The sequence below is a fragment of the Mercenaria mercenaria genome, chromosome 2 (assembly GCF_021730395.1).
Source record: "Mercenaria mercenaria strain notata chromosome 2, MADL_Memer_1, whole genome shotgun sequence".
Lineage (NCBI taxonomy): Eukaryota > Metazoa > Mollusca > Bivalvia > Venerida > Veneridae > Mercenaria > Mercenaria mercenaria.
This window is the reverse complement of record NC_069362.1, coordinates 39,428,593-39,483,820: the sequence shown is the minus strand read 5'-3', so window position 1 is coordinate 39,483,820 and position 55,228 is coordinate 39,428,593. Positions and strand designations below refer to the sequence as shown.

The following is a 55,228-nucleotide window of genomic DNA, read 5'->3' as shown; positions in this document are numbered from 1 at the left end:
TGCGGTTAGCGATTACTTTAAAAATAGTAAAATATTATTATTTTTTTAAAAACTAATATGTTCTTGTTACAACTATGATGTGTAATATTAATATTCGAATTTGAAGGAATTCGACAAAAACTAGGTTTGAGAAAAAGAAGCGTGTTTACTTACTCTGCATAAAAGGATTGAATTTGCAGAGAAACGACCCGAAAACCCAAAACTCGTTCAAGCTTGACACAACATGGATCCAGATTGGCATTATGGCCACCAGCAGGTCCGAAATAGCCAGGTTCACCAGATAATAGTTTGTTGTTGTCCTCATGGATTTAAAGCGGATCACTATAGTTATTACCAAACAATTTCCTACCAAAGCAACAAGCTCCACAATAACTCCAAGCGTCACTTTAACCCCGATTTCCCATCCCGGAAATACTTGCAATGTCCCCGGATATGGTATACTGTCAAAGTCGTAGTGTTGCGTATTTCGTTCGCAAACATCACCAGACATTTTTGGTGTTTTTTCTGTCCTTTTTACTTTTTGACACTGTTTAAAAACAATCAAATTATCACGATTTCCTCGTCAAGGTATTTTTTTGTGAAAACAATTTGTGGTACATTTTGTTTTGTTTTGTTTTATTATCGCTTTCATGAAATGAAGAAGATTTTGTTCAAGAGTTTTCCGTGAATTATTAACCTTTACTTTTTTGATTTGTCAAGTAACATTTGCTTCACTGTATTTGTAATTATCCATACTACGTTTTTAGTTGATAACCGTTTCCGTCTTCTTATATACCGATTTCAGAGTCTTAAAAAGGGTTTTCACCTAATAACTAGGTTTAAGGTATTTCATTTCCAATTCAAGTAATCCAGTCTTCTACTCAAAAACGACTGAATTCGTTTGATGAAATAAGATATATCTAACAAAGCAAATGATAATTTCCATGTTTATCTCGAAAACATATAAGCATCTGTATTAACTCGACAATAAGATATGCCAATTCGTCTTCAAAAGTTTTAAACCAACGATCTGAGGTGGATGAAAATGGCTTTTAACGACTTTTATCTCTCCAAATATTCTGCATGTTAAGTGAAAATCTATGATAAGGGTCTCATGAAGTACGAGGATAAACATTAAGTAGTCGATACTTGTGATTGTTCAGTGTTACGACTGAAATATGACCCTAAGATTTATGGCACAGTAAACAATTGAAATACATAGCCGGTGATGGTGAAACTTCTACTAAACCATGTTGTGACAAAAAAGTACGGAAACCATTGAGGGTTCATGCAGTTATACGAATGGATCTGTTGGCTACAAAAAACTAACTGTAATTCTTTGGAAAAGCTTAAAACATTAATTACTAAAAATGATAAGGTAGCCAAAACAGAAATTTCTTAAAGAAAGGATTATTCTTTAGTTGAATGACCATGACTTTTTTTTCGTATACTTGGACAAATTACACACTTTTCGTTAAGCCTTCTTAAGAACTACTGTACCTTGCAGTTTTTACATTATCTAAATCTGGGGGGACTTCAAATCCTTTAAGACACGATCAACTTTAAAAATGTATTCTTTTATCAAAGATAAGATTATTAGATATATTATGCAGTATTTTATTTAAAGAAAAAAATGACAACTTCAGATCTGATTCACTTAACTTTAGAAAAAAAACTCCTTTCTCACAGCTACGTTTCATTAAAGTTCTATCCCTAATTGAAGGAAAACGGACAGTTAGGGCTATATTCATAGACAAAACTCCAACACCACTCATTGAGTATACTTAAATAAATTGCCGAACGGTCACGTCTTCACTCAGGAAAGATTCCATTTGTATTCATAAAGGTGAGTGACAGTCGAGTCAACTCCCAAGAGTGAGTGACTGTTAAGGGAGGTCCTGGGGACCCTTGAGTGTTTCTCAAGGTCTCATAATGTAAGTTTAGATGATAAATTTACAATATTTAATTAATTTGAAGGTAAGATAACAGTGTCATTTAAAAGCGAAAGTTCATATTTGTGCAAGGTATTTTGGAAAAAATATATTTAGTTCTTTTTTTAAATACATGTTGTTGAGGACGACGAAAACGTAAAATTACCCAACAAATTAAAAGACTGTTGAATTAATAAAAACGGTTAAAGATAGATACAGGAAATCAAATATACATCTACTAAACCTAATCTGACGGGGCTCATCAGTCACTCTCAGAAACACACGTCTTAGTAACTAATATTTACATTTTACAACCCTAGATATCGGTTATTTTTTCTTCTTCAATAACTCATACTGAAAAAATATAACAATTTAATGTCATGAAGAACCCATCATTACGGAAACATTTATTTTATAAAAGATATGAGCCGCGCCATGAGAAAACCAACATAGTACGTTTGCTGTCTGGTCAGGATCTATGCTGAGAATAGAGAAACTATTAGCGAACCGCATGGATCATGACCTGACTGCGCCGATGCGCAGGCTGGTCTGGATCCATGCTGGTGGCAAATTCATCAGTCAATCCAAAAAAAAAACAAAAAAACACACGTCCTAGTAACAAATATTTACAAGCCTAGATATCTGAAAATTCATACTGAAAAATATAAATATTTCCCTCCGACTTAATGTGTCATTAAAAAAAACAATATTCACCAAATCTCATTCGAAAACATTTATTTCACAAATGATATATATGTAATGATTGGAATTTACGTGGAATGGCTTTCGGAAACACCAACAGTTAAAGGCACGAGTATTATTCAGTTGTAATAAAATCTCAATACAGCGAGAAAAAACTCATGTATTTTTAAGTATAAATTTTATTCTACTAACATGACTAATAAAACTAATATTAATACGTTATATAAAACAAATAGACGGACGGACAAACATTCAGACAGGCAATAAAACGACAACTTCCGACTTGGCAAATACATCTGCAAAAATAACGATTAACACTTTTGCATACCTTTGATGTTATTGTCATATATACCGTTATAATCCTAAAAATATATTGTGTACAATGAAACCAATACTTGAGTTACCCTTCCGAAAGTTAAGATTGAGTGGGATTTATGAATATGACATTCGACTTCCACTCACACTCCCGCAAGGTCTACTCGAGGCCTACTTGAGTGATACTTACCCAAGTTTGAGTCAAGTGTGAGTTTGAGTGGCGACTATGAATATGGCCCTTAGAATAGTTTATAGTAAAATCTTTATCAATAGTGGTGTGTGACTCTAATTTAGAGGCATTATCCCTTGTGTCAGCACATGAATTCTGCTCAAAACTGTACACAAATATTCTTATTTGCTGGAAGTCTAGCAAGTCTAGCGGTATAAATGATTATGATAAGCAAATGATATGCCTTGTAAGCGAAAAATTAAAGTACCGTTCAATGAATACCGGACGCATGCTTTATTTCTGGAATATATAATGATCTTATGTGTTTTCATAACAAAAATATTTTCATTTTAAATAATTTTTTACAAACGTTTGATACCTCCAGATCGTTCGAAAACAAAAAAGAAAAAATATTTTTTTAGATATCTGGATATTAATGCTGTTTTTCTTAAGAATGCATTGAAACTTAAAGGTACCAAATAAAGACAAATAAAAAAGCATAAATCTTAATAAAAGACTACACATTTTGAAATATACATCTTAACATGACGATAGCCGTGCAATGTTCCATTCAAGTCAAAACATGTGCAGAGAAAAGAATGATTTTTTTTAAATTTCTTTGACTGACATGGGTGATCATTTTATCCTACTTTCTTGTATATCGTTTTTCCGTAACCGATCGGAAATTCTTCGGGATCACGCGATTTTATAATTAAGGTTTCGATGGAGGTCTTGAGAAACAAAAATCAAACAACACCAAATCATAGAAAGAAAGAGTTGTTTGACATGAAAATTGAACAGCATGTAAAACATGTATATTACTTTACGAAACAAGTGTCAGTATACTGATATAAACATTGAATTCCGGAAAAAGGCTGCCGAAAGGGGCTCCACTTCCGGACAGTTAAACGCCTTTAAAAACTCACCATTTTCAAAGAACTGTTACACATGTTTGTTTTGATGCATTTGCAATAGCGTGCGAGTGGTGAAATTTCGAGTAACAAGGTGGAACATAGTTTTCAGCAATTGTTTATCTTTTTTTCTTTACAAATGGCATTCATTTTCAAAGGGAGACAACTTTTTCTCAAAGATTACTTAAAATAATCGGAAAAAGTTGTTTCCCTTTGAAAATGAATGTCATTTGTACTTAAAATAATCAGGAACAGTTGTCTCCCTTTGAAAATGAATGCCATTTGTAAATAAATAAAGATAAACAATTGCTGAAAACTGTGTTCCACCTTTGTATGCGAAATTTCGCCACTCGCACGCTATTGCAAATGCATCAAAACGAACATGTGTAACTGTTCTTTGAAAATGGTGAGTTTTTAAAGGCGTTTAACTGTCCGGAAGTGGAACCCCTTTAGGCAGCCCTTTTCCAGAATTCAATGTTTATATCAGTATACTGACACTTGTTTCGTAAAGTAATATACATGTTTTACATGCTGTTCAATATTCATGTCAAACAACTCTTTCTTTCTATGATTTGGTGTTGTTTGATTTTTGTTTCTCAAGGCCTCCATCGAAACCTTAATTCAAACGAATGTCCGTTTAAAGACGCGAAAAAACTGTATTTTTGTTTATTTCTATGATAGTAGTTATACATGATTTGCATGAAAAATATGAGATATACAAGCTTGTAGTTTTAAATTGACAGTGACAAATATTAGGCGAAAGTATGAAAATTGTAAGTTTTTCAAAACTTTTTGAATTTTGAAAATCCATAAATGAGCGAAAAAGTTATTAAGAATTAAAAATTCCGACCCCATAACCCCATACAGGAACAATGTAAAAACATGATATTAATGCGTGACGTCACGGCGGTCTCTCCTATATACAAAAATCATTGTATGTACTATTCTTAAAACTATTCTGAACCGAGATAGACTAAATAAGTTTGCAGATCAAGTTGTGAAAACACATTTATTCAGGAAGGGCCTGAATTGTCCACCTGAAAAGTTTTAGATGTGTTTCCGCTGTGAAAGGAGCAGATGTATTTCACTAATGACCACACCAGTAGCTTCGTGGTAGAGTGTTCGCTTTGAGTGTGGGAAGTGGGGGGCTCGATTCCCGGCCTCGTCATCTCAGATATGTGAAAAATGGTACTGGCAGATCCCTTGCTTGGCACTTAGAATCTAAAGGGCTGTATAAGAGAGCCAAGGTAAGTGTGTATGCAAGTTTGTTAGTGTTGACCATCTGCAAAGTTAAGTAAAGCTTACCTTTTCCTTAACCATAAAACTTACGTAATAAACTGAAAATTACGGTGTTCCGTTATGGCCAGCGCGTGTTCCTAGAACTTGAAGGGAGAAGGTACGACGGTACGATGGCGAAGAGCATAGGTATGATGGCGAAGCGCGAAAGTACGATGGTGATAACACGACAGTACGATGGCAAAGCGCGTCAGTACGATGGCGACGTGCGACAGTACTATGGTGACAGTCCGTTGTTCTGTCGCGCTACTCCATCGCACTGTCGCGTTTCACCATGGTAGTGTCACCATCGTACTGTCGCGTTTCGTAATCTCAATGTCAAGCTTCACCGTCTTAGTATACCCATTGCACTGTCGCGCTTCGCTATCGCACTGTCATGCTTCACCATCGCACTGTCGCGTTTCACCATGGTAGTGTCACCATCGTACTGTCGCGTTTCGTAATCTCAATGTCAAGCTTCACCGTCTTAGTATACCCATTGCACTGTCGCGCTTCGCTATCGCACTGTCATGCTTCACCATCGTACTGTCGCGATTCGCCATCGCACTGTCACGCTTCACCATCGTAGTGTAAGCATCGTACTGTCGCACTTCGCCATCGTACTGTCGCGCTTCACCATCGTACTGTCGCGCTTCACCAGGTTAATATAAAGACTGACTTAAACTAAACTCTGTATTGCATAGTACTTGTATTGTTAACTCTGACCAATGATCAAATACTTGGAACGGTTTTCGGCACGGGTATTATTAAAATGAATATCATCAGACCTAATGTTATTTAAATGAATATCACCCGGCAGCTGTTATTTAAACGAATTTCACCCGGTTGTCACTCAAATGAATATCGTCTGGCATAATGATAGTTAAAATATCATAACTTATTATTGTTTGAAATGTGCTATTCAAAAATAGTCTCCGTTTGTCTATGGCTATTTTACATTGTTTACTTGAGGTATAATAAGAATGAATATCAACTGGTATGGTGTTGTTTAAACGAATATCACCCAACCGAGTGTATTTTATGAACAAAATATTATCGTATTCCAAGTTAACCTTTCTGCGGAAGATAAATAACAATGTATTAACATGTAATTATTTGTTTTATAAGAAAAACCATTGTTTAATCAGCTCTTATATTTAGGTCTAGAATACAGTTGTTTGTTTCCGCTTACCCGACTGACCCTATCATTTTACCACTGACCCTAAAGTTTTAATTGAAAAAAAATTACCACTGACCCTAAAGTTTTAATTGAAAAATAAAAATATATTTGAAAAAAAAATGTAGATCTATGTTAAGCTGATTAAAGTAAATCTTAAGCGCGTCCCTCCGTCTGACGTCATGCAGACTAAATGAATTCCTATACGCATGCTTGACAGGAAGGGGACAATACGATGGTAAAGCGCGAGACTGCGATGGCGAAGCGTGACAAGACGATGGCGAAGCGTAACAGTACGATGGTGATGCGCGACAGTGCGATGGAGAAGCGCAACAGTACGATGGTGACACTACGATAGTGAAACGTGACAGTGCGCTGGTGAAGCGCGAAACTACGATGGTGAAGCATGAGAGTGCGATGAAGAAGCACGGCAGTTCGACGGACTGTCACCATCGTGTAGAAAAATATAAGCTAACATTGTAATTTTCAAATAGATTACTTTGGTTCAACACTTTTTCATTAGATCGATGATATATTTTTTTGTATTTCTAATATAAATACATGTTGTCGTGGGAAGAATATTTTGTTTTAAAACTGATTGATTTTATGCATCATTTTTGACTTATATACACTATCTTAGACTGTAGTCTGTCTTCTCAATTGATATCCAGTAACCTGCGGCGTTGGAACAATATTTATGACTTTTTGTTACATTTTGGTGTACTTTTTATTTTTAATACCCATAGAAATAAATAAACAAGGCCATGTCTGTACAATTTATTAATCGAAATAAATGTTGGCAGAAAACGATAGTACGTGATCTTATGAATGATTGACCTTATTTTTCAATGAAATGTTACCGTGTGAATATTAATGTATTGTTATGGCTCTTTTTGTATTCCGTAGATTTCCTCTGTTTCAAAAATCAATGGATGCTGTTTGATGACAAATCTCAGCTGTGACTTTCTTGTAAACTTGATGCTAAATAAACTCCTAGCCGTCTAGCAAACCGCCATTTGTTTAAGCTCATGGTAAATATTTGAACTTTCTTGGAAAATATGATCGCGTCCTTTATTTTACCATTGAAATCTAGATCATATTTAGTAAATGGCGTATTTCTTTGGATATTTTTTACCATCTGTTTAATAAACTTTTAAAAAAAAACATTGAAGTTTGATGCGTCACGCCTCCGGGTTTATTTTATTAGACATTTTTCCTTTTTTTTAATATTAAAGCTACACAACCACAGTTTCGTTGAAATTTTTTCAACACGTTCATTTCCACCAAGTCTGGCACAGAATCTATCAATGACACTGAAAAATTATAATGTGGGTGAAAATAAAAGTCAGATAGTGGTAAAATGCGAGAAGAACGTAAATACTTATTACTTCAAAAGTGTTTTTGAGAGAAACTATTTTTCGCCTAAAATGTATGGGTAAATCCCTCTATATCATATTTTCACTGGTTTTCAATTGAAAAAGAAGGAGGAAAAGAAATGATACATCATTTAACTGTTAAACATGTCGACGTTGAAAGGTTAATATAAAAGTTTAACTGTACTTAATTAATATCATACGCATTAAATTGTAAATAATATCGGTTTGTCAATTAATCTTTTCCAGCTTTTGATGTTTGAGGAAGACCCCTAGGTGATCATCCGGCCATTATTTCTGACATATACCGGAACCTTTAGAGACTTACCCATTTAATTATTAATTGTTGTTTGTTGCAAGCAAAATGTGTTGTTGTTTTTGGGGCGGTGCGTAAGTTCCGCCCCCAATGGAATTAAGACGGGAAAATGAAAGCCCGTCACTTCTTAGTGCAAAACGGCAAAGCGCATCCACTTTCTACATCCTCTCATAAAGAAGAGCACCTAAAACAAAGCGGATGGATATGACCTATATTGCGGCTATTTTAGACTTGTCTGGTTCCCGTCGTACTATGTATTTTAGTACGACAGTGAAGGAGGGGCAGGTAAACCAGACTATTTTTACACTCTGACGTCATGAGGGAAAACCCACATGGTTTTAATCTGAATTGTCTAAAAATATATACAAGTCAGTGACTTGTAGCCTGGCAGACTACTTTTTTAATTTTTTTTCTTAAAACGACGCCATCTTGTTCTTTCGAATAACTGCAAAAAAACATATCTACGCGATTATTATTATAAACTGGACTTTTAATAGGTTCGTGAGACCATGGTACAAATGTATAGTACAAATGTTAGCGCAAATAACCAATCTGCGCTATTTACCAAACGCGCAGCGCATATAACAAATATTTGTACATTGGTTATATGCGCAACGATTTACCAATCGTTGCGCAGGATAAATTTAACCTGCGCGATTTACAAAATGCGCAGCGCAAATAACAAATGTAACTTTATATATCAGAAATTTGCATTTCGTGTTTGATAAATCATGCAGTTGGTCAATTTATTAATAAATATAGATGTCAATGCTGAATATCTTGGTACTTAAATCATGTGTCATAAATTTGTTTCTACATCAGTAATTTCATGGTAGTCAGTCACCAGGTTTCAATGCCTCCGATCTCATACAAGATGCAATAAAACCCAAACATGCGTGAAGGTGTGATTTCCTCCAGCTTGCACAGGTCGTCGTCTGGTATGTTTTAGGCTATTTTTATAATTTTCTACTTCACCCGAGCACAAATGCACTTAGCAAAATATTGTTTTTATTATATTGAAATATCTTGAAATTTCACAATTATAATATTCTTTTTACCAACGGGAGCATATCTCTCAACATGTCTAAGATAAAAGATGAAATAAAAAAGTCACAGAATTAAAAGAAAATTCTTACAGATCTTATCTATATTATTATTATTATTTTATAGTACAAAATCGATTGAATAAAGAGTAGACCTAATTTTGATCAAAACGCAAACGAAATTTTATATTTTGTAGCTGCACAAGATATGTGTTCGGTGCCCTGCGCTAAATGAAAATCTGGAAATTACTCTGATAAATTGAATATCTTTTATAAATCATATTAACTTTTACTTAGATTTACGATTACAGACTAAAACTATAGTTTTTTTACAAATCTAAATAGATATATAATGTTATACCTGTAACTTGCGTGGGAGGTCGGTCCTGCGCTAATAACAAAGTTTGAAATTACACTGTATTTCAAATATATTTCATTCATAAAACATACTATTTATGTAACTTTCAAATGAATACTGTAAAAAATGAATAGAAAAAGAGTGATTTCTGTCATAACGAGAACGAAATATTACATTTTTTTCTGCGCAAGATGTGTGTCTGCGCTAATAATAAATCTGGAAATTACTCTGATAACTTGAATATCTTTTATAAATCATATTAACTTTTACTTTGATTTACAATTACAGACTAAAGCTATAATTTTTCTAAATGGATCTATAATGTAACACCTGTAACTTGCTTGGGAGGTCGGTCCTGCGCTAATAGCAAAGTTTGAAATTACACTGTATTTCAAATATATTTCATTCATAAAACATACTATTTATGTAACTTTCAAATAAATCCTGTAAAAATGAATAGAAAAAGAGTGATTTTTGTCATAACGAGATAGAAATATTACATTTTTTATCTGCGCAAGATGTGTGTCTGCGCTAATAATAAATCTGGAAATTACTCTGATAACTTGAATATCTTTTATAAATCATATTAACTTTTACTTTGATTTACGATTACAGACTAAAACTGTAGTTTTTTTACAAATCTTAATGGATCTATAATGTTACACCTGTAACTTGCGTGGGAGGGAGGTCCTACGCTAATAGCAAAGTTATTACACTGTATTTCAAATATATTTCATTCATAAAACACACTATTTATGAAACTTTCAAATGAGTACTGTAAAAATGAATAGAAAAAGAGTGATTTCTGTCATAACGAGAACGAAATTTTACATTTGTTATCTGCGAAGATGTATGTCTATGTATGTTTATGCACGACGGGCGGTTATACGTCGGGCGTGATAATATCATGAGGGCGCATCCCGAGTGATTTTTTTTGTACGACGTATGGACGCCCGAGTGTATAAAGAGTGATAAAACATGGTTTTGCTATAAATTATTTCGATTCCAATACCAGTATGCCCTTAATCTGAAACAGTAGATAAATATACAAGCGCTTTTTCTTTGTCGCAACAAAATCTTTGACGTCAACGCACGTTAACGTGACGTCGTTCTATCGTGAGAGTTATATATTTGAAGTTTCGGCATCATTTCAGGATTTGCTATTAGCACAGGACAGATATCCCACGCCGATTACAGATGTAACAAGATATTCATTTTGGCAAAAGCTAGACTTTCAGCCCGTAAAACAATAATAAAATTTACATGGTTTATGAAAGATATTCTAGTACACAGAGTAATTTTCAGATTTTTTATTAGAGCAGGACACACATTTTGCGCAGCTACAAAATGTAAACTTTGGTGCAAGTTTTGATGGAATTTACTCGTTATTCTATTTATTTTGCATTATAAAAGCATGAAAAATAATAATATCAATTAGAATTGTAAGAAATGACATATATTTGGTATATTGTTGACATTTCAGGAATTGCGATTAGTGCAGGACCGTCATCCCGTGAATTATGTAGAAGTAACTTTATATTCTAGATACAATTTTAGTCTGTAATTGTAATAACAAAATTCAAGTTGACATAGCGTATGAAATTATCGGAGTAATGTTAAAACTTTCTATTAGCGCAGGACATACGTCTTGCACAGAAACGACGGAAACCACTCTTGTTTCTATCTATTTCTACTACATTTTTAAAAGGTACATAAATGATATGTTTTATAAATTAAATATATTAAAATTCAGGATTTGCTATTAGCGCAGAACTGACATCCCGCGCGGCTTACAGAATTAAAATTACATTTGTCTTTGCAAAAGCTACAACTTTAGTCTGTAAAACCATAAAACAAAGTTAAATTTAGCATGGTTTATGAAAGATAATCATTTCCAGATTTTTTATTAGCGCAGGGCCGACATCCCGCGCAAGATACAGATGTAACAAAATATTCATTTGGCAAAAGCTGCAATTACAGCCTGTAATCACAAAACAATGATAAAGTTAGCAGGGTTGATGAAAGATATCCAAGTTATCAGGATTATTTCCAGATTTTTTATTAGCGCAGGGCAAACACATCTTGCGCAGATAACAAGTGTAATATTTCGTTCTCGTTATGACGGAAATCACGATTCTTTCTATTTTTTTTTTCTACTCCGAAAACATTTTTTATAAAGTTACATAAATAGTATCTTTTAGAATTGAAATATGTTTGAAATATCGGCGTCAGTTCAGAATTTACTATTAGCGCAGGAACAACATCCCGCGCAGGCTACGGATGAAACATTATATTCAGATTTTCAAAAGCTACATTTTTAGACTGTAATCGAAAAAAGAAGTAAAAGTTAAAATGGTTTATAGAAGATATTCAAGTTATTGGAGTAATTTTCAGAGTTCTATTAACGCAGGACACACATCTTGCGCACCTACAAAATGTAAAATTTCGTTCACATTTTGACGAAAGTTATTAGTAATTCTATCTGTCTCACTATAAAATATTAAAAAATGATATAAGTATAAAAGATCTGTATGTTTCTCATTGCAGAGTTGGTGCAGCCGTTCTGCGCATGCGTGGAATTATTATCAAATGGAACGCACGGCAAAAATACTCATTTTTTTGCATGTCCGCACGCATTTAGTGTATAATGTGCATAATATACTGACTAAATGTTAGGGTTAGAATCACCATGGTTACAGAATATATACATTTAAGGTATTTTTGTTCAAATTTAGTTAATCCGGTATATACCGGAGTCTGTAATATATCACAGGCGCACCAACTCTGTATTTAGTCACAGCCCATATGCATACCGTATTTGCAATTACTACATAAAAGTTTTTATAACGGAAACGCTTGAGGAAACGGAAAGTGACTCATGTTAGAATTTATTCAGGATTTTAGCTTTTTGCAATTCAATCTAAGAAGATATTGCATCTGGAATAGAGTGTTATTGAATAAAATCATCGAGGATACGGGTTGCCTATTTGTTCTGTCAAGCGGCGTAATGGCGTGTTTAAAAGTCACGTCATTTGTTTGCTTGGTGAAGATGGGTAATTCGGTAAACAACTGAACTTCGGACAAAATTTTGCATGGCAGCAAATCAAAATTATTCAAGAATGTTAAGCAGAACAGAGAGGTCGGGCAAAAAGCTAAACAAGGTTAGCGTTTGTTTATCAGCTCATATTTTTAGTCCTATCAATAAGACCTGACATAACATATTTTAACATTTTGACGTCTATCGGTTATGCCTGCTTCTTGTCAATTCGACCCATCCTGTGGTTTCGATCCCTTAGCATTTTCCGAAATAACGCACAAGACGCATCTGACATCAGCCAAGTACCAGTTACGTTCGATACGTCGAAGATTCACCTAAGCGTAAAACGCGAATTTATCACTCAACATGCGCAAAAAGCAGATAAATCATCAAGCAAACGGTTGACACAGTATATATTCGACCTTAATTTCATCTAAATTCCTGATTATTTGCCATTAAATCGTTGAAGTTTCCATTTAATTTTCGCTAAACTTTCTTCCATGCAACCGTACTCTTGCAGGTGTGTATTGATTTTTCAGCCGGTAGTTGCTTCCCTTTCAAAAACCCCGTATATTACCGTTAAATTCATACTTACTGGTCCGCCATTTTTAATGCAAAATGAGGCGAGCGGCTGACGTTTTCGCGAGTTGTTGGGTCATGCAATTGTTCGAGCACCTGCTCTTTTGACTCTAAATTTCTTGATTTTGCTTTGAATCTTATTTAATAATACATTTTGTTGCATAATGCCAGTATTTTCGATTTTTCAACCAACTAATTGGTGTCTTATAGAGGGTCAAACGAAATAAGGCTGCAGTGCCTAAAACTAATTTCTTCGTCCAGAAACTAATCATCCAGTTGACATGTGTTTTTAAAAGTTACACTTTCCAGTTTGTACATCGTTATTTTACAATTCTACATACATGTGGCTTCAGGATGGAATGAACAAAGTGAACTGTGCGGTAAATACTAATTTTTCACGTTAAACAAGACTTTCTACACATATGCATTCAGAGGGTGCGAATTAACAAGAAAGCTTTTTAGTGATTCAGACCGATGACATGGCTGGTTTTATGTATGCATAATTTATATATTTTATATTTCTTTGTGTTTTAAGCTATTTATATCTTTGAAGGAATGCCCAAGATATACTTTGACCTAATTTTGACCCTCGCACATGTCTTTGTTTATGCGCATGCGCAGAAGGAAGTGTAAAGGGGATCGAAACTACAGCATAACAGGCTATGTCAGGTCTTATCGGATCGCCATTTATAACATGTAGTCAGAAGTGAACACACATCATGTCGCCTTTATTCTTCAAATTTCGAACAACATAACCCAATGAATCCGAAGTGAAAGAACACTACTTAGGATGGAGTTCCCTCGTATCGCGGTACTAATGGCCAGAACATAAGTAACATATCAATAAAGTCTGATCTTTAGTTTGTTTTCTACATTAAAACTTTAAACCAACTGTCTGTTATAACTTGCAAATCATCTATCTTTCTCAGCTAGCGGATAATGTGTAAAAAACGCAATGAACTGTCAGCCATACTTGACCTACTTTAACAATCCCATAGTTCTCAAATATCGCGGTATTTGATTTTGGCAACTGCGGGACATGCCTACTTGCGTCATCATGTGACCGCAATAATTTCATTCATAAAAACGATGCATCAGGCGAACTTTCTGAAGCTGTCCAGGTTGTGGATTTAATTTAATTTAAATAAAAGCGATTTTTGGTTGGAAGGGGTGATGAGCAGATGCATAATTTTGAGATATTGAATGGTTGCAATAAAACTAAGTAATACTTACCATTTACGATGGAATTTTGCAAGAAATGTTTGTAAACAAAATCTCATGGTTCAGGTTTACAAATGTAAGTCACTGCGGTTCTGCTCGGCAAAGAATTTCCAGCAAAGGGAGGTAACCGCGATACGAGAGAACCCGCGATATTACCGGACACCACTATACACCGAAAATAATCCTTTTTTCAACTGCATATATGAATAATTACAAAATAAAAGTTACTTTTCATGTATAAATATCAAGTTGTTTTTTTTCCACTATATGTATCGCTGTGTATCTGTGTTATGGTGTGCAACATTGCCGGTCTATTCCGAATGTTGTGTAAATACAATTTATTTTGAGAATCAATTTTAGACGAAATATTTTCGCTCTAAATCACTTGGCAAATAGTTCACGTTGTTTTTCGTCTAAGTCGCATCTAAATATAATATAACCTGCTGCATATGCTTGAAAAAATGGCGGAATGTGTATTGTAAACTGTACACAATTGGCATATATTGGACATAAGGATTTTTAAAGGTAAATTTAAACGATATATTACTAGAATATGATATATATATAACGGTAGGCTAAACTGTTTAAATCTGCGTACATCGTATATTTTACGTTTGAGAAAATGCTACATTCTACATATTAGGGCCCTTTTAGACGTTACAATGCAGATTAAAAATGAAATATAAAATAATGAATGTTGAAGGTAAAATGAGCATGTACACATCTAATATTTTGGACTACTCTTATTTTATAATATTTTTGATTTATTTCAAAGGCTCTATTCAATAATTTAGCTGTTTATGTATTCTAGTATTCTACTGTCAATTCTGTCAATTCTACTTTTAAATTTCTTGTACAGGCGCGCAGCTGCACATAATACACGTAAAGAGGGGTAATGCAGTATAAATAGATAGATAACGGCAGTGTTCGAAATTCGCGGTAGTCTGACAGCCCGTGGCTTCCAAATTTCAGCTCGGCTACCGATTTTCCGCAGGTACAAGCCCGACCAGGCTACCGAATTTTCCTAATTTGTTTAAAAAATCATGCTAATTAAACGAGTACTGCATCCAGACTGAGAAACGCTTATGGAATTATTGTTGGTTTTGCACTCTCACGTGTTGACAATCAAACACAGTGTCAAAGACGTAACCGCAGCGCTAATTGGCTGAATACAATCACCTCTAGCGTAATGGATAATTTGATTAGCTTTCATACTTCTCGCGAAAATCTCACAAGTACCTGCAGTAGGCGGAGCTTAAATTATGCTATCAGCGTGTGTGTAAATGTGTATTCAGCACTCGTTATTACATCTTGCAAATTGTCAACAGTCCGAGTTGCAGTTATTGGCGAGTGCGGATCCTAAAAAATCGGGGCGTAACAGTTTTGTTTTGGCAAGGAGTGTCATGTCCAATGCTTTTGGACTCTGACGATGCTGATCTGGACTGGAGTATTTAGAGTAAACATTTTTCAAAAACATGGCAAACATGTACTGTATGTCTTTTTTATTACTTCAAACATGCATAGAGAGGTCTGTAAAACAAAAATTTTTATATGGTGCAAAAATTATGTATTTTAAGGTCTTAAAGTCCGGGCTAGTGAAATTGGTGTCGGGCTTGGAAAATTTCCCATCTGGTAGCCCGTACGTGCTAGTGGATTCAAATCTGAATTTCGTACACTGTAACGGTTTGACGTATTAATCTTCATATTTCTGTGCAAGGTAGCAGGGGTGGCAAAATCTGATTTTGACTTGTTTGTCCTTTTTGTCAGTTGCTATTTTGTACTTGTCCGTATAGTAGTTATATAGTAAATTCTAGTCAAATTAGACTCGTCCGTACAAGCTTTGGGACAACCTTGGCAATACGGACAATTGAATTTGCCACCCCTGGGTAGTCGAATGTATTTGATGATGATCATGAACGAGCATTAAATTACATCGTCAAAGGTAATTGTTCTTTGAAAGTCAACAGGTGTACGTCTCCAGTCGCATTCGGTTTAATAATACTACAAAACGCACATTTTTACAAATTGGTATCCAATCACTTAGACCTCATTCTATTAGTGTACACTGAAAAACAAATTGTTTGTGCAACAAATACCAATCCAATTAACTGTATCCTGTCGATTTGCCATTTTCGGAATCGATAATAACTTAGGTATTCCGTAAACCACATGACCGATTTTTGGTTTCACAACCTTTTCCATGTCGAATTAAATCTTAATTAAGAAAGAGATCAACTGTTGTTTGTAGCCACAGTTTTTCCTTACCAAATAGGATAGATCACCCTGACGTCACGCATCAACACCTGTTTATCTGGTGGTGGGCAAAAAAATAATTTTACATTTTTTTTTTGTATGGGATTAGAATTTTTAATTCTTAATAATTTCGTTCATTTTGAGATGTTAAAAAATCAAAAAAGTTTCGAAATGCTAACGATATGAATTCATGTTTCGTTATTCAAATATCTTTTGAAAATGAATAACCGTTTTAAATGTCATATGATTTAAATAGCGCCGTAGATGCCCTCAACTTTTAGGAAAACACCATTAGTTATTTTACACTAACAACATCTTTCCATAAATGGCATTTTTTCCCAATCTGAACAGTTATCACGCAGAAATTTTCACACTTTTGAGCAAGTCTCAATGAAACTTAGTCAGAATGTTACCCTTAATAAAACTTTTGATGAGTTCTTGATCGGGTCATCTTAGCTCTAAAACTAGGTCACCAGGTCAAATCAAAGGGAAAGCTTGTAAACATTCTAGAGGTCAAATGTTTGGCCCAACCTTAATGAAACTTGGTTAGAATGAAACCCTCAATAAAATCTTGGAAGAGTTTGACATTGGGTCATCTGGGGTCAAAATCTAGGTCACCAGTTCAAATTAAAGGAAAAGCTTGTTTACACTCCAGAGGTCACAATTTGGGCCCAATCTTAATGAAACTTGGCCAGTATGTTACCCTCAATAAAGTCTTTGAAGAGTTTGATATCAGGTTATCTTGGGTCAAAACTAGGTCACCAGTTCAAATTAATAAAGGAAAAGTTTGTTAACACTGTACAGGCCACATCTACGACTGTATCTTCATGAAACTTGTTCAGAATGTTGATCTTAAAGATCGTAAGGTCCAATTTGTATCTAGGTCATCTAGAATAAAAAACTAGATCACCAGGTCAAATCAAAGGAAAAGCTAATTTACACTAAAGAGGCCACATTTATGAAGATATCTTAATGAAACTTGATCAGAATATTAATTTTGATGACCTTTATGTCAAGTGCAAATTTGGGTCAGGTGGGGTAAAAACTCGGTCACTAGGTCAACTCAAAAGAAAAGCTTGTTGAGGCCACATTTATGACTGTATCTTCATGAAACTTGGTCGGAATGTTAATCTTGGTGATTTTTAGGTCAAGCTCGAACTTGGGTCATGTCGGGTCAGAAACTGGGTCACCGGGTCAAATCAAAGGAAAAGCTAGTTTACACTTTAGAGACCACATTTATGACCATATCTTAATGAAACTTGGTCAGAATGTTAATTTTGATAATCTTTAGGTCAATAGCTCAGGTGAGCGATACAGGGCCTTCATGGCCCTCTTGTTTATATTTTCTCTGACTCGCTTAATAAATTTAAATTTATATGACAGTAACCTAATATTCTCTATTTATTACATATTTGACGTTGCAGGAGTGTAATACAGCCATTAAATATAAACGATACTACACTATTGTAATAAAGCTTTGACATTGACGTCATTTATAGTATAGGCGACGTCGGTCAAATTGACTTGTTAATATAGCAGAAGAAAGTCGAATATTTGGTGTTTCGACTGAAAGGCTAACATGTGATAAAAAGGATTCATCTTTCATTTGTGACTATCCACGTTGAATTTATTAAACTCTGAATATAATTGATAAAATGTGGTGTTTCACATTTTATCATGCAATCTATCTTATATTTGGCATGAGTGTCATCGTCAGTCAGACGAAGTCTCTTGCGCAAACCACAGGTTCCTATCTCAATATTTGACTTTCATCTAAGAATGTTACAAAAACAGCTGAAATGCACCGCCCCATCAGTACTCTCAGTGCTTTGATTCTTATTAACGGCCTTTATAACTGGACATCTAAATTACGTGTGAAGACGAACAGTTCAGTCATAAAAGTTTGTCTAAACAGCGTTATGAGAAGTTGTTTGTTTTCACGTAATAAAATATAAAGGTATTGTCTGATATCTGGATGATACAGTTGTTTGTGGGGGAGAATTTTGAGACTATCTTCACATGTTTGAATAAAATAAACACCGAAAACTATTTATTTACATACACTACATACATACATCAAGTGCCTATAACATGATTTATTTTGATTTTGATAATGTACGATAGTAAATTATTAGGGAGTCATCTGATCTTTACCAGGCGACTTAAACACACCCGGAACTAACGTACCAATGATAAAGTATAGGTCTATTAGCCATATACACTTAATTATAATACAATAATAATGAATACTCAGAAAAAAATGAAAAGATTTTGCTCCTGTGACAATGCGCCATAAGCAAGGCGGAAACAGCAGTTTGACATATACATTGCCTCCAGGTTCCGATTTTATTTTTTTTTTTTTATTTTTGAAATATTTTCTCATCAATTATTTCTGGCAAGTTCATAACCCGTTCGAAAAATCTTACTTTAAAGACATACTATAAACCGTTTACGCACAACAAGCAAGCGACCGCGAACAAAGCGGTAGTTTCCTCTCTGCCATAGAACTTGTCACAGGGGAAAAAAAATGAAATGACCTTTCTTTTTCAGAAAACATTACTATTGTAATAAATTTTAGTGTATGTGGCTCATTGACCAATACTGTATCCTATATATACGTTACTTTCACCTTTGGACTTAAAGGGCGATAATTTGAACATCTGAACACCATGGCACGCTTATTTAGACGTTTATTATCGCGGAAAGGGTATTGCTAATACATTATTCTGTAATAACTCATTTAGACTCTCATTATGATAGGTAGACAATAGTTGTTTGATATATGCCCTGCATTTTGTATGGAGATAATAATGAAACTTTCTCCCTTTTTTCTCCTTGTATGTGTTATTGTTTCGGCGACTGTAAGTTATTATCACCTACAAACCATCGAAGTGAGTCGGTTTCATAGTATGATTATGGATTTTACTATGAAAACAAACTTAAACTACGATCATTTCCAGTTTTTCTGAGCAATGGAATTCAAATGGTGAGTGACAAACAAAAAATACCGCTTTTAGAGGTTGTTATTCCACATTTGCACGGGTACATAAACGTTTGGGGATAGGGGACAGAAAAACTGCAAAATTCCTAAAAGCGTTGATACCAGAGCGAATAAACTCATAAAATACAATTTGAGAAATGTCAGGCAGGTGTAGTGTGAATGTGTTGCATATACTGTGCACTTCATCATGTGAGATTGTCAGCCTGCCAAATCCGTTGTTTTATTATAGAAATAAGTAAAACTTTGGTTTTAGAACACTAAATTTTGAGTCCAAAAAAAGGCCAAAAATGCGTTACTTGCGCGAACTGTCCTGCATGATTGAGCAAAATAATATGAACATTTTGGGAGTATGTGACCAGACGAAAAAAAAATGGTGGGAATAAAAGTATCTCATAACCGTTTACTTTTTTCACAACTATGAGCTAAATCTGTTTCCGTTTTGTCCGACTTCTGTTACCTCAGGTAGGATTTTAGACCTGACCGACTTAACTGAGCTAGAAAAATCGTTTCCGCTACAAGGTAGAGGACAAGAGGATGAACTTTTTAGAGTGAATTATAATGTTGTTACACTTTATTACATCGTGATTGCTTTAGAAGAAAAAAATGTTTATAATTTATTACAAGACGGCAATAAGCTCAAGTTATTTATTACAAATCAAAACAATGATGAAGCATAAATTTAACAGTTAAGATAACGAAGAAATAGAACTTGCAAAGTATGCATAAAATCACAGACCTTCTATTTACAAAACACTCACATTGCTACAGAAATGTTTAAAGACAATAATTTCTACATAAATCTTATAATAACAATAAACAGTAGGCAAACATGCTCATAAATAAATGCATATAAAGGATATCAAATTATAATAAAATATTTTTGAAAAAGATTTCTTGAAAAAATTTTTTTATTAAATATAGATTTTAGATACTGTGATAGAATATTATTATTTCATGTTTTACAAGTACACTCAGTTCCAAAAGAAAGTGTGCATTTAGTTTTCTGTTATTTTTTCTCGGTTATTTTCATGAAAACTTATAATGTTTGGTACCAAAATTTAAATCAGTTCGTAAACAAATTGGTGTGCATTTTAGATTTTGAGTTATACCTGAGAGTTAGTGTATGAAAATATGAAACAAAAACGTCGGGGAATTTTTTGAAATATTTAAACTTAAAAAGTGCACACTTTCTTTTGGAACTGAGTATATATTAGATCCAGATTTCATATTTAAAAACATAAACAATTACTTCATATTGTTTGTGTTAATATAAAATGAACAAGTTTACGTGTATAAACAGTACTATTTATTAGGTATAAAAATAGTGCACATTGCACACATGTACATAGATAAACGCGATGTAAATGTGTACCATCACTAAAACATCTGAGCCGCGCCATGAAAAAACCAACATAGTGGCTTTACGACCAGCATGGATCCAGATCAGCCTGCGCATCTGCGCAGTCTGGTCAGGATCCATGCTGTTCGCTAACGGTTTCTCTAATTACAATAGGCTTTGAAAGCAAACAGCATGGATCCTGACCAGACTGCGCGGATGCGCAGGCTGGTCTCGATCCATGCTGGTCGCAAAGCCATTATGTTGGTTTTCTCATGGCACGGCTCATCTAGCTTGGGTTTTTTACAACCGTTACTGCGTGACATTAATTATGTATCCAAACTTTATATATCTGGTAATTTTGAAGTTAAAGATATTTATTGACGATTTTACACATTTGAGGTAAATATCTAAGGATAAAAAAGTTTAGTGAAAGGTGGTCAATAGATACCTTTTAGTGCCTTTCTTTATACTGCTTTAGTGAAATATCGCTTACAATATCACTGTAAAAAAATCTATATATTTAACTATGGGTAAAAAATATCAAATTAATTAAAAAACTGATTAAAATTACTGCAAAAGATTTAATACTCTTTACAATAAGACAAAAATTTGTTTCACTGTGAGCTATAGGCCCTGCATTCATCAACGTCTAAAGTCAGTTAGCTCAGACTTGAAAACAGCAAATATTAAATCTATCATAGCAATGTTTATAGCTAATTTATAGTTCTGAGCTATGCACATTTCTACAAAGTTTCAATACAATTATGGTTTATTTAGCAAAACTGACAAAAAGAAAATCTAGCTTTTTGAGGTCTCGAGTCTTAAAATTCCCCGGATGAATAAATTAAGACTATTGCGGTTAGTGTACATTCGATGTCGGTGATATTTCCATCTCGCAGTAAAACGAACATATAACCTTTATATATAGTATTTAACCTTTAGCCTGCTGGTGGCAAGTGGTTTTGCCAGTGCAGGCCAAGACCCGTCTGCACATTCGTGCAGGCTTATCTTAGTCTGCACTATTCGCTATCCAGTCAGTAAATTATCAGTGAACATCTCTTTAAATGAAAATTATTTCAATGAGAAGTGGTACTGCCCAAATTGAATGTTGGAACAGTCCAGTTTTGAAATTAAGTTAGGTAAAGGTTAATATGATTCAGCTTCGGATGTATCTGATTGTTTACTGCATATACTGATACATGTACTATTAATTGTATAACCTAACAAACCACATATATGGGTTTGCGGCCAGCATGGATCCAGACCAGTCTGCGCATCCGCGCAGTCTGGTCAGGATCCATGCTGTTCGCTTTCAAAGCCTATTGGAATTAGAGAAACTGTTAGCGAACAGCATGGATCCTGACCAGACTGCGCGGATGCGCAGGCTGGTCTGGATCCATGCTGGTCGCAAACCCACTAGGTTGGTTTTCTCATTGCACGGCTTATATATATTCTTGCTGAAGTTCTTCATTACAAACTAACCAAATGAGTCAATCTCCATATAGAGTTGTCGTTCTTGTATTTCCGATCTCAAAGCATTCACGTAGGAAAACATTCCGAGTAGAAACAAATTACGAGTTATATTTCAGGGTTTCATATTACATTACGGGTAATGACATATTTTCATACGTGCAAAATCTTCTGGCACAACAATCAAGCACAGTAAAATGTTTGACACATAATTCAAGCAAACGTACATGGTAACGTACATGATAAACACAGTATAATCTACTTCTGAAGCACGTAGCATATACACAAAGTTCAGAGTTACAGAACGACACAGTGCAAACGTTGTTTGCCTATCATAACATCAAAATTAAAAAAAAAAATAACAATAAAATTAAATATACAACTTGTTCATATTTTAAACCACCAAATATTCTAACAATGTGCCGGCAAATACTTAAGTCCTCCGCGGAATCACTTCGATCATTTCCACTTAAAGCAAGTTAAATACATCGTTATTTTATGTCCGTTGCATAGTTTTACCTTTAGCATGCTAGCGGCAAATGATTCTGCCTTTGCGATCGGTGCAGACCAAGGTCAGTCTGCCCTGTTCGCTATTCAGTTGGTAAATTTTCATTGAACACCCCTTCCAATAATATATGGCACTGCCTACGTTGAATGATGTACCTTTTTATTTTAGAAATAAATTTAACAGGCTAAACGTTAACATTTAAGAAGCTATAAGCTATTAATTTAATCGTATTCTTTTGCCTTTGATTCAGCTTGGTCAATCACTTCACTGTACTTTTTTACCTCGGCACAATGGCCAAGAAACACGTCATCAATAGCAATATCTGCCTTATCTCCCTTATCGCCTCTTGTCGCTGATATAAAAACCTAAAAAAGAAAACGTTTAAAGTGTAAAGAATATAACAATATAAATTAGTGGAATCCCGAAGGACCAGAAAAAAAGCAGCACAGAGTACGAGCAATGGGACGAGCTTTTTATGGCAGCACGCAGAACTTTAAAGGCTATTGTGGTCAAATGAATTTCAAAGTAAATCAAATCTATAAGACAATCCTTTTCAAACTCCAACCGATGTTACGTCCCTTACTGGTACAGTAGAAACTGCCATGACGTACAAATTGTTTTATTTTTTTATTCTATTTATTTCTTTCAGCCGAGTTATATTTTTTTTTGTCTCAGTAGTTAAATATTATATATTTTCACGGTTTGTAAAATGAGCAAAAAAAAACTAAAAAAATACAAAAAAAATCCAATATTTACTTCTTTTTCTGGTGTTATGACGCGCACCTGCTAATATGTAAACAACGAAATTATTTGACGGCATTTTAAATAACATTATGAGAATTTAAGGAATGGCATCATGGGCATACTGTATTATTATACCTCACTTTTGTCTACAATGATACGATCCCATTACCCGAGAAAGAGATATTTTGACTATCAGAAACATGTTCAACCTTTTTGACTAAGTGAAAGTGATTGTCAGGTCATGTGACCGCGCTGATATTCTAAATATCATGTAATGATTGCCTCCCATGTGCACATATAGTATATAATGACGTCACTATTCAATGTTTACACAGGCGACTAACGCGCAATAGAGGAAACGAATTAAAAACATTTTTTTAACTTTTCATGTTCGTAAATTTGTTCGGTATAACAAAATAAATATCATAATGCAACTTGTGTGACATTGGTATTGTCAACCCTCGAAACAGAATGTCACCACTCGGCTTTCGCATCGGGTAACATTCTGCCCTCGGGTTGACAATATCAATGTCACACACACTGCCACATGATATTTATATAGTATACAGATACATTAAATATTTTCATTATGTTCTTAGAGGTTGTGATATATATGTCAGTTTACCTTTAGGTTATGGCAAGCATTTGATTTACCAGGTGTTGTCAAGCGTTTCGCTATTTTAGGATTACATGGTTGAACTATCATCGCATGATTTGTTAAGAGGCAGGGATGGTTGTTTGACAATATTCATGCGCGAAGGTTGAATCCTCTGTACCGTCTCTAACTGAGCTCTACTGACTCTGTTATTTTCTAGAGTTGGCTAAAGCTGAATTCTAGTGATTGAGTTATTTTTCCTAGCATCGACTTTGGCAGAACATTATTGATAGCATCAGCTTTAACTGAACTCTGTCGACTGAGCAAATTTCCTAGCATTAGCTTTTAAATTATCCGAAGTCTGTTATTAACCAACATTCACTGGACTCTATATGGCCAAAAATAAACATGTAATGGACTCTAACCCAGTGGACCACTGACACGATAACAGCATTGAATCCAATATGGACCTTGCCAAGAATGAAATACTAGATTATAACATTATTTCACTGCTTATATGTATGAAAATATTCGGCTCGAGGGTAACTGTTTAGGCGGTATCAAGGCTCTGTCGAGTTATAACACAAACAGTTATATCTGAGAGTCTATATTCCAATCCGCATCTACTGCCAGCGATACTTATATTTCCTTGCTATTGAGCTCGCTTTTATAACGACGTGGTAAAGTGACCACCTTAGGTGTGAGAGGCCCCGGTTCGATTCCCGGTCAAGCATCAAGTATTTTCAGCCTGTTACATTTATGTACCTTCATGGCCTAAATTGATTACGTACACCACCCCCACCCCCTCCCTCCCACACCACCAATTTTCTTTGTGTCGCTGTTTCTAGGTTACATGTGTAGAGACAAATTTTTAATATTTGAAAGTGCATATTCTGTTAAGGTCTCACGTTTAAAACCAGTCCCTGACAACTGCGTCAGGGGGTCGACCCTTTGACTCAGTGGTTAGAGCACTGAACTTTTACACGTGCGACCCGGTTTCGAATCCCACCACAGGCACTTGGCATTTTTCGTCATAAATTTCTGTTCTTTTCAACTTCTGTTACGCCATTGAGTCATTGGGGGCTCGTCCGGGAAACGGACATGATGTATTGCTTAAAGTGGCACTTTCTATGCCTAAATAGCATTCAAGTGAGAAAAGAGAAAAGAACTTACGTATAGCCTCACGCTGACAACGGTTCAGGAAGTCGACTGTTTCGCTCAGTGGTTAGAGCATTGGCCTTCCACCCGTGCGACCCGGTTTCGAATCCCGCCTCAGGCACTTGGAATTTTTCATTATAAAATTATATCCTCTTTTATTTCCTTTACGGCTATAATTTGTAAGAATTTAGTCTTAAAAATCATTTAAAGTACAGCAACTTACGAAAGCATAATTTGATGTTATATTTGTTTCACCGACCCCTTTGTACCAATTCTGCTCAGTAGTTGACCCAGTCCGTGTCCAGATTTGTTTCCAGTTGATATACACAGATAAGGTGGAAGTTGAATCAAGATCTTCACCGAACATGTAGTAAAAAAACCTAACATCGAAACAAAAGTTTCTTTTCAAGATAACATAATACCAAATTGATTTGAATTAAATACCTATAGATAAAATGTTGTAATGAAAGATGTTCATTTGATACCTTTAAAGGTGGTCAATCACATTTGAGGAACATTTTCTGACATTTTTCAGTATTTATATATTCTGTTAGAGATTTATTTAAGGAACAAAAAGACCCATTACATAAAGTTAGATACCTATTGGAAATGTATGATTTATTACTTCTAAAGAAATTTTGTAATTATCTCCCTTTAATACAAAAGTGTTTAAAAAGTGGATTATTTCTTTTAATTTCAATATAATTTCTAGTTTTACATTTGCATTTGATATATATTGGAATATTACAACTACCTGAAACAAAAGGCAAGTTTTGAAACAAAGTGTAGCTTTGGAATTGATTTATTTTAAATCTATCTGGGTTGTGCAACCAAGATAGAGAAAGGGAGGTAATAATAATTTTATAAACTTACATTTCTAATGAATTTGGCAAAATATGTTCTTGTCAATGCAAATCTTTTACAACTCTAATACAGTAGTGCTTATATTCATAACATTCCTTAGGCAATGTATGTTTATTAAATTTATACTTATGCTAAAATAACGCTATCTTGGTTGGGCAACCAGGATAGGAAAATCATAGTTTAAAAATTCTTCCAGTGAAAATCTGATGTGTATTAAGAACTTGATAAACACAAATAAGTGTAAATTATCAGTTGGTAAAGTTTAAAAAAATCTGAAAGTTGACCAAAATCTGATTGACCACCTTTAACATGCTTCTGTAAAAATTAAAACAAGTGACCAGTATTACAGTGACAATGCAGAAGTCGGCTACTGGTGGCCTTGACCTTTAAACGACACGCATAGATCATATGTTGACACATTGTCTCATCATGGGAAACGTTTGTGCGTAGCACAAAGATAATCCATCAACGCACATAATGTTATGGAGCAGAAACAACGTTTACTCGACCTTCAAAAAAGACCTTCACCTTTGATCTACAAGAATAATACATGCACATGTATAATCTATAGTCCTCTATTCACACACCAAAATCTATAAACCTAGCTTGAATACTTTTTAGAGTAATTGCAGAATCCAGATTTGCGGACGGACGAACGATATTCCTAAAGTCTCATCAGTTTCAATATTTGAACTGTTTGGCATCATACAAATGTAAAAGCAAGATTTATGTTACGGCAGAAACCAGTGATGAATGAGATAGTACATAAATAATGATTAATCACGATGATTATCTAATTATATCCGTTCATTAACATAATGGTGTAAATGTTTGCTGGGGGGGGGGGGGGGGGTACCGAGCGGGGATGGGGTTTGGGTATCTCCATTATGAAAATATATTTATTATATACTTAACAAATCTAACTCAAAAATTAATCAGCATCTAAATAAGAGTTACTGCTGCTGAACGATGTATAGTTCAACACTAGTTTTTGCTTAAAAGAAAATAAGTGTAAAATTATTTCTGACCTCATGTTAAAATATGTATTAATGATTTGCCGATCAACAGCCAAAGCTTTGCCCTTCAGACCGCGGGTAAAAGTTTGGAATATAGTCAGGTATGTCATTTAATTGGACTGAGTGTATATTATTACGCGTCTTTTCATATAAACGGTCGATCCGTAATATAAGCAATTTAGCAGTCTGTACTTCAAAACTAAATTTTACTTGGCACTTTGAAAGTCCTTTGGATACAAGGTAATTGTTTTGAATATTGACCGGTATGTATACTATAAAATGAATCCTTAAAGCAATGGACCTATATTGAATATCGGCAATTTTCGTGTGATTATGTAGTCTCCGAGATGGACTTCGGCAATATCCGCCTCGTTGCTCGTACGTGCTACAGTAGCAGTCGGAAAATGCCGAAGCAGCATCGACAGATTACGTAATCTCACGTAAATTGCCGACTGACCTTATGGATCAATTACGTTAAATAAATCGCTGGTCAATAGTTTCTGCTTCTCACCGGTCTTAAGGTCTAAACTAAATTGCGCTAGGCTAAAGTCAGAACTTTAGGGAAAAATTACTTTGAGTTTTGTTGGTCCTTCGGACCTCGGGCAATACTTTGGAATATTGACCGGCAAGTTATTCAATGAGTATATTTTATTACATGATTCCTCATATGAAAAAACCGGTTGATAGTATATGCATGGAAATAGATTTTCGTTTCGCGTATTTTGTTGGCAAATGAGACACGCTTTTGAGTTCAGATGCGTAGTAATCTAATCACGAAGGCCGAAGTCCTGATTAAATAATTACGACACACCTTAACGAAAAAGCATTTTTTTTTGGCCAACAAACACGCAAAAATAAAATAAATACCCATTCCAACACGTTCGAATTACACCAGGTACACCCTTGTTATCCGGATAATACGAAATGATGTGATAATTTCAAAATGCTACAAACTGGAGGAAATGTCAACTTGGTATGGACATTTTTTTGGTCAGTATTTTCTTATTACTCATTCTGATTGTTTAAAGTATTACAACTGATTGGTTTAGAAGCTGTACCATTTGCACTAAACAATTTGAATATTGGACATATTATTCAGTATGGAGAGCCCCAAACAATGTGTACATTTTGCTTTTGAGAATGAGTTTGGGGATTCAAAGCGTTGTCAACCTCATTTAATGGACTTTCGGTAATGAATATCATTATTTTGTATTATTCAGTTATTATATAAACAATGATTTGAACATGTTCAATTTTTTTTGTTTTGGATCAAACAACCCATATTGACAAATATGTAAGCATATGTAGTAGTCGATGGATACTGACCCAAGTGTTCATAGAAATTTTGAAGATAAAGCCCGAAATGCTATGAGAATAATAGCCAATATAGTAGTTTGTAATTTTGCATATGCTGTTCTAAAGGTGCCGATTGTTGTATATTGAAGAAGTATACCCTTAAAATGTGGTAACTAATGGCTGTAGCATGCCCAAGGTAATGTTTTATACACATGGTTAGTACCAGATGTTCCTAAAATATTTTATCAAAAAGGTAAATGTCTATATCTTTGTAAAATTCTGTTTTAGAACTCAAGTCCGTTGTCAGAAGGTTCTAAAGCTTACATGCCTGTATATTTTCTGCTAGATTTTGGTAAAAAATAAACAAGCCAGAACATGTAAAATTAACACATGAATCTTCATGTGCTGATATTCCAAAGGAGGAGGGGGTACACCCATATTTAGAAATTAAGTATGCTAGGGGTCCGTTAGCATTTTAAGAGTGTGAAAATAATGGCACTTTAACAGGTCAGTTTTGCTGGAATATGTTGAATACTGCTGTGAATTCATAGAAGTACATCCCCTTAATCTCTTAACTGATAATAGTTTGATATTGTACTTAATAATTTAGTACACTTGTTAACTTTTGCACACAAAGTTGTCCCCCATAGCATGTCTACCAAAATTTCATCTGCAATACAAGACTCTATACTAAAATATAAAGAGTTGGTCCCAGTGTATAGGATAAGATCTACGTTCATTAACTTAATATTTGTTCAATATCGCCTTCCCTCTTCTTCTGTAAGTTCAATACTTAAAGTTGGTGTTATGAATTGTAATTGAGATCATTATTTTTTTTGCTTGGTTCCTTGGGCTATAATAACCATGGTATTTTGACTGCTGTTCAAAATCTGTGGTATGTTTTGTGGGGTTGAAAATCCTGGGCATTTTGGAAGACAGTATTTTACCTCTCGTAGATCTTGGTAGGTTGAAGATAACCTTCAGCCAAACTCCAAAAGCCATTTCTAATGGAGCCAAAGATCTGTATAGGTTGACTGCCGGATACTCCCCCCCCCCCCCCCCCCACCAACACTGAAACAAGCGCCAATATATGGCCATATCTTTTCGGCATTCTTTATCTGGTCTTTATCCAAAGTTATCATTCGGATTATCTTTGTAATTGTGAGGCCGTTGTAGAGGGTGACGGTGTATGGGGCGGGGGCACCATAGCGGCTACCCCGGGAAAATTCTTGTTTACTCGTGAGCGGTGGGTTTCATATGCTCTGCTTGTTAGGTTGCTGTCGGAGGACAGCATCGCTCGGCTATTCAACAGCCTTGCCAACTGAATGAATACAAAAGTCGAAAAAGGGGCATAATTTTGTAAAAATGGGGAAAGGGTTATGGAACCTTCACAGTGCTTATCAGCTCATGACTGATACTCATGACTGAGTGTGTGAAGTTTCAATCCTTTCCCCTCAGTGGATACTGAAATACGAGCTTACATACAAAAACTTAAAACCAAAGACTGCTAAGTTGAAAAAGGGCCATAATTTTGAAAATATGCAAAACAGAGTTATGGGACCTGCACAGCACACGTCAAATCATGAAAGTGAACAAGTGTGTGAAGTTTCAATCCATTTTTATTAGTGAGAACTGAGATACCAGCTTACATACAAAACCTTAACCAAGAATTTATAAGTCGAAAAAGAGATATAATTTTGTCCAAAAAAAAGCAAAATAGAGTTATGGAGGAACCTGTGCAGTGTAGGTCAGTTTATCAAAGTGATTAAATGTGTGAAGTTTCAATCCATTCCACAAGTGGTTTCTGAGATACCAGCTTACATACAAAACCTTAACCAAATCGGGACGCGGACCCCGACATTAACGCGGACGCCGACGCGTGATCGAGTCCAGTAGCTCTAGTATTCTTTGAATAGTCGAGCTAAAGATCGTTAACAAGTTCATATCATCATGTTGTTACAAAATCATTCACCAAAACATGTCTACACACACAAAACTGGTCAATGTGTAATGGTATGTAAATAAAAGAAGTCAATGACGGCTATTATCCACTTTCAAGGACAACACATCTAGGGCATTATCCATGGTCATTTTCGGCTATTATCCATTTTTCACACAAGGATCAATATACATGGTTTCGACATAAAATCGGCAAACGTAAACAACTTACTCTAAACTTAAATAGTGAAATGGTAGGGCTGTATATACAGTGAATTACAAGCATAACAAACAATTCTAAATATTTTTTTATGAATTTTCAAACTAAACTTACATGGATTTTGTAAACTATTTAATATATTGTGTATTGTATTCACAAAAATAAAGTAAAATAGTTTGAGTTCCATGGAAACAAATCACCATTAGTTCTTTCTGCAACATCTGTTGGTTAAAATCTCTTATCAAGCCACAGCAACTTACCGAAAAACATGAAATTTTCAGAAGCGTTCATCCGTCATTTTGTAGCATTTTGGAATTATCACAGCATTTCGTATTATCTGGATAACAAGGGTGAGGTAAGGAAACTAATCTAGAATCCTTTTTAGGCGTAAATGGTCGGAGTAAAAGCCATAAGTAGGTCATTTTGCAAAACGCGTTTAAATCGACAAGACAATACACGGTAAAATTCTTCTTTGTATATATATAAAAAATCTTCAAAGTATTAGAACTTCGACCTGTGTAAAGGTCAACACTAAATGCTTGCCTGAAGACACAAATGGAATAAAAAGTTACGAAAGGTGATTTCTGATATCATAATATAAAACCTTAGGACCTCAGTTCTGACCTTTGACCGGCGGGCCGTATAAAAAGTACTATAGTGTTACCACATATTGAAACTTGATGATCATAAAACTTTTCCGCTGTTTTTGAAAACGTCTCGTATATTTTTTATATTAAAACTTCAGAAACTGAAACTACTTCCTTTTTTATCTGTTCTTTATTCATTGATTTGTGCACACTAAAATTACATTTTTCTCAGAAAATATCACTTTGCTTTTCTGTGTCAAAATGAGAAGAATACTGATTAGAAGGCGGGAAAACTTATGAAGGATTTTGGTACGTTAAAACATGATCACTTGATAAAATAAACGTGAAATAATTCAGGTTAATTACATTATACAGACTTGTAATCCCCTTTCTGGAAAAAATAGCACCGGCGACAGAGCGAGTGCGGTTTGTTTTGCTGGAATGTCAGTGGCTTCCATTAACAGGTAAGAGCCTGCAAATAAAAACAAGAAATATCTTGTAATAATGTTTGGCGTATGGAAAAATCAGAAATGAACCGCGCCATGAGAAAACCAACATAGTGGCTTTGCGACTAGCATGGATCCAGACCAGCCAGCACATCCGCGCAGTCTGGTCAGGATCCATGCTGTTCGCTTCAAAGCCTATTGCAATTAAAGAAACCAGTAGCGAACAGCATGGATCCTGACCAGACTGCGCGGATGCGCAGGCTGGTTTGGATCCATGCTGGTCGAAAGCCACTATGTCGGTTTTCCCATGGCACGGTTCAGATGATTTAGCAGGATGTGCAGACTGTAACGTAGCACAACACGAGTCTGAACGTTTTTGATGTTTATTTACACAGTAGAATATTTCGTACATAACTTTCATAATTCATTTTGTAACTTCTTAAGTCTTAACAAATGTCATATCTAAAACCTAACTTAATATCTGCGACACCCATTACTAGGCCTCACCATGTCTCTTTGAGACCCTTCTCCCGAAATATCTAAAACATCGAATATATAGCAATTCTCTAACATCAGTTGACAATTTGACGTATAAAACGTGTGGGTTTGATATAATAAACAATTACATAAATGCATCAACAATATATCAACTTGACAGGATGTACTTGTTACATGTCCGCTAATGTACTTCTGACCTTATTTGACAAGTTAAACAAATAAAATAAGCTTTGATTATTTTACAAGACAGAAAAGATTTGGATATGCATCTATGGTAGAATGTGAAAATGATCTGATGTCATATGCTATGCTGAAATAATTTTGTGTTGGATCAGAATCCCCCATCAATAATTCACTATCACAATATCTCGACCCACATATAATGAGTTGGACTACAGATACAACAAGCCGCCACTCATTCATATGTACTCATGGTCTTCGACAAGCCTTTCTTGCAAGTGAGGTACGCAACGGGGAAAGATATTTCCTTCGACAAGCCTTTCTTGCAAGTGGGGTACGCAACGGGGAAAGATATTTCCTTTCGATTTCACTTGCGATGATAAATTACTAAAGTCTTCAAAATAACAACAAACTTTCAAATACCCTCTATGTATTAGGTGTTTCTGATATTCGATGTTCTTAAAGACTCGGTAATAAATAATCTTTTCAACGTGTCCGATTACTACAGAATATAGGTCGAAATCCATGTTATACAGCTACGCCGAAAAGACGAATATTAAGAGTCAACTGTCTGACTCAAGCTTTCCATTCTACTTTAACCGTCACAAGAAACAGAAAAGGAATGTCAAACTGAATACCTATTTACTATGGAAGCCCTGGAGGGACAATTGATTTCAATACTTCCCACTTCTGACATCTAACTTTTGCACTTCTCACTTCCAACTTCTTGACTTCCAACTTCCAACTTCTAATTTCCGCACTTCTTACTTCTAATTTCCACACTTCTGACTTCCAACTTCCTGAATTTCGACTTCTGATTTCCAGCTTCCAAACTTCTTACTTCCGACTTCTTGACTTCTTACTTCCTTCTTCTAACTTCCGCACTTCTGACTTCTAACTTCAGTACTTCTAACTTCCAACTTCCTGACTTTCGACTTCTGATTTCCAACTTCCACAGTTCTTACAACCGACTTTTTGACTTCTTACTTCCCTCTTCTAACTTCCGCACTTCTGACTTCCGCACTTTTGACTTCTGATTTCCAACTTCCACACGTCTTACTTCTGACTTCTTTACTTCTTACTTCCTTCTTCTAACTTTCGCACTTCTGACTTCTAACTTCCACACTTCTGACTTCTAACTTCCTGACTTCCGACTTCCAACTTCCGCATTGCTGACTTCCAACTTTCCTTCTTTGGAAGTCGGAAGTAAGAAGTGTGAAAGTTGGAAGTCGGAAGTAAGAAGTCAGGAAGTTGGAAGTCAGAAATGCGGAAGTAAGAAGTCAAAAGTTCGAAAGTTAGAAGAAGGAAGTAAGAAGTCAAGAAGTCGAAAGTAAGAAGTGTGGAAATTGGAAATCAGAAGTCGGAAGTCAGGAAGTTGGAAGTCAGAAGTGCGGAAGTTAGAAGTCAGAAGTGTGGAAGTTAGAAGTAGGAAGTAGGAAGTCATGAAGTTGAAAGTGAGAAGTGCAAAAGTTAGAAGTCAGAAGTGGGAAGTACGGAAATCAATTGTCCCTCCAGGGCTTCCTTAATTTACCGCAAATGGCATTCTACATGTAGCTCATAAATAGCTTTCAGACGCATCGATACCAAAATGCAATATCAAAGTTATTTAGCGTATGTAGAAAACAGTTAGTTGAATAACGTATCTTTGAACAAGTATTGAGGTAAATGCACAAAACAAACTAGAACGTACGAAATAACTCCTGATCTCAATCCTATGAAAATGCGGATTGTTTTTACAAAAAAATCCAGTCAGTAGAAACACGGGTTGAGTTTGTCTCACATATTAAGCTTGTTTCATGCAAGAAAATTGAAATTATGTTGACAATATCAAACTTCTTTCATATAAATTCAAAAGAGCTCAAAAGAGTATCTAAGAAACAACGACAAGATCCTCAAATAAAAGTCTATAAAGTTGAAACTGGTTATCTCGAAGGGGTGGATCGTTTTACTTAAAGGTAACCGAAATTTCGACTTAATGTGATATATTGTTCACGTGTTTTCGGGACATGTGCAAAAACACTTAATGAAGTAATAATAGGTAAAACATAGACCAGCTTCTAACTAATATCCTGCACAACAAGAGCTGCCTGTAAGACAGTCAATGCTTGGCTATTCTAATTGTTGTTCAGAAGCAGAAATATTATCCTTAATGTTAATATATCTATAGAATTTCATTCCGGTATCTGCATTAGTTTTGGAGACAGTAACTTGCATGCAAAATTTTGATCAGTCCAAAAAGGGGCATAATTTGGCCAAATTACAAGTCAAAACTTGACCCAGTGAGGTTAATAATTGACCTAGAAAAGGATTCAAAGCTTTATGCAAACCTTTAATCACGATGTGAAGCCGACACCGACGCCGACGCCGACGCCGACGCCAGACTGAGTAGAATAGCTAAAGGCTATTCTTCGAATAGTCAAGCTGAAACAAAAATGGCTTATAAAATATATACTTTTTTCCTTTCCTTAAAATGCTGCAACAAAAACATTACTTGAGAAATGAAGAATCTGATTGTTTAAAGAGTTATTTACCATCACCGGATTGAGTCGTATGATCGGTGTTTGGACCAGTGTTAGGAGTTGGTGTCTGTCCAGAAACCTGCTTCCATTTAGCCACTTGTTGATATATCGTTGGAAAATACCAAGCCTTTGGTCCATCTAAGCAATTAGCCTCCATATCACAGTATCGAAATTCTGTCGCTGAAAGTATACATACGGGTTTATTTCAATGATATAGTTTAGTTTATTGATGTGGTGCAGTGAACATTATTTTAAGATTTTTCCCCTAAATCTGTGCATTTTTTGTGGGTGATGGAGAGAAGACAGCGTATATTACCATTGTCATAAAACTGTATCAGTGTGAGTGAAGAAGAATATGTCACCATAACTGGTATAAATTTTTGTCGGTGAGATGATAAGGCAATATCACCATTTATTGGTACACATTTTATTTATATTTCATTCGATTGATGTGCCCTGGGAGAAAACCAAAGTATCACCAACATTACTGCACACTTTGTAGTGTAGGAAATGAAAAAAAGCAGATTCTGGCTGTGATAGTATTACGATATGAGCCGCGCCATGAGAAAACCAACATAGTGGTTTTGCGACCAGCATGGATCCAGACCAGCCTGCGCATCCGCGCAGTCTGGTCAGGATCCATGCTGTTCGCTAACAGTTTCTCTAATTCCAACAGGCTTTGAAAGCGAACGGCATTGGTTTTCTCATGGCGCGGCTCATATGTAAAACTCTGAGTTCTCCACACAGAATTGCTAGCTATACGTTGAATTGTAAAAGCAACAGATACCTAATTCAGCCAACATTACTGAAAAAGAAATCGGTTGACAGGTTTTTTTGTTATGCCTAACAGGTAGAAGCGAAGTTAATGTGCAAGGTACTGTGCATTGCTGGACGCCTGCTTTCACCCTAACTTTGCCTATAGGCCAATTTATTTTCGGCCCACATTTTCGCGGACCGATGTTTCATTAGAAGCTACCTGCATGAACGAACTACAGAGTCCTATAAACGACACAACTTTTTTCATTTCAAATAAAACACCAATACGTAATCATTGTATGCTTTATTTCTTTAAGATCGTTGTGTCTACGTGTTTCTGCTGAACTTTAGGAACTTTGAGACAGTCTTCAGTCAGCCTGCTAAAAGTACAAAAAATGGATATATGCTACCGATGCGTGAGTAACTTTCACGAAGAAATTGAAATACGAAAGGACTGTCTAGTGTAAAACATGAAATGTGTGTAAAGCGTTAAAAAGTGTACCTACCTTGCACACAGAAGGGCTTTGCACCAGACCAGTCCCCAGTGGACAAACATTCACTATGAGCTGCACCAATAAGTGTCCCTTTACTACATTTAAATGTAACTATGGTGCCGACAGTGTACCTGTACAGTTCTGGCTCGACTTCCACATTTTCAAAATCGGGAGGTGCGCACGAGGATGCTGGTGATGGAACTGAAGTATAATAAAACAAGATATACTTCGCTATGTATACATATACATAATTCACAATTTGAAATAAAATTGTTTTACTATCATCGTGCTGAGCAGGGCAAGTCATTTAATATCAGCTGTTTAAACTGGTTAAAACTGTAATGATGTATTGTATACATACAATAAGGTGAATCGATTATTATATATACCGTATTATGTACAGAGGTTCATCCATGGCCTAGTGGTTAAGGTCGCTGACTTTGAATCACTTGCCCTACACCAATGTAGATTTGAAACTTCGATTGGGTATAAAAATTTTCCTGTTAGGAAGCCATCCAGCTGGCTTGCGGTAGGTCGAATGTTCTTCTCAAGTGCTTTTCGTGCATGCAATAATGCATGAAGGGGCACTTGGGGTCTTCCGCCAACATCAAAATCTGGAAATATCGCCATAAGACCTGTAGTGTCGGTGTGACTCAAAATCCATCCAAAAAGTACAATGTATACATACCTCTGTCACAGTTGTAAAGCCACATAATTCGGGCTATGTCTTTATCGCTCAGCTTCTCCCGCTGCCCAAGTAGAGTTTTGTCAACATCACTGTGTTCGGCATTTGGCACTATTGTATCACGTCTAAATTTACCAAACTGGTTGTACTTGTAATGCAGAAGGGATAAATAATCGTACTTAATCGCTGACTCTACACCAGTTGAGTCTGGTCTCGTGTCAAAATTTGATTCTTCACCTTAAAATTATAAACATTAGTTTCTGATAGAGATCAAATAACGCCATACCCTACCAGAGAGACATTTACATTGTGATTTATTGAAATATATTTTTACCTTGGATTGAGACGACTACGGAAGTCTTCGGAATCAAGACGCCACAGTTATAAATCTCGTTAAGTCTGCTAAATGCAACCTTAATATGTATATGAAAGAGAACAGAAAATGTTTGTAACTGCGAACAATACTGGAAAGCAATGTAGTGACACTGTAGTCGGACGGCGTAACCTAACTATAATACTTATTACGATGAAGAATCGGTTACGTAACTGAAAGGGTATGGTTTCGCTGATGCTATTTCAAGCTGAGTCCAGTCTTAAGAACAGAAAAACACAACAGAAATGATATTTAAGAATAGAAGAATAATGTTACATTGCTTAAGACTGTCAAGTCAAAATTACTTAGTGGTATTTTCTAACGTTTCAAAGTGAATAAACAAGCTTAAGCTGTATCAGTAGACATCGTGCTCGACTATTTCGATGCGTGAAAGTGAAATTCTGGGGAAGCTGTAACTGTCACTGGTATGTTTAATGATTCAAATCTGGAAAATCTTGTAATGACAAAGATATAGTGAAAGTGCACCACAAATGACCTGAAATTCTAAGTAAAAAGGGGGCATGATTCATGAAATATTGGTGCAAGAGTTATGACTTTTTTATCATATTATGTGGGTGATGATGTGGAACAACTAATTTAAGTTTGATACAAATCCATTTAGCACCAAAATTTTAAACTGAAATTATAAGTAAAAAGGGGGATTACTTATGATATACTGATGCCAGAGTGATGACCTTTGTGCAATATGTGGGTGATAATGAGGAATAACTATTTTAAGTTTTAAGCAAATTCATCAAGTTATAACAACGATAAAGAGAAAGTGCATCAAAACTTTAAGCAAGTTGCTGATGAGGAAGAACGCCGACGCCGACGCCGACGCCGACGCCGACGCCGACGCCGACGCCTGGGCGAGTAGGATAGCTCTCCATTCTTCGTATAGTCAAGCTAAAACTTGTCTTGTTCTTAAATGATAACAAAAGTTACATCTAGATCGTATATCATTGCGGCAATTGATCTATGGAATACAAGCCCTTACCCTCTATAAATAGTACTGAATAACAGACCAGTCCAATTTAGAAATTTAACAGGGTAAAGGTTAAATCATTCAACTTGAATTGGGAGTAATACTTAATAGATATAAACTAATAAGTATTTAAGTATAAAATGAAATTTTTGAAGAATTATCTGAAGAAACAAAATGTTCTTTAAGTCCAATTATAACTAGTAAATCCAGATACAAAATGAAGAGTAAAGTTTTACTAATAGACGTACAGACTATTAACTTGAGCCATATCTGTTCAGTGGTTAGAATATACTTATCTAGGTACCTGGGAGGATATTTTCATATTTTATATCAACGTAATTGTCTCTGTCATTCCTGCTATGCTCATGCCAAAACCCGAGCGCGTGGAGAAGCTCGTGCATGATTATCCCTACAATGCCGCACCCTGGGCCAACATTTATAACTTGCCCACCACCTACTTGGCCAACAGAACTGTAGCATCTGAAATTTAAAAAAAAATTGATTAGGGTACGAATCAAGTCTAAAACATTTTTTTTTGTTTACTTTCCTTCCATAGAGTGTAGAATTATTTCACATTTTTAACCATATACGAACGATATTATTAGTGTGTGAGTGTTTTTCCCTCAAAATATGTTATCAACATAGGTCCCTACCAGTATACGCCTGGTTTAGTTACATTAATAGATTCTAATTACATACGGATTTTATAGATACCTTAAAATAAAGAATAATGCGCAAAAGTTCTATACATAATTAAAGTTAAATAACAAGTTTTACCATGAACTATCAATTTTATAACGTGTACTTTGCATGACGTGCACATTGCAAAATACCTAATGCAGCAAATGATGTTACCCTTCAATATTTTTTTCTTTAGGAAGATCATTTGGAAGCAGAGAGCGCAATCGAGCAAACTAAAGCAGATGTTGCTCATTGCAGACCTGGAGCGGTCTTCAGCGCATGTCCGGAAGTGATTATCAATCGGAGCGCACTGCAAAAATACGCAAATTATTGCATGTCCGCACACATTAAGTGTATAATATGTATAATATACTATCTAAAGGTTAAAGTTATGAATAACCTGGTTACAAATATATACATTAAAGATGCTTTTCATTCAAATCGCTAAAAACCGGCACATATTGGAGTCTATAATTGATAATCACTTCCGGACATGCGCAGAAAACCGCTCCAGGTCTACAGTGAGCAACATCGAAAACTGAATTCCTGTAATGTAGCTGTGTCTAGAGATATCACAGTTATGATTGAAATCATGCAAATGTCAACTACAAAGTGCAATGTATTTATAAAAAATATTCATGTCATCATAATTTTAAATTATATTTTACTATTTTCAAACCTATCTAAATTAACACTCAATATTTGGAACAATTTCAAGATTTGATAACGTTTTTGTTTGAATATCATTCGACCTGGTGTTACTCTTTTCAGAAGTCCCCGTATCGGTCTGTAGGACCACATTCGTAACAGATCGCATTTGTAACTGATTTCGTACATATGCGATCGCATTCGTAACAGGTAAAATATGTTACGAATGTGTTTGTCCAACATGGGGGGTTGACATGAGAAGCACATATGTACCATGTTGAGTTTTAATACTGCAAATGCTCAATCAGCTGGTTGTCATGTTTTATCAGATCTAAGTGAACGATTCTTTTGAAATTGTTAAATACATGCAGAAGCACTTACCCCGAATCTGAGCCAGTTATGTTGATGTAGTTCATGTTGCTAGATGTTCTCGGGAAGAACTGAATGCAGTTGCTTGTTTTCTGATGGATGGTATACATGGCACTCGTAACATTCCTTAAGATATCTCTGTTTTTAGCTGAATAATGAAAATGAACAATAAACATCCCGTTTGTGTGTTATCTTTTGGCAAAAAGTGAATTTCCACGAATGCTTATATGACTTATGTTATAGCACTGATCAGCTAGAAATGTGTTTTGGTTATACTGCGTCGTCCAACAAACTGAAATTACGGTAAATTTTAGAAAAGCTATTTAATTCACAAATGCGTTTGACATCCCCCTCCCATTTTCCCACTTCAGAGATCATCGACCGTTCCGAAATAGTGTCAGTTTGTTGTAGTTACCCTGCCCCGTTTTGTATTGATGTTATTTTAACAACACGCTTATTCCAAGACAGTTACATAAAACACTTCTACTATATAATAATTATGACAGACGAGTAATGATTATGGTAGAAAAGAAGGCGCTAAAAAATAATGATGCTGATGATGATGATGTCGATGTAATTTATCATCATCAGTTTTCTCATCCTTATTATTGTGATGATAACTTGCCTCAATTACAAGCTGCCATATTTATTGTGAGACAGAACGAAATAACATAATGGCACAAACCAGCCTCTATATAAGTTAAACGAGTTTTTAGTATTTTTGCCATCGCGGATTGGGACTTACTCTGTCTAACCAGAACTCAGTTACTTTTAATGTATGTAATAACAGTGTCTACATATAAAGAATACCATGTACAAGAAGGGACATTGAAAAATGTGCCAGCCAGAATTTTTTCGTCTTATTTTTTTTCAGCATCCATTTTATGGAAGCCTGATGATCGCAAAATTTACTTACTGATGCTGGGATCGAGGTTAAAAGGAATTTGTCCTGATTTCCATGTATTTGTCCTTATAACGTATGACATTGTTTGAACACCCACATCCTAAAACAAAAATAAAAACTTGCATGAATTAATCAACCTATTAGTAAATACAATAACTGTTTCTAAATATTAAAGATATATATATATATTAATAACGTAATAAATTGTAAACTGATGTTCTGAATTTTATATGTGATAACTAACTCACTCAATTGTCTGAAGTGGGAACTCTCTACATGCGGTTCGACAAAATTCATGAATAATGTAATTTTGGATAAATATGCAAAATATTAAGTCAAATTCGATTAATACCAACTTCAAATGACTCACTTATCATCTGTTTATACATTTATAAAGATGAGGAATAATACAAGCATTATAAACTAGTTGAAAAACAGTTATTTACTGCCTACTTTATGTATAGGATATCGGCCGAGTACGAGGTATCTCTCTGTAGGAAGACCTACGCACAGGCTTCTTGTGAACACCGAGAGCTCGAAGCGCTCGAGGTTTTTTGAGAAGCCTGCGCGCATGTCTTTCCTGTCGATATCCGCCTTACATACTGTCATTCCTTCTCAAAATGTCCAGCGATTACGATTCTAACGAAATTTTTTTTCACAGGCATTAAATCTCAGATGATATAATGAACTAAAAGACAGAAAGATTTTCCTGACACAGAATACATACATGTAAGGAAATTATATTAATTTTATAAATTTATGCTTATTTGCAGAAGTTATTGCGTGATACTTGTTCTCGTACTTTAGTTTATATAGATGTAGGAAGTGGTAATAGTGCAAATGTTAGACCGGGAAGGGATGTTACCCCATTAAATATTACCTGAAATGTTTATGCAGGATAATAATCGCCTAATAAAACAGAACTTCGATATCGGTCCTCAGAAAAGGAAAAATTACTTTCATTTTTGTAGAGCACATAATATGGACATTTTTGTGATAAAACACCAAACGACATTGCCAAAACAGTTTAAAAACCTTTTACTTTAAGCGTTCATGAAGAAACTTGATATAATTTGACAAAGGTCACACAAATCTCGTCCTCGTCAAATTTGACGTTTATTTATAAAAATAAAATGAAAGTATGGTGTACAATTAGAACCATATATTGTAATCGTATCGACAACGGCCACGCGTCTGTTCCAGGAAGGCATTCCAAGGCAGTTTATTATGGGACAAACTGGGCACAGTTTCCTTACCAGATGCTCGTCATTTATGGCTGGATTTTAAAGTCCATCACATTGATCTGACGTGTTGGGGGTAAGACCCAGGCACATAGTTCAAAGATCAATATCACACGTGTAGGTCAAAGGTAATGATGTCTCAAAAATGTATGCACATAGTGTGTTGAAGATCTAATTGTCTAATTGAAAGAACAGCGTTTTTATTCTCTTTTCGTAAAAGCTTTTCTACATGTTCAGGCAGAAGGTTGTAGAAAGTTTGTTCGGTACCGTAAGAGACTGAGTGCCCCCCTACTTTGAAAGAAATGAAGTTTTAAAGAAACTGGCTCATATATCCCCTAAGTATAAAAGACCGTACTAAGTGTAACTAGAAAACTATGTAAATGGTTGACTTGATGCTTTAAACATTTTAAAGAAGTAAGTGAGAGAGTAAGCACTGACAGCGTAATACTATCATAAATGCAGCTGACATCTTTTCTGGATCCATGCTGGTCGCAAAGCCACTATGTTGGTTTTCTCATGGCACGGCTCATCTTATTTCAGTGATTAAATTGCATGCCTTGTACCTAGATTAATTTTCATACATATCCCAGCTATATTAATTTTAATTTTCAGCTTGCTTCGTTAAAAAATCTTTATGAGAAGCCTCGTATTGAATGCCATTCATTTTTATTTACATCGACATATGTTTTTAGAACAAGATAATACATATTATACATTAATTTCTTTCATAACAATCAAAAAGATATACCACACTTACGTTCTCTTCTTTAACTATATCTCCTTCAACGATAGTCGGCGTGCCTGAAAGAACAAGTAGAAATGCAATAATGCTAGTGGTTTTACCTGAAACGTCTGCTAAATTAAAACATTGGTCAGTTTCAAAAGAAAACAGTTTTTCGCTGACTTGGCATACATACACTAAATGGGAAAATGGCGCGAAATAAAGGTAGTCGCATAATGGCGGATTCAATTAGTCCTCAGATTGTTTCTCTATAGAGCTATTTCCTTAGTTTCTTTGCATTTTTTTTTTCTGAAATCACATGACAGATATCTATGCTTGAGATGTAGGTAGCATTTTCATAATGAAATAATAAAATGACAGCATTTTTCATGGAAACTTAAATCATTTGGCTCTCATATTTTAACTGTATACAGTTTGACTGAAAATATTTTTCTTGCATCGAACACTTTTCTTTTGATTTCTATTCAGAACTGGCAATATTCTTCGAGAAAGTGTAAGTTATAGGCATTTCAAATGGGTCCTGGTGTATGCTGCAGCCATTGGAAATAGGTCGATTTTATATGGAATAAAGAGTTTCAAGTTTTATTTTCATTAAACCAGAAGGTCATAGACCTATGTGGTACATATACATCATATATACATGGCAACAATGAACATTTAATCATAACACAATAAACAAATATAATATAATATAACAATCTCCACATCTCCAACAATGTTTCAAACTGACATATCAACGAGATTAAGCAATGCATCTGGAATATGATTAAAAAGGCTATCTAAAAGTATCTAGTATACTGGATTGTGATATATATATATATATATATATATATATATATATATATATATATATATATATATATATATATATATATATATGATAAAATGAGATGATTAAAAACGAAAACGAAATGTCAAGATAATTCCTCATTTAATACATTACACTATTGATAAACTGTGAATGGATACATATGTCTAAACCTACATTTGTATTCCACGGGTGACCGTTCTTGTAAGCAAGAAAGCGAAAAGACCTTTTACAAGATTCGGCCTGTGCAATCTTCACCGAAATTGGCAAAACCATTGTACTAACATATTTGTAAATAATTTGATTCAAATAATGATGAAAAATAAAGAAGAACAGCTATTTAGTGTGTTGTAACCAAATTAGCTGACACGTATATATTGGTTGAGCAAACTTGTGATTTTTAGCAGGCAACGACGTGTGATTGTATAACACAAAATAGATAAAAGGTCACATCTGTCAGATTCTATATCACTGCATACACATTGCAAACACATGTGTAGAGTTAAAATGTTTGCTGGAACAGCGCTGTCACTTCCCCCTTTGCAGTGTTAGAATTTGAAAGTTCAGTTTCAAGTATATGTTATACTTAATCTTCTTTTTAAATGAATTATTTCATTGTTTTTGATATTAATCCGAAACAAAATGTGTTGTCGGCGTCCATGAAACAACATTTGAGCCGCGCCATAAGAAAACCAACATAGTGGGTTTGCGACCAGCATGGATCCAGACCAGTCAGGATCCATGCTGTTCGCTAACAGTTTCTCTAATTCCAATAGGCTTTGAAAGCGAACAGCATGGAGCCTGACCAGACTGCGCGGATGCGCAGGCTGGTCTGGATCCATGCTGGTCGCAAAGCCACTATGTTGGTTTTCTCATGGCACGGCTCATTCAGTGCTGTCCTTTATTTTTGCAACGATATTACGAAAACGTTAATAATTACCGCCCTTCAATGGAGTTGATTTCTTATACATTAAAATGAATTTGTTTGCCATAATTAACATAATTACTTCCCCTCCAACCCTCTCGCCTTCCCCCACACCCCATATCAGATTCAAAAACAATATAAAAATACAAGTTCACTAATGCTGTGTTAATCAGTGATTCGCGAATTACCTTGAGTTTTGTGCTTGCCGTATCGAACACAATATTACATTAAAAACCTCTATTTGACGAATCGTCTAGTTAAATATCTTAAAATCAAAGTTTAGTTATCTTACCTGCTCAGTGGCGAAAGATAAACTGCTACAGCAAAAGTTGTACAACATATTCTACATCAATATTAAGTTAACCCTCATCATGCTGGACTTGATTGATGTTGCCTTTGCGACAAATGCAGATCAAGATCAGCCTCCACATCCGTACAGTCTGATCATGATCTGCACTGGTCGCAATTTAGTCAGTATCTTGATGGTATGCACCCTTTATAACAGTTAATGGCACTGTCCAAATTTGAAGATGGACAAGTTTATTATAGAAATTTAGCAAGGTAATAATTAAAGTTGAACATTCGTAGGCCAAATGAAACGCACGTAGAAAGAAACATCGTGTTTATCCATTATAGTGCATATCTATTAAAAAATACCAAACTGAGAAAAATAATGATTTTATTAATTTCATCAGAATTTAATTTGTTTGCAAAATTCTACGTATATTTGAAATGGGGTTATCTTTGAAAATAAAGTAGTCGTTCTAGTGGATTTCTGATAATAAGTGTTGTCATTAAGCAAATAAGGTTTATATATGTACACCACATCGCAGCGAATGACCAGACGCTACTATCACTCTTGCTCCACTTAAATTCATTACAGCATCACCATTTGTGCTTGTTTACGCACTTTTCTTACACATTTTATTGATATAATGTTACGAATAATTGCATGGATAATCTGATTAAACAGCACCAACAATATATATATATATATATATATATATATATATATATATATATATATATATATATATATAAGTTTGAAAAATATTACTAATTCTTAGTAAGAAATTAATTAGAGGTAGTATATTTCTTATTAAAGGACACAATTATCACCAGACTCCACCTTAAGTCGAATGTACAAGCATATGTGTGTTTATATTGAAACAGATTTTATTTTTTGTACGTAAGTATCATAATAATTAGTGAAATGGTATAATGAAAAACTTACCTTTTGCGTAATTTGACATAAAAATAATAATTAACAAGAAACAAATAACGCCAGTTTGCCTTGCGCAGAATTCCATTTCTGATAATAGCCTTTACTGTTTGTAAATATATTTCACTTTTCACATGATGTCTTCTTTGGCACAAGGTTTAGTCGCATATTAAAATTTCCGACTTTTTGTTTTTTAAACTTTCAGTTCGTAAATCTTTATTTTATATCTACTCAGGCACAAACGTTTGAAAACGGGATTTGATTCTATAAATTATTTAAATCATTTATTTTGTAGTTGTTGCATATGCAAAACTATAACGATTATTTTAGAGAAATCGGTTGAAACCCTAATTTATATATATACGCATAAAGATTTACCTTAAGTTAACAGATTACGTAGCCAAACAAAAGCAAATACGACGTTGTCAATCAGAATAGACGAGTATAAGTGTCTTTCAAATTATACCACCCGCCTTTTCTTTTCAAACGCCCAGATCATTCATAGGGGCAACGCATTTAGATACCTTCGCCACTAATTAGTAGCTGAATCAATCACCCGCCTCCCGTAGGCCTCTGGTGTGAGATTTCACAACTACAATGTTTGTCTGCCCGTCTTAAGAGTTTCTTTTTCCCTCGGACATCTTTATCTCTATTTATTTTTCTCAAAGGATATCAAAATACCAAGACGTCTTGTATTACGGTATACAAAGAAGTAGACGCAATATTTTGTTAAATCTAGTCTTTGATATGTCTTCTAACGAAATTATGAAAATAGTTAAGTAAAGTAATAAGCATACGAGTATTAAGATTCCGCGAGGCCAAATTACATAAGGGCGTTTATAATTTGATATTTTGCTAGTTATAGAACGTTGAAATAAATAGCTATAGTCTGAAGCAAAACCATAATCATCATCAAAGTTAAGTAGAACTTATATTGCGCGATACCAAAGACTTAGGGATGTCTTTAGGGTGTATGTGTGTGTTCGGGTTTATCTTTTTGTCTTATACCACTTCGATAGCCTAGTGGTAGAGCGTTCGCCTCGAGTGTGGGAGGTCATGGGTTCAATCTCCGTCCGCGTCATACCAAAGACATGAAAATGGTACCAGTAGCTCCCTTGCTTGGCGCTCAACATTAAAAGGGAAACTGGCCTCTTCTCTTATACCCTCGTGGCGATTAATATAAGTTGTAGAACTTGTTTCACAATCGACCTAAGATAAATTAGTGTAGACTATATTTTTCCAACGATTTTGCAGTCAAAAAAGACTGCATTTACTTGTGGGAGCGCAATGCCCAATTTTATAGTGCTGCCTCACTGAAATATCACGCCGTAGACGTGTGGCATGATATCCGACCCAGTCCAATTATACTAACGCCGGATAGACCAGTCCAAGTGCGACAAGCGAGGAAGCTACCAGTGCCATTTTTCACGTTTTAGTATGACGCGGCAAATGAGTGAACCTACGACCTCCTGCACTCAAAGCGGGCACTCTACCACTAGGCTACCGAGAATGTAACGAAGATGTAAAATAAAAAGCCAAACTTTAGCTTCAAAAATTTGAAAATATGCAAAGTCATTTAGACTACGTGAGACTTTTAAAAATGTGACACTTTGTGACAGAATTTATGAATAAGTGTGAAATGCTTGTTCGTACCCAGAGTACGTGTACGTTGACAGCAACTTGACCTTATCACCGTTAAACCAAATGAACAGCGACGTTTAAAATGTGCTGACTGTCTCTCTTTCTGTCATTTATAAGTTTGGTGTACTGTTTCAAGATCAGTTTGTGTATTTTATGTGATATTTTATAATAAGTTATTTAGTTTACAAGTGATGTGTTCATTTGTAAATTGTTTTGTGCATGTGAGTATGTTGTTCTGAACATTAACAAAGTTGTTTTGCAGTCACTATATGTCTCGTGTCAGTTGTCATGATTGGTAAATTGTTGTGGTCAATTCGTAATTTGATAGTGTAAACAAAGTGCGAGGACACCGTTCATGCGTCAAGGAGGAGACAATTGGGCGTGTATTCCTGAACACGACATCGAAATGACTCGCACCATGAGAAAACCAACATAGTGCGTTTGCGACCAGCATGGATCCAGACCAGCCTGCGAATCCGCGCAGTCTGGTCAGGATCCATGTTGTTCGCTTTACTGAAAGCCTATTGCAATTAGAGAGACATTTAGCAAACAGCATGGATCCTGATTAGACTGCCCGGAAGCGCAGGCTGGTCTGGATCCATGCTGGTCGCAAAGCCACTATTTTGGTTTTCCCGTGGCGCGGCTCAAATGTCTTTAACTTTAAGGTGTCCTCATATCATACCAGCGAGTATCTACACACTATCAAACTTACTGAATAAAATTAACTAATTAAATATCTACAGAAATCACTAAAGTGCTTTGAACAAAAACCGTCTTAAACTCAATCAAGTACCTTTTTGAATTTCTCTCGCGTAGAAACTGCAGCAGATGCCAACCTTTCCGCATTGGACGAGGTATCGGTATGTCTACAGTTTTTTCCTCGGTAAAATAGGCTTCTAGGTAACGACTTGTGAAACGTACGGAATGAATGACGACCAAAGAATGTTCAAAAATGTGCATAACAGTTTGCAAACAGTGAGATACGTGCATGTAACAATTAGCTAAACCGATAGGTCAACACAACCTACAACACAACCAAACTTAATAATGAAATATACGCATGCAGATAGCAACAGAAAAATCACGCACAAAGACTAATTAAATCCACATAACGACTTGAAATACACTAAAAACAACACATTATTAGATATATTACAAACATTGAAATATTTGGAACAACTGATAAACTGCACAGAACACATACAAAAAGGCACATAACAACTTGTACAATGTACCCAACTACTTGCAAAAAAAGCAGACCAACCTTTGACCAACATTTTCACTGTTTGCTTTGTTTTCGGTGCTTCCGAGGGATCTACTTTTCAGATTTTATTTACTTCACAACAGCGGGTGTTAAGTGCTGTGTGGCGGCCGTAAAAAGTCGCCCCGACTTCATCTCAGTGTTGTTATATTTTCTGGTCCTTTGGGATCACTGATTTCAACTCATTTAGATTTGAAGTTTGAATACTGTTTAAGCCGGTGCTAGAGGGCGTGGGCAGTGTTGCATTTTCCATTACTGCTCATGAACAGACTCAATCAAGCCGAGTCTGCAATTTTCACTGTTTGCTTTGTTTTCGGTGCTTCTGAGGGATCTACTTTTCAGATTTTATTTGAAGAATAAATATGCCGAGCAACGTATAAACGCACAGAAAAACTAGCCAAAAACAAACAAAAATCAACTTGCAAACAAACAAACAAAATCTTGCAAAACGCACAGAACAGATTAAAAAGTCCATGATTGTAAAATCTGTACTGAACAAATTATAGAAAAGTAATACACGATATTGTTCCTCGATATCTAAGGCAGAAACTTCTGATGTAGATAAAGAAATTACATTGTATTTGATGTTTTTTTCTGGCTATATACATAATGCAATACCAAATAACAAGCGCCGGAGAAAAAAAAAACTTATATATTATATGCAGAACAATGGAACCATATTTTAATACACTTAAACACTACGAAGGGTTAAACGTAATGAGAGGCGATTTATACAATGCACATTACATGTTATCGGTCAGAATTTTACTCAGCTAATCTGTACTGCCCCGGTGAGTCCACCTCTTGTCTATTTTTAATGTAACCAACATGTCCTGATAGTCTAACGCCATCGGAAGGATCTTTATTTGACCTAACCACGACCTTTCAGATATTACTGTTGGCAAAACAATAACATTTTTGTGTGAAACTTTCAGGTGTAATCTCCGCTTATTAGGGCTCTGACTGTCTGACATTGCATTACACAAGATTAACATACATTTGTTCGACCTGTTTCAAACTTTTAGGTCACTTAGGATAAAAGTAGGTGAACAAATTATTTATCTTGATAGAATAAAGATGAAAGACGTAAGATACTGCTGTAAAAGAAATTTGCTTGTAAATTTGACGGTAAAATGATATTACATTAGGGTTGATCCGGGTAACTACGGACACAGCTGTACGACTTTCTTTCAGACCGCACATGTGTCGTCGAGTGCATCTCCCACGGGCGCTGTCAAGTATCAACAAGAGGTTCCATGGTGCGATTTAAATGCCCTGTCCTTAAATTCCATTTGATGTGAATAAATAAACCTGATAAACTTTTTGTTGATTGACTGATGCGGACAAAAGGATAGATAACACCCTGTTAAAGATTGAAAAGGGAGGATTTTACATAATTACGTTAGAATGAAAGAAACCTGTGGTAAAATGGGTTGTATTTTTAATGAAACATTAAACATGGTTTCATATATCTGTCGAATTAATAGGCAATTTGTCAATTTATTAAAATTAGCGAACGGAAGAACTCTAAAACATTGTATTTTAACTGTCTTAATCACGGCTTAAATGATAAGATGTCACAAATTCCTTTGTAGACATCACGTTCTGCAAATAGGTTTAATTTGTTATGAATTTTAAAAGCTAGATTTTCCTCTCCATAATGTATCGTTTACAGCTGCACTTGTGATGACTGTGTATTTTCTTCTTCACATTTTAATTTCGTTTTAAAAGTAAACTCAAAATAAATTGCACATTTCAAAAGCTTTGAAGGTGTGCAAAGTGTGCAGTACAGACATAAAAGATTGTCTGAATTAATTAAGATTTAAAGTAACAAAAAATAGATGAAAAATAAATAGCAACATTACACGACCCACTTTAGATATAATCATATAATCATATTAGATTTTATCCTTTAATTAAAATGATAAAAGATTCATTTTATATATTTTCCTCGGGGATCAGCCGCAAAACGGTTTATTTGGAAGAAAAAAACAGGTCGAATCACTTCAAAATTGTTAAGTGTTCACTTTGATGATTTTACGTGAGTTGGATAATAACCACATAGCATGCTTCAAATTAGATATAAACATTTTAGATACGAAATATTTTTCAAAGTATCGCAATGTTTGTGACGAATGAAAGAAGAATTAATATCAAAACGGCAAAATTGTGATTTTTTGTACTTCGTCATTGGCAAGGGAAGTCATTATAAACTGTAATTTTGACTCTACAGTTTTGCCTAGTACTTTGGATCATTGTTATTGTAGCCCGCCCGCTTAGCTCAACAGGGGGAGCGCATGTTTGCGGATCTCGGGGCCGCGAGTTCCATCCCCGGGCGGGGCGTATGTTCTCCGTGACGATTTGATAAAATACATTGCGTCTAAAATCATTCGTCCTCCACCTCTGATTCATGTGAGGAAGTTTGCAGTTACCTGCGGAGAGCATGTACTAATACAGAATCCAGGAACACCCCGGTTAGGTTAACTGTCTGCCGTTACATAACTGAAATGCTGTTGAATAACGGTGTTAACCCCCAGAATCCCTAAAAACACTGTTGTTATTTTCTAGTGCTTATAATAACATAGCATTTCGCTATTTTTTAGTTTTCGCACATCAACTCATGAATTACAATATCACTAGGAAACATTAATAAAGCTTGCTTTAACACATCGTTAGCGACCATATTTACTACAAGATATTTTACTTCTGCATATGATTTAATGATTATTTTTATGGTTTCAGTATCAACATTAAGGAATCATCTTAGAAATTAGTCAAATTATTTTATTTCCATGGTTACGAGAAATTTAAACTTCGCGAATTCTTTCGTTAGAAAAAATTCGCGAAATTTTGGCGCCGCGGAAATACCTGGTTTGACAGCGACAACAAATATAGACACTCATCCAATAAACAATTCGCCACTAATAGATCAATCTGATACCAGGAAAACATCGATCAACGAGCAATTTTTAACCATTCTTTGTACAAGTCACTTTTAGTGGTTACTTAATAGTATTAATTCAATTTCGCTAGTAAGGTGGTTTTATATAGAATCTATTTTTTATTCATATTTATTTTTTCTTATAAAGAATTTATTACCGGTTTAAATGCTTTTTTTTTTTTTTTTTTTTTCGAAACGATTATTTATCCATATTTAAATGAAAATGTCAAACTGACACCATTTTATTTCTGATACATGGCGTCTCGTAGACTGACATCAGTCGTTAGTCCTTCAAAACAAAATTTTAATATCTCTACAATAAAATCCTTTTAATAGCACTTTCTTGAAAATCTGCGATATCTCTTATCTCTGACTCTATCGTCTTGAGACGAACCTAGAGAGAAAAATGCTTTTTCTGAGAAAATATCGGTGTCAGTATGAAGAAATAACTCTTTTTGTAAAAATGATTATTATAGTTTTTTATCTCAACATACTTCGTAAGTCTAGGAGTCTCGTAATACCCCTTTTCATGCTGTTTCACACATACATTTGGTACATTCGACCACTTTTGATACGAGATTTTGAAAGTAAAAAATGCATAAAAGTAAAGTACTTAATATATATATATATGTTTTGCGTGTCTACCAAATGATGGTAAAATTATGTTTTATTTGTTTGGCATGGCAGGAAGTTAAGAATGAACATGTTCTGTTAAAATACTGAAATGAACTATAAACCTAATAGAGAAAATCAGCTACATCTTCCCTCATTTGAACATCCGTACAACCATCTTTTTCCGTATACAATTTTTGTTGATCCAGGACATAAGAAAATCTCAAAACATCTTAACATAGTATCTTTGTTGATATTTTTTCATACTTCAGCATTATAGACAATCTTCACTCTTAAAATGCAGTAAATCTTTTTTATTGATAAGCCCTAATAAAAGTCATATATACAAACTCCAAAACCATACCTGCAGGTGGCAACAGGAACGGCACAAAGAACTGTTTAAGTGAATAGTACGTAAATATTACTCATGTAGGCAACAGAAAGAATTTTTCAAGTGGATAGTACATCAGTTTTCTCATTCAAACATGTCACCACAAAAGAATAATGTACAAGTGAATGGTATGTAAGAGTATTTTCATTACACCTTCAAAAGCTTCAGGTGAATAGTTCGGGGGAGTATTCTAATTACAGCTTCAAACATGAACTCCTTAAGTGAACAGCATTCTCTTTACAGCTTCGAACATGTAGCCAACAGAAAGAACACTTAAAGTGAATAGCATATTGGACTATTCTTGTTACAACCTGCCTCAAATATGTAGGAAAAAGAAGAACTCTTTAAGTGAATAGCATGTAAGAATTTTCTCATTACAGCTTGCCTCAAATATGTAGCCAACAGAAAGAACTCTTAAAGTGAGTAGCATGTGTCACGGTACGGACTTGGTCACGATAGCGGAAAATATGTGTCAGGCAGCCGGTTAGCTCAGTCGGTAGCACTCGCCCTGTAAGCGAGGGCTCCCGGGTTCGAGCCCCGGACTGACGGAACATTTTTCACACGCTGTGACATTTGGCGCCCAACATGGGACCATGACATGCTTGTCTTACGACGGTTGCAATATTATGTACCTCCGGAATTCGAGGACGAATTTCCAATTTGTGGGGATGTATGTCAAAGTAAGGATTTGTTCACGTTAGGGGAGAATATGTGTCAGACAGCCGGTTAGCTCAGTCGGTAGAGCACTCGCCCTCTAAGCGAGCCCCGGACTGGCTGCAAAAGTTTTACACCCTGTGACATTTGGCGCCCAACATGGGACCGTGTCATGCTTGCTTGATCCGTCTTACGACGCTTGCAATATTGTGTGCCTCCGGATCTTAAGGACGATGTTTCCAATTTGTGGGGTTGTATGTCCCAGTATGGACTTGGTCACGTAAGGTGAGAATATGTGTCAGGCAGCTGGTTTGCTCAGTCGGTAAAACACTCGCCCTGTAAGCGAGGGGTCCCGGGTTCGAGCCCTGGACTGACTGGAAACTTTTCACCTGGTGACATGTAAGATTATTCTTATCACAGCCTGCCTCAAAGATGTAGTCAACAAATAGAACTCTTTAAGTGAATAGCATATAAGAATATTTTCATTACAACCTGTCTCAAATATGTAGCCAACAGAAAGAACTCTTTCAGTGAATAGCATTTAAGAATATTCTTATTACAGCCTGTCTCAATTATGTAGGAAACAAAAAGAACTATTCAAAAGAACAACATTTAAGAATTTTCTTATTACAGCTACAGCCTGCCTCAAAGATGTAGGAAACAAAAAGAAATCTTTAAGTGAATAGCATATAAGAATATTTTCATTACAGTCCGCCTCAAATATATAGCCAACAGAAAAAACAAGTGAATGAAGTATTGCCATACAATACAAAGTCCCCTACTGGAAGGCACCTAATTTTCTCTACTGCAGGATAATATAATGAACTGATAAAACAATGATGTATAAACAATATTGTACTATATATACAATATGTTACAACAAAACACTTGGATTAAAATTTATATATATAAAAACCTACAGATGTTTTCATATTGAATTTTTTTAGCTGATTATAAAAATGTTATCATGTAAGTTATTTATAGTAACAACAAAGGGAAATTAATCTTAAAAAAAAAAAAAATCTATATAACATAAGTCCACAAGAAACTCTTTACCAGGTAAAGATAGGTCAAAATACACTTAAAAATTGGATGTAACATGCATGCTGTACCACAGAAAAGTGGTCTCGATTTTTCTCTACCGCCAGTAAAGAAAAAGTTACAATAAAAACTATTTATAGTAACAACAAAGGGACGTAATTCTAAAAACAAGGGTGCCTCATGGTGGTGAACATTTGGTCCAAGTTACATCAAAATCTTTCCATGCATGAAGAAGAAATGTTCCGTACAATGTCATTCTTGAATTTGACCTTTGACCCCTAAATATGACCTTGACCTTAGTCCTAGGGACCTGGTTCTTACGCATGACATGTTGTCTCATCCAGGGGAATATTTGTGCCAACTGATATCTAAATCCTGCTTTGCATGACAAAGTTATAGACCGGACAGGAAAAAAATCCTCTTGACCTTTGATCTCAAAGTGTGACCTTGACCTTTAAGCTAGGGTACTGGGTGTTGCGCATGACACGTCGTCTCATCATGGGAAACATTTATGCCAAGTAATATTGTAATCCCTTGATGGACGACAGAGTTCTGGATCGGACAGGGAAAAAACGTTATTGACCTTTGACCTCCAATTGTGACCTTGACCTTTGAGCTAAGGGTCTGGGCTTTGTGCATGACATGTTGTTTCATCATGGGGAACATTTGTGTCAAGTAATATTAAAATCCCTTCATAGATGGCAGAGTTATGGACGGGACAGGAAAAAAACTCTGTTGACCTTTGACCCCCAATTGTGACCTTGACCTTTGAGCTAGGGGTCCGGGATTTGTGCAAGACACGTCGTCTCATCATGGGGAACACTTGTGCTAAGTGA

General features: G+C 35.2%; 2 protein-coding genes across 2 annotated transcripts in view; both read right to left on the bottom strand.

The window, feature by feature from the left end:
• LOC128554580 (QRFP-like peptide receptor) overlaps positions 1 to 1,075 on the bottom strand; it is a 7,527-nt gene extending 6,452 nt beyond the window's left edge. Inside the window, exon 1 of the mRNA XM_053535850.1 lies at positions 154 to 1,075. Within this exon, the coding sequence (XP_053391825.1) occupies positions 154 to 490 (337 nt within the window). The 5' untranslated portion in view covers positions 491 to 1,075. The remainder of the gene's footprint in view (positions 1 to 153) is intronic.
• A 21,318-nt stretch (positions 1,076 to 22,393) lies between these two features.
• LOC128548458 (uncharacterized) lies at positions 22,394 to 46,156 on the bottom strand. Its single transcript, XM_053523314.1, has 11 exons — positions 45,864 to 46,156; positions 42,912 to 42,955; positions 40,926 to 41,013; positions 40,022 to 40,157; positions 38,616 to 38,791; positions 36,957 to 37,190; positions 36,281 to 36,469; positions 35,031 to 35,198; positions 31,742 to 31,847; positions 25,678 to 25,834; positions 22,394 to 23,322 (listed from the first exon to the last, which is right to left on the bottom strand). The coding sequence occupies exons 1-11, from the start codon at positions 45,937 to 45,939 to the stop codon at positions 23,179 to 23,181; spliced, it is 1,518 nt and encodes a 505-aa protein (XP_053379289.1). The 5' UTR covers positions 45,940 to 46,156; the 3' UTR covers positions 22,394 to 23,178.
• Between the last annotated feature and the right edge of the window lie 9,072 nt (positions 46,157 to 55,228).

What these genes read in the sequence shown, in the direction of transcription:
- LOC128548458 (XM_053523314.1), bottom strand. Translation starts at nt 45,939, where the DNA reads ATGGAATTCTGCGCAAGGCAAACTGGCGTTATTTGTTTCTTGTTAATT. An exon ending in TATGTCAAATTACGCAAAAG is followed by an intron (nt 42,956 to 45,863) that starts GTAAGTTTTTCA and finishes TTGTTCTTTCAG; the next exon opens with GCACGCCGACTATCGTTGAA. An exon ending in AAAGCCCTTCTGTGTGCAAG is followed by an intron (nt 35,199 to 36,280) that starts GTAGGTACACTT and finishes GTATACTTTCAG; the next exon opens with CGACAGAATTTCGATACTGT.